The sequence below is a fragment of the Vicugna pacos genome, chromosome 14 (assembly GCF_048564905.1).
Source record: "Vicugna pacos chromosome 14, VicPac4, whole genome shotgun sequence".
NCBI classification, from domain to species: domain Eukaryota; kingdom Metazoa; phylum Chordata; class Mammalia; order Artiodactyla; family Camelidae; genus Vicugna; species Vicugna pacos.
In genome coordinates this window covers 37,879,531-37,951,619 of record NC_133000.1, presented here as the reverse complement: position 1 = coordinate 37,951,619, position 72,089 = coordinate 37,879,531, and the positions used below count along the sequence as shown (strand labels likewise).

Below are 72,089 nucleotides of genomic sequence, written 5' to 3'. Positions count from 1 at the left end.
AAAGTTCAAGAGTCATGAGGTGATTTCTCACTCTACTGAAACTGTTCTTAGCTTTAAAGAGCTAACCACAAAAGAGTAGAATGTCCTTGTTAAAAATTATTTTTCTTTCTGGAGTTCAAGAAAAAACAAAAATATAAAACTAAGGCCAAGTTTGTAAGCTTGAGAGACTGTTTGCAAGAAAGGATTACATTATTTCCTGCACTTGCAGGCCATATTTGTCTATTATGAAGTCCAATAGTATACTTGTATAAGTGACATAATATCTAAGTCACACATGTAACTTTAAAAATCATTCATAACAATTTTGTTAAAAGAGGTAGTGTAAGGAGTATTTACTATATATTTCCATGGAAACTAATGGGCTTACACGAAGATGTCATGCCCATTATTTCTCAATAAAATATCCCAGGTTAATATTAGGTTGATTCAAAACCAAAAGAAGCTGTGGAACTTTAAAATTCAGGAAATATCTCAAAATAAGAATTAAAATTTAAAAAAGCATTATAAATTTTTTGTAACTGGCTTGGATTATACACACCTTTTTCTCATTTACCATGGTGCCTCATTTGAAATTAAAGAGCTCAAATTAAGATACTGTATGATTTTATGAATACAATTTTCAAATTTATATATGGTAAAGCACATTTTTTATAGAAATAGGGTTATTTAAGTGACTATAGAATGATCATTTGAAGAAAATAATTGCATTTTTTACAAAAGTATTATACATATATTTTGGAATGTAATCATGAAGTTAATTTCTCATATAAGATATATGAATAAATTTGGGGTATTGAGCTTTTTATTATTCTCAAAGCTCAAGACTAAGATGGGTGATGTTTTCTAGCTATTTCCTATATGACTTTCAAAGTAAATGTGCAGGCTTAGATAACCTTTATTGAGCCTTAGAAACAAATTCTTTTCCCACAATGTCTCAGTTAATCTAACTGAATCTTTGCAAATCCCACAGAAATAGAGTCATATTTTGAATGAATAAAGTAAATATTTTATTTACTTAGTTTTTAACATTCATAAATTGTCTGCTTTAATTAATATTAATTCCATAGCATGATTGTCAGCATGAAATTTCAATTGTGAGGAAAAATGCCAATGTAGAAATCTAGAGAGTTTCTTGAAGGACTTTTCTCTTCCTCTTAATTTTAAAGTTGTACAAAGAAGACAATTTAACTACTCCATGAAAAATGCAAATTCTCAAATGCCTTTAAATATACTCTACAAAAGATCATATATTGTGCAAAAATTCATGAAGAAAAATATACTGTATTTTAACTCTGCTTTAAAAATAAGGGGAGCATGAAAGAGATCAATCTAAGTGGCAGAATAAAAGGCTGTGGAGCTCACTCCCCCCTATAAACATATCAAAAGTACATCTATATGTGAAATTCCTAATGAAAACTAATTGGAAACTGGAAGAAGAATAACCAAATGACCAAGGCTGTAAGCAACATACACATGTAACTGAGTAGAAAGGAAAGAAAGTGTTCAAGTCAGGAGCTATGCCTCTGGGTTGAAACACAGAAGATAAAGAATACATGGTAAACACTAGCCTTGAGGAGTGAGTTGTTCAAGTCACAGTTTGAGCTCCCTAATCTTGGGGTTCTGCTGGGAGAAGACAATTCCCCTTGACTGTAGGACTAAGAGAAGGGCAGTAGGAAGCCTGGACTCTACTCATGAGGAGCATGTGCATGCTGGCTTCCCCACAAGACAGGGCTGAGAGAGGTCTTCTCTAGCAGCTGCCAGGTTTCCCATGACCATCACGCTGTGTGCCCCAGACTGAACTAAGTGAACTCTGGCCATGCTCATTCCATGCCACAGCAGAGCACTGGATCTGGGACAGCCATGACCAGGGAAAAAACTTGACCATAGGACACAGAGTCTCCCAGGTCTCAGGGTAGGACAATAGTGGCCACTGTTGGCACTTACTCAAGCAGTGACTCAAAAGTAGCCCAGATTTCAGACCATGGCCCCTACACCACAGCTCAATCCTGATACATGCCAAGAGTCCATGCATACACTGTAGACCCTGAGAACTGTTTGGATAGCGGGAGGCCGGAGGCTGGGGACAGTGACTGTCTATGAGGGACAAAAGCACTTGGACCCAAGGCTGTTCTGAGCAAAGCCAGGGAAACAAATGTGGGCACCTGCACAGGCAGCACATGGATACAGCTCAGGTCTCTGTCTGCACCCAGCACCAGCTGATAGCCCACATGGGCTTGACTTTCTTCAGCAATCCCCTGCTCTTGAGCAGAAGTCCCAGTGCAGGAAAAGGGAAAAACACACACTTACAGGAAACAGATCTTACTTGGACTGAGACTCAAGACTTCTGCTCCAGCAACTTGAGATCAGACCTTGCCCCTGATAGAGTGATAACAGCCACAAAGCACAAGGGAAGTCCCACCTCACACCTGGTTGAGCATTAGCTCTCCATATTCATCCCCACCCTCTACCAAGGTGATAGCTTCTAGCACACACTGAGGAAAGAAATGATTTGCATCTACATCAAGTCCAGCTATCTCACCAATGGCATTGGACACACACAGCCTCTTTAAGGATGCTTCCACATAAAAACACAATAGATAACTGTTTGACTTCATTTCATAGAGTCAGAGAAAGTTAAAAAAAGAAAAGACAGAACTAATCTCAATTGAGTTAATAAGTGGCCCAGGGAATGAAGTGCAAGAGGAGACTTATGGTTGCATATCCCTTTCACTGAACACTCATGTTATTTGCTCCAGGAAGTCTATATTCATATAACAAAGACCATATAGCTTCTATCAAGCTGACATCTTCAATAGATATAGGTACTGTCTCAGAATTTACATAAATAATTTTTCCTTGTACCACTTCCGACATAGAGGAATAATGTCTCCCTCTCTTTAATGCCTTAGCATGCTTCCATATCCTTCGATGGTATCCTTTTCCATGCCTTCCAGAGATAGATAAAAAATTTCCTTACTTACCACTATTAATTTACCTCATTTTTGGGTCAGTCAGGAGCCTGACTGAAACAGAGGAAGAATTTAACTTCAATTGCCCAGGTACTTAAATTCCAGGAATTTCAATGAGGTACAGGATGTTAACATTTTCTAAATTTATTCTCCACTCTGACTCACATATGTTTTATCATTGTAACTGGGGAATTTGAACTTGCTGCTTCCTGATGTTCTAGTCTTCTCACTCTGGCAACAATCAAAATATCAGTGAGGTGTCCTACAAAAATAACCTGTGGAGATAATGAGGTTGTCAATGTACTTCAAGACTATTTCATGACACAGATACGAAGCATCACATAAGTATGACAAGGCTTAATTCCTGATGACCTATGCTTGCCAGGAAATATTATTTAAAAAAAAAAGAAGGAAACAAATTTGCAGGCACACAACTAATTATCAATGCCAAGGATTTGTTACATTGTCCAAGAAAAGAGACTATATCTGGAATGGCAGATACAATTGCAATCACTGCTCAATTAATTTCCTTAAAATCCATTGTCATTTTCTAATATGTGTCAGACTGCTGTGTAGTTCCAGCCAGGGAAATTAATGGATAGATTATAAGCATCTCCATAGCTGCATGACTTAACATTTTGATTAAGGCATTATGTTCTATGGTTGACAAAGAAATGCATTATTCCATTTGGATTGTAACTAGGAAGAGCTCCAATTGTTTCCACTTGGCTTTTACTGAAAATATGGGGATTCTGTCAGGTTCTAAGTTTATCAATTTAAAATTTGCAATCAGAAAAAGATAAAAGAGCCAGAACATTATTATGAAGCCTGTAACAATTATGATTAAGCTCAGATGCATATACTAGCAATAGTAAAATTTAAAAAAATTGTTTAAACATAATGAAAATTTTCCCTTCTTTGGTAAATTCAGAAAATAGTTCATGGATTATTTGACTGTTTCATATTCATTAGGTACCCAACATGTCTCTCCTCTATCATTCTTGCACTTGAATTTCTTCCTTCTTCTACTTTCTCCAATCCATAAAATCTCTAGAAACACCACTGAATTGATACTACTCACATTGATTTTTTTGTGGTTAATTTTACACTCTGACAAACTTAAATCTTACTAAATTGTCTACTGTTCCAACAATGTCAAAGCAACTTTATAATGATTGTCTATAATTAAGTTTCTTGCCTAATGTGCTTCAATAAAACATTTTTTTTTTGCTTAAACAAAATAGAGTGTTTTTTTTTTTGGCTTGCCTCTAGAAATTCTACCAATACACAGAATACCAAAATCTAGCAAAGATTTTGGGAAAAAAAATTAAAAAATCAAGTCCCTTTATAATTATTGATATAACCACCTAAAGAAAACAAAAATAAAATAACAGTCATTAAAATAGCAAGCATGGCTATTCTAAGACTATAAGAAGTTTCAGTATTGGAAAACATTTTAATATTTATAATATTAATATTTATATATTAAAATGTATCATATTAACATCCTAAAGGGAATCTATAGTTTTGATAAATGTTGGAAAGAGTTTTGATTAAAAGATCATACTAAAAATTCATTTCAAGGAGTGATGTCACTATCATGGCTGCATGAGATGCTACTTTGTCTCTCCCCTTCAATCTACAACCAGTAAAACCTCTATAACTCAGCAAGATGTCTCTGCTCAACACAGCAGGAGGCTTGATAATTTTACACAACTATGAGACTGGACATACAGAGTAGGCAGAACCAGGAAAATAACAAAGAAATTGTCTGCATTCTCAGACCCTTGGTGATGACAGCTGAAGCTGCAGCCCCAGAGAACCAGGTAGCAACAGGGGAGGTAGTAAATGCAACACTGGCCTCCAGCTGCAGCCACCAAGACCACAGGGAACAAGATAATAGCAGCAGTGGGGCTGGTCTTTCAGCCATGGAGGTTAGCCTAACTTCAGCCACCACCCTACCCATAGCAATGGCACCCACAGACTTGACAACTCCAATCATAGTAGGGACAGCCATGTCACTGGCTTCCCTCTCAATCTCCCTCACTTCTCATGGTGGCAGAGCCTACAACCCAGGAGATGATGGATGTGGTGAAGATGCTTACTATCCTAGTGCTCAGGCCACAGAGCCAGTGAAACTAGTAACAACAATGCATTGATGACCCTGGAGGCAGAGCAGTAAGAGCAAGTACACAGGTGACATTTCAACAGCAGCAGATATAACCAGAGCTCAGATAAGCTTGTGCAATAATGCCACCTACTGGAAAAGAAAAAAAAACTCGAATTACTAACCTGCTGAATCTTTAGAATCAAGGAAAAAAATTTTTTTACCTAAAGGAGAAAGGCATTTGCTACTTCAAATGTGCCAGCAAAGGAACAATTCCTTAAGCACCATGAAGAAACACAGAAACACAGTATTAAAAAAAAGAAAATGACAATTCACCAGAAACCAATTTAAAGTCATGAAACATTGTAATCTTATAGAAAATTCAAAACAACCATCATAAAGAAAATCAATGAGCTACCAGAAAACTCAGAAAGGCAGTTCAATGAGCTCAGGAATAAAATTCATAAACAGAAGGAATATTTTACCAAAGACATTTTAACTCTAATAAAGAACCAAATATAAATATAGAGCTGAAGAGCTCAATACGTGAGATGAAAGATGAAGTAGAAAGCACTGGAAATAGAAGAGACAATATGAGAAAGAGAATTAGCAAGCTCAGAGATGAAAATCTAGAAATAATACAGATGTAAGAGGGGAAAGAATTTTTTTTAATTTAAAATTCTATGGGAACTAGCTGTTTCTTTTAGGGAGGAAAACTTCAAGAAAGTGGGTATCCCAGAAGAAGAAGATGAGAATAAAGAGAGTTTATTTAAGAAATAATACCTGAGAACTTCCCAAACCTGGGAAAGGAACTGGATATACAAGACTGTGAAGATAACAGAATACCTATTTGCCTCAATACAAAAGAACTTCTTTAAGACAAATTATATTAAAACTGACAAAGAAATGATTTTAAAGACAGTGAGGAAAAAAAGGATAGTACTCTGCAAAGGAATCCCCATTAAGGTATCATCAGATGTCTCAGGATAAACTCTAAATACCAGAAGTGAGTGGCATGACATACTCAAATTATTAAAAGATACAAAGTGTCAGTTAAGAATACTCCCTCCAGTAAAGTTGTCATTCAAATATAAAGGAGAAATAAAGTTTTACTCAGATAAACAAAACTGAGGAAGTTAATGGACACAAGACTTGCTTTAATAGAAATGTTGAAAGCAGCTCCATACCTGAAACACAAAGGCAAAATTGCACAAAACTTCGAGTAATGTGATCGTCAGAATCGATAAATTTCAACTATATCAGAATAGATTGTTAAACGCTTTATTATGGCATTAATGTCAAAAAAAAGACAGCAAAAAGAACTAGTTTTTCATCCTTTATCTCATTTATTAAACTGCCTTTCTGAGTTTTATTGTAGGTCGTTGATTTAAATAGCTAGTTCAAATTGGTAACAAGCTCAAAACAAAAAAAGGAAAAAAAATTGAGACAATGATATCACAAAATATAGAGAAAAATAATGGAAATCATATATATAAATAAAAGTAAGATGCTATCAAAAATATGTTATTTATGAAATGTTTTACACAAACCTCATGGTAAGCGCAGGTCATAAATCTGGAGCAGAGACCCAAAATAAAGAACAAGAGGAAACTGAGAAAAAATAATAGAAAGCCACCAAAATAAACTGGTAGACAGAAATAGAAGGAAAAAGAAACAATGGAGCTATAGAGTAACCAGAAAACAGAATACAAAATTTTAAGTTTTCATTTATCAATAATTACTCTAATTGTAAATAGATTGAACTCACCAATCTAAATGTATAAAATTGTTGAATGATTTAAAAAATAAGATCCAATTATGCTGCCTCCAGGAAACTCATCTCAGCTCTAAAGACAAACATTAACTGAAAGTGAAGGGGTGAAAAGTGATAATCTAAGCAAATGTCAGCCAAAAGAAAGTGGATATATTATAAATCAATAAAAAATGTTTAAAAAAAGGAAAGTGGATATAGACATACATATATCAGACAAAACAGATTTCAAGCCAAAAAAGTTAACTTCAGACAAAAATGGACTTACAGAATAATAAAAGGACAGTCACCAACAAGACAAAGAAGATCAAGCCTTTGTCGGTTTCATTTACAAATTTTTTTTCCCATTCCGTAGGTTGCCTTTTCATTTTACTTATGGTTTCCTTTGCTGCGCAGAAGCTTGTAAGTTTCATTAGGTCCCATTTGTTTATTCTTGCTTTTATTTCTTCTAGGAGAACATTTCTGAGATGTATGTCAGATAGTGTTTTGCCTAAATTTTCTTCTAGGAGGTTTATTGTATTTTGTCTTATGTTTAAGTCTTTGATCCATTTTGAGTTGATTTCAGTGTATGGTGTAAGAGACTGATCTAGCTTCATTGTTTTACATGCTGCTGTCCAGTTTTTCCAACACCATTTGCTGAAGAGATTGTCTTGATTCCACTGTATATTCCTGCCTCCTTTGTCGAAGATTTGTTGACCAAAAGTTTGTGGGTTCATTTCAGGGCTATTCTGATCCCTTGGTCTATATGTCTGTTTTTGTACCAATACCATGCTGTCTTGATGACTGTAGCTCTATAGTATTGTCTGAAGTCTGGGAGAGATATTCCTCCACCCTCTTTCTTTCTCTTCAGTAATGCTTTGGCAATTCTAGGTCTTTGATGGTTCCATATAAATTTTATTATGATTTGTTCTAGTTCTGTGAAATATGTCCTGGGTAATTGGATAGGGATTGCATTAAATCTGTAGATTGCCTTGGGCAGTGTGACCATTTTAACAATATTGATTCTTCTATTCCAAGAGCATGGGATATCTTTCCATCTTTTAAAGTCTTCTTTAATTTCCTTCATCAATGGTTTATAGTTTTCTGTGTATAATTTCACCTTCTTGTTTAGATTTATTACTAGATATTTTATTACTTTGGGTGCTATTTTAAAGGAGGTTGTTTCTTTACTTTCCTTTTCTGTTGATTCATCATTATTGTAAAGAAATGCAACTGATTTTTGAACACTAATCTTGTAACCTGCTACCTTGCTGAATTCTTCGATCAGCTCTACTTAAAACTACTAGAGCTGTGTGGACATTTTAGAATTTTCTATATATAGTAACCTGTCGTTGGCATATAGTGACATTTTTACCTCTTCTTTTCCAATTTGGATCCCTTTGATTTATCTCTCTTGTCTGAATGCTGTGGCTAGGATTTCCAAGACTATGTTGAATAGGAGTGGTGATAGAATATATAAGCAGCTCATATGACTCAATAAGAAAAAAATAAACAACCGAATCCAAATTTGGGCAGAAGACCTAAACAAGTAATTCTCCAAGGAAGACACACAAATGATCAATAGACACATGAAAAAATGCTCAATGTCACTAATTATCAGAGAAATGCAAATCAAAACTACAATGAGTTATCACCTCACACCAGTCAGAATGACCATCATTCAAATGTCCACAAATGACAAGTGCTGGAGAGGCTGTGGAGAAAAGGGAACCCTCCTTCACTGCTGGTGGGAATGCAGTTTGGTGCAGACACTGTGGAAAACAATACGGAGATTCCTCAAAAGACTAGGAATAGACTTACCATATGACCCAGGAACCCCACTCCTAGGCATAAGTCCAGAAGGAACCCTACTTCAGCCCCATGTTCATAGCAGCATTATTTACAATAGCCAAGACATAGAAACAGCCTAAATGTCCATCAACAGATGACTGGATAAAGAAGAGGTGCTATATTTATACAATGGTATACTACTCAGCCATAAGAACCAACAACATAATGCCATTTGCAGCAACATGGATGCTCCTGGAGAATGTCATTCCAAGTGAAGTTAAGCCAGAAAGAGAAAGAAAAATACCATATGAGATTGCTCATATGTGGAATATATATAAAAACAACAACAACAACAAACAACAACAACAACAAAAAGCATAAATACAAAACACAAATAGACTCACAGACATAGAATACAAACTTGTGGTTGCCAAGCGGGCAGGGTGTGGGAAGAGATTGACTGGGATTTCAAAATTGTAGAATAGATAAACAAGATTATACTGTATAGCACAGGGAAATATATACAAGATCTCATTGTAGCTCACAGAGAAAAAAATGTGACAATGTATATATATATGTTCGTGTATAACTGAAAAATTGTGCTGAACAGTGGAATTTGACACAACATTGTAAAATGATTATAAATCAATAAAAAGTGTTAAAAAAAAAGAAGACAAAGAATCTACTACTATACATGTATCCAAATAGGAGCACACAAGTATATAAAGCAAATATTAATAAATATAAAGGGAGAAATTGTCAACAACACAATAATAGTAAGAGATTTTAACACCACATTTACATCTCAGGAGATCATACAGACAGAAAGTCAACCAAAAACAGTAGCCTTAAATGAAACATTATACCAAATGGACTTGTTAGATTTATACAGAACATTCCATCCAAATGCAGTAAAATACACATTCTTCTCAAGTGCACATGGATTATTCTCAAGGACAGATCCTATTTTTGGACACAAAATATGTCTCAGTAAATTTAAGGAGACTGAAATCATATCAATCTTCTTTTCTGAACACAATGGTGTAGAATTAGACATTAATTACAAAAGGAAGCTGGAAAAATCACACATATATGCCATATGGAGACTAAATAATATGCTATTGAACAACTCTTTGGTCAACAGAGAAATCAAGAAAATATCTGAAGATAAATGAAAAAGAAAATGCTGCATACAAGAATCTATGGGATGCAGGAAAATCAGCAATAAGAGGGAATTTTAAAGCAATACAGGTCTACCCCAAGAATCTAGAAAAATTCTCAAATAAACAATTTAAACTTATACCTAAAGTAACTAGAAAAAGAAGAGCAAACAAAGGACAAAATCATTAGAAGAATGATTAAAAGAGCATACACCATGATCAAGAGGGATTTATTCCAGCAATGCAAGAATGGCTCAACATCCACAAATCAATCAATGTGATAAACCTCATTAACAAATTTAAATATAAAAACTATATCATTATTTAAATAGAAAAATGCATTTGACAAGATTAAAGAGCCATTTATGATAAAATTCAATAAAATGGGTGGAGAAAAAATGTATTTAACATGAAAAAATCATATATGGCAAGCCACACTTAACATATAGTCAATGGTGAAAAACTAAAAGGTATCCTTCTAAGATCAGGAACAAACATGGATGCACACTGTAACCACTCTTATCCCATATAGTATTGGAATTCCTAGCCAAAAAAATGAGCCTAGAAAAAGAAATAAAGATATCTAAATTGGAAATAACACAGTAAAACTATCATATTTGTGGATGGTTTTAAAAATAGGAAACCATAGGGGATTGCCAAGATGGTGAAGTAGAAAGATGCACCCTCTCCCGGGAATACATCAAAAACTATACCTATGTATGGGATAATTCATATGGATTACCTGCTGAATTTTGGCATAATATGTCTTATTATCAGAACTACTAGTAAGATCCTCATAAAACAGGATAGAAGAAAAATAGAGAAAAAGGAATTTGGGGTAGGACCTACCCCCCTGGGGAGGAAACAACAAAGAAGGTAAAGTGCCCTCACCATAGGAAGCCGTTTCTCCTGTGGAGAGGTAAGCTGGGACCAAAAGGGAGCTTCAGAGGCTTAGAGGAGAAAGCAGCAGCTGCTTGGCCATAAGAACAGAGAGAAATTAGCAAGGAGAATCTGTGTGATCCCCAGTCTTGGATGCTAGCTGACACATGCAAGCCAGGAATGAGTGCTGGTCCTTGGGATTCAGTGGATGGACCCAGGGAGAGGACTGAGGCCAACTGCCCAGATGCAGCCTCAAGGGGCTGTAGTGTTGTGCAGCATAATATGGAATGTGTGCAGAACAGCCTGGATCCCCAGTAGAAAGTACCACTTCTAGTGCATGTGGGGGGAGGGGTGTGAGACTTATAGCCATAACCGTTGTCTCTGCTACCCTAGAGGGTGTTGCTTAGCATGACTGTTGGGATGCACTCTCATGAGCAGAGGTGTGTGGTCCAGACACAGTAGTCTTCTCAACTTGCTCTGGAGGGGCAAAATTGCTGGTGCACGGCTCTCAGGCAGAGACAGGGCTGAAACCTGAATCTATTCCCAGGGGTTCTGTGACTTCACAGGCAGGACTGAGATTTGATTTGAGCTCCAGGTGGCTGTGGAAGATTTGCTCTGCTGGTGCCTCATGCATCCGTACCTCTGGGATAACCTAGTTGAGTTCTGGTGTGCAGCAAGGGCAGGTCTACCATTAACAGTAGATGTGCTTATGCAGAGGTGGGGCAGAGTTCTGGGTTGACTCTGTGGCTCAGGGTGGATTGAGTGCATGACTGTGTATGCACTACAGTGGGTCCTAGTGCCTGACATCAGAGGATTTGCACTGGTGGCTCTGTGGGGGACACCAGGGCATGTTACTGACATTCCTGCAGCTGAGGTGGGGACAAGGATGGTGTCAACAAAGTGTACTTTGTGAGCCCACATAATGAATGACAGGTGACACCACAGTGGGCACTTTCCAGTGGACATCTCTGGTAGAGGAATACACAGTGGCTTCTCTTCCAGTGGAAGTGCTCCAGTCCTGTCTATCACACATGCAGCTCAGAAATGAGGCTACAAGCCTCTATTCACACAACAGGGGAGCAGACCTGGTCAGTTCTATGACAATCACAGAGCAAAGAAGAGGCCCCACTCAACAACCAGTGCAGGATCTGGTCACCACAACATCATCCACAGATTCAATCAAGGGGATAACAGCCAGCACACAGACAGGAAAGATGTGGCAACCATCCAAACTAAAAATAACCCTTGTGACAAAAATGTTAGACAAGCACAGTGTACATACTGTCACTTCCAGATTTAAAAAATAAAATAAAATAGAATAGAATAATCCCCCCAAAACAGCCCTTCAAGACCATAGTAGATAACTGTCACTCCTAAATTAATAGAGTCAGAGAAATATAAGTAAAATGAAGAAGCAGAGAAATCAATCTTAATTAAAAGAACAAGATAAGTCCCCTGAAAGAATGAACAATGAAATAAACCAGTTCCTGAGTTCAAAAGAGAGGTGATAAAAGCAATGAAGGAAATGAGAATCTATTGATAGAAATAAAGAATACTGTAAAAAGTTAAAAGAAACTATAAAGAGGACCCAATTGAAATCAGAAAACCCACTTGCTGAGCTAAAAGCCAAGCTAAAGGCAACCAGTAGTAGACTATATAATGCAGAAGAACGAGTAAGTGATTTAGAAGATAGAATGATATAAATCACACAATCAGAAAAGCAGACAGAAAAGAAAATAAAAACCAATGAAAGCAATATAAGGGACAGATAGGATAATATAAAGTGTGCCAATCTACACATAATAGAGGTCCCTGAAAGAGAAGAAAGAAAAAACGGGATTAAAAAATGACTTTTAAGAAATGATGGTTGAAAAGTCCCAAACCTAAAGAAAACAGATATCCAAGTACAGAAAGCATAGAGTCCCAAATAAGATGAACCCAAACAGACCTACACCAAGACATATTATAATTAAGATGACCAGTTAAAAATGAAGAAATGATTCTAAAGGCAGCAGGTGAAAAACAAAGAGTTAGTTATAAGGAAATCCTCATAAGGCTTTCAGCTGATTTCTCTATGGAAAGATATGCTGAATGAGAGGAGCAAGATATATTCAAAGTTTTAAAAGAGAAAAAAAAAACTGCAACCTAGGATACTCTACCCAGCAAGACTATCTTAAAATAGAAGGAGAGATAAATAATTTCCAGATAAGCAAAAACTAAAAGAATACAGCAATACTAAACCTCTTCTAAAAGAAATACTAAAAGTTATCACCTAAATAAAAAAGGAGAAACCTATAGAAAAAAAAATCAGAACTGGGAATGAGATAAATATAATGAATACCATGATGTAAAACATGAACATGAAGATGTAAAAGAGAAAATCAGAACTGGAAACAGGATAATTACAATCAACAGTAAGATGTAAAACATGAGCATGAAGATGTAAAAGAGGATATCAGAATCATAAAATGTGGGAAAAGGGAGAAAGAAAACATAGATTTTGTTGTTGTTGTTGTTCTTTTTAGGATTTGTTGAGACTATATGATTACCAATCTAAGGCAAATAGATATAGTAATGGGATAATATACTTGAAAAACAGAGTAACCACAGATCAAAAGCATAAAATACTGTCACAAAAATGAAAAAAAAATCAAGCTAATACAAAAGAGAATAATCAAACCATAAAAGGAAATACAAAAGGAAATAAACAGAAATAAAAAGGATTAAAACAGAATACCCTGAACAATTATATGCAAAAAAATAAGATAACTTATAAGACATAGATAAATTCCTAGAAACATACAACCAAAAAGACTGAATCCTGGAGGAATAGAAAATCTTAACAGACAATAACTAGCTAGGAAAATAAATCAGTAATCAAAAACCTCCTCAAAAAGAAAGCTTACAATTAGAGATGGATTTATCGGATAATCCTACCAAATGTTTAAAGACAAATGAACACCAACCATTCTCAAGTTTTCCCAAAATACTGAATATAAGGGACCATTTTCAAGCTTATTCTATGAGGCCAGCTTTGCCCTGACCCCAAAGTCAGACAAGGTACTACAAGAATAGAAAATTGAAGACCAATATTTGTGATAAATATGGATAGAAATACTCTAAACAGAATATCAGCAAATTGAATTTGGCTGCATATTAAAAGGATTATACAATATGACAAAGTGGATTTAAATACCTGGAATGCAATAATGTTTCAATATATAAAAATAAATTAATGTAATATAAAACATTAATAGAATCAAGGATGAAAACCACACAATTATCTCAATTGATACAGAAGCAGCATCTGACAACATTCAACACCCTTTTATGATAAAAACACTCAACAAAGGACCAGAAAGAAACTACCTCAACATAATACAGTTCATATATGAAAATCCCACAGCTAACAACATAATTAATGGTAAAAGACTGAAAGATATTCCTCCAATATCCAGAACATGACAAGTAGCCCAGTTTCATAAATCCTATTCAATATAGTTAGCTTTAGTCAGAGCAATTAGGTAAGAAACACAAATGAAAGGCATACAAATGTCTTCCCAAATAGAAAGGAAACAATGAAATTCTTTTCGCAGATAACATTATCATATATGTGGAACATTATAAAGACTCCATCAAAATTTTTATTAAAATTAACAAGTTCAGCAAAGTTGCAGAACAAAAGAAACCAAAACACAAAAATCTGTTGCATTTCTATACAATAAGAGTAAAACATAAAAAAAGGAAATTAAGAAAATTCAATTTATGATAGCATAAAATAGAATAAAATACATAGTAATAAACTTAGATAAAGAAAGAGGTGGAATACTCATACAATGCAAACTTCAAATCATCGATAGAAATCAAAGAAAAATATATGAAAAGATATCCCATGTTCATGGATTGGAAAACCTTATATTGTTAAGTATTTGATACTACTAAAGCAATCTTAAGAGTCAATGCAATCCCTATCAAAATTTCAGAGGCATTCTTTGTATAAATAGGAAAAAAATCCTAAAATTCATATATTCCATGAGATCCCCAAATAGACAAAATAATTTTGAGAAACAAAAACAAACTGGAAGGCCTCACATCCTCTGATTTAAAACATATTGTGGAGCTACAGCAACCAATGTGGCACTGGCATAAATACAGACATACAGACCAATGGAGTAGAATAGAGAACCCAGAAATACACCCTCTAAAATATGGTCATATGATCTTCAACAAGGGTGCCAAGACCACTCAATGGGGAAAGATAGCACCTTAAATTTTTTTACTTAGGAAAACTGAATATCCACATATACAAGAATTATGTTGGATCCTTACCTAACACCATATACAAAAATTAACTCAAAGTGGATTAAAGGCCTAAATGTATGACTTAAAACTATAAAATTTCAAGAAGAAATAATAAAGGGAAAACTTCATTACATTGGATTTGACAATTATTTCTTGGATATGATACCAAAAGCATAGGCAACAGAAGTAAAAACAGGCAACTGGGGCTACATAAAAATTAAAAACTTTTGTGCAGCTAAGAAAAGAGCTAACAGAGAGAAAAGGCAGTTTAAGGAATAGTAGGACATATTTGCAAATAATATACCTGAAAAAGGATTAATATGTAGATTAAAGAGCCCCTAAAACTAAGCAACAAAAAAATAAATAATCCATTACAAACAAGCAAGAGACATGAATAGACATTTCTCCAAGAAGGTATATAAATGACCAACAACATATTAAGATCTTCAACATCACTAATCATTAGAGAAATGTAAATAAAAATTACAATGAGATATCACTTCATACCCATTCAGATGGACACTGTCAAAGAAAAGAAAGGAAAAGAGGAGAAGAGAAAAGAAAAGAAAAGAAAAAGGAAAAGAAAAGAAAAGGAAAGAAAAGAAAAGAAAGAAAAAAGAAAAGAAAAGAAAAAAGAAGAGTGTTGCTGAGGTGGTAGAGAAACTGGAATCTTTATGGTGGGATTGTAAAATGGTGCAACCACTATGGAAAGATAGAACTATAATATGATGCAGCAATCCCACTTCTGGATATATCTTGATAGCACAGTCTCAAAGCTAAATTTTCACACTCACATTCATAGCAGCACTATCCAAAACAACCAACAACCTAAATACCTATTACTGTAAGATAAGAAAGTAAACAAAATGTGATACATACATACATACAGTGGAATATTATTATGCCTTACAAGAAAGGAAACCCTGTCACATGCTACAACATGGACAGCTCTTGAGGATATTATGCTAAGTGAAATAAACCAGTCATGAAAAATCAAATACTGCATGATTCTATTTATATGAGGTGTCTAAAGTAGTCAAATTCATAGAAACAAAAATAGAATGGTCGTTACCAAGGACTGGATAAGGAGGAAAATGGGAGTTATCATTTATAGGGTAGAGAGTTTCAGTTTTGCAAGTTGAAAAGTTCTGGAGATCTATTTCACAACAAACAAACATATATAGCACTACTGAATTGTACATTTAATGGTAGTCAATGGTTGTGCATTTTATGTTATATGTTTTTTACCATAACGAAAAAACAAAGTGAAAATAAACATTTTAGTTATTTACAAATTGATCAACAAATTGCATAATAAAGCATGGGAATACTTAAAATTTTAAATATATGATTTATCAGAATTGAGAAGAATTTAAATAAAAACATGAATATAAGACATTCTTGATGTGTGCATTTGTACATGCTATTAACTATGAGGAAATACTATTACTATGGACAGAAAATAGATTTTTTCAGATATTTGTAATTTATAATTTCTACAAACTCCTCCACACACAGTTTTATATTTCTTTTGTTCAGTTATACATGAACATATATATTCATTGTCATATTTCTTATATCATTATATATATTCATAGAATAATATGATTTTCAAAACATAGTCACAAAATTATAAGTGAAATGTATTTTTATGCTGATTACACCCTGTAAGTTAGGCTGCCCTCTTATTAATATCCTCTTGTTAACACAGATAATAGGTGACAGTATTGGGACTACATTCTATAAATCTTGATTCTTAGAGTAACAGGAAACATGCTGCTATATTTCTCATATTGAAAGAAAATCTGAGTGTACCTAAAAAGACCAATGGACTATCAACTGTTTTTTATATATCAGAACCAATATATAGATTATTCACTACTCATGTTGCAGAGTAGTTTTCTATTATTTGACATTAAGAATTTAATAATGAATTTGGAACATAATTTAAGAACAATGCAGATATTCAATTGGACATGACCTTATCTATACTGTTCAATATATTTATGTTTACTGACATTCTATAATTATATTCTACATTTTTGGAGTTGGTCTTTACAAAATTATTAAAGACTCGTGTCCGCCGAAGGAGGCTGATGTGGGGTTCTAGGAGGTGAGCAGCCCCAAAACGAAAATATGCATGAGGAGTTGCCATACCGCCAGACAGACATCAGCAGGAGACACTATGGGGTTAACAACACTTTATTGCCACAGGGAGGTGCGCCTATAATGCACCTGTCCTGCTTTTTATCTGTTCTCTGCCAGTACATGTGCAATGTGAATTTCTTTGTTCATTAAGCTTACAGAATATCTCTAGCACATCCGTACTTCTATTTTCTTTGTTCTAAATCTTATATAATTGATGAATGGGTACAGCAATTATTTACTGCATACTACAAACATGCTCTGATCATGGCCTCTGATCATGGGTCCCATGGTCTTAACTCATCTCAAGGCCAGCTCACAACTGATATCATTTCAATCCTAAAACTTAAGATTAATTCCATTCAGTCTGTTTCAAATATTTGTGTGTCTATGAATTTTGATATACAATACATTTGGATAAAATCCTCCAATGCATAGTTACCCAGAATTTCTCTAAAATGCCCTAAAATAGAAAGCAATCAATAATATGCAAAACTAGAACTAAAAAGTAGAAGAGTATCAGAATTTGGACGTAGTATATAACAGCCTTAAGGCTTATAGAAATGGATTGAATAAAACCTAGCAAGAATTTAAATTTCCCTGATCTCAATAAAATGCACTTGTCTGAGAGAAGATATGCAAATATTGGTTTCTTTTCTCACCATATATTCCCATACTTAGAATCCATTTTCTCTACCAACCAGGAGAGACAGTGATCCCCTATCTCAACATTGGTATATTAAAAATAATGAGTATTTTTATGTAGCTTTATTTATTTTTGTGAACAGGAAGTACATGCACATAACACACAATTCAAGGGCACAGAGTTAAAATCTTCCTGTTTACTAGTCCTTAGCCAGTCAGTTTTGCTCCCCAGAAGCAACTGCATTGCAAATAATGTCTATGAATAACAAACCATGTAAGTGTTGTTTTTAAAAGAATAATCAATAGGCTTTAGTAATTTTTAGGTGTCTTTCTTTGTCACAGTGAGTCCAATATTTTAAGAGGAACTTCGCATTCTGGTTAAGTGAAGGAGGTCACCCTCAGGCCTGGTTCCCCAGTTATCCTGTAAAAAACAAAAAAAGAAAGAAATTTCTGTATAGAATTTACAAAGACTATGGTCCTAGCCTCTTGCCAAAATTATCTATTTTCTCTTCTTCTCCAGCAAGCCTATCTATTTGAGACAGCTTTTTCTACCTCTCGTCTTCTCTAACTGGAAAACAATGTCAGAGACTAGAGGCCTTCAGCAGAAGAGATTTCTGGCTTGGATTGTTGGCTCTTATCCTCTTACTTTTTGTTGTTGTTGTTGTACTCTTTATTTATGAATAATTTCAAATGAAAAGAAAAGTAACAAAAATTACACAAAAACTGCTTTATCTGCATGAATTGAGAGTAGATTGAAGATATGATATTCTCATGATAATTGTACAGTAACTTTTAGACATGATGATTACCAATTCATAATTAGAGCATTATGTCTAAGGACCAGGACATTCTCCTACATATCCACTGCACAACCATCATGTTCAGGAAGTTAGTACTAAGACAGTCATACCATCTAACCCTTAGATTCTATTCAAATTCCATCAAAATTTGCAGTAATAAAATGAGCAATTCAAGATCATGCATTACCTTTGGTTTTGATTTTCACTAGTGTCATTCAGACTAGGACAGTTCCTTAGAATTTTGAAGACTACAGGACAATCATTTAGTATAATGTCCTTCAACTTCAGTGTGTCTTATATTGCCTCATAATTACATTCCTGATTCATTTTATGCAACTTTGGCAGGAATATAACAGAAATGATATGGCGTTCTTATTTCAGCATATTAAGCTGCACACAGTTTCTATTTTTCCTATCTTGGGTGGAATTAATTTTAATCACTTGAGTAAAGTACACTCAGCCAGAATTTAGCTCTATAAAATTATATTTAATCACTGTAAACTAGTGTCTAGCAGGAGTTACCTAAGGTTTTTTTCAGCCTCTAACTTCTGTGAGTAGTCAGGGAATACCAAGCCTAATTTTTTTCTATAATATGTTTCCTTTGAGTTATGTTCAATTCTGAAGTAAAATTAATTGATTCATTCACTCAATAAAAACTTAAGTGTTTACTATAAGTCAAGTACTGTACTAGGAACTAGAGTTTTGCATGTGCTGTGAAGAAATAAGGGATAAGTCAATGTCCATACAGGAAGAGCAGACATGCATCTCACTCGACTCTTGGCTCAAGAGTGAAGTGTTTAGTTTTAAAAAAGTAAGAGATGGCTCTCATCCTTTGGTGGAAAGGGGATCAGGGAGGCAAGGAAACTCATATAAGGTTTGGTCAACAAGTCAAGAAAAGGCATAGGTGCTTGTGTTCTTAGAGAAGAGAATGTAGGCACTGGCATGTTCTGCTGGATGTGGCCCATTGGAAGGAGTCTTCACCCCTACAGGTTTCCCTTATTTTAAATAAAGTGTGAAGTTTTACAGTCACAACCTGCATTGCAGCTACTGCTGGGCCAGATTGTTTAAATTAAAGTGCTTATTGTTGAAAAATGACCTCTGGGAAATCTGAGTATCCAGGAGCACTTGGAGACTTGGGTGGCCCTGGTTAAGGTAGATTTAGCAAATAAAAGCACAAGAAGCCCAGTTACCTCTAAATTTCAGGTTAACAACAAATATTTTTAAAAATATGCATTGTGAAATACTTGGGGTCTACTTATACTAAAATATTATTTCTTTTTTTTCTGAAATTCAATTTTAACTGAGCATTCTGTATTTTATCTGTCAACCCTTCTTTATGGATGAAAAAGACACTATTGCAGTAAGTGTAGCCCCACTCCTGATAGGAGAAAAGGAAGTCTCAATTGCTGTTATCCGATTGTCCAGACAAAGCAGAAAGAGCATCTTGGGTCATCTATGGACAATTTTTCTTATTAAGTCATAAAGAATTAAAATTAAACCTAAAATCTTTGCATATTTGTCCCTCCCAAAAATGCATATTATACAAATGTTTTCATAAATTTCTATCTTCTTAACTGTATCTGATTCTATTTTCACAGACTTAATTTTGTAAGACATACAGCTATATATTATATAATTTACTATAAGTTTATTTGGCTTGATTTTGTTTTTATTTAAATAATTCTATCAACATTGAAGAATACATGTCAATGAAGAAATCATTCCCCTTTTCTCAGGATCATGAGTGTATATACTACAAGTTCAAGTGGTAAAGAAGGTAAGAATGGAGGCTATGGCTGACACATTTTTACCCACCAGATACATATTCTTTCCCCTTCCCCCAAGTTCCTTTTACCTTACATCCTTGCTAACAGAATTCACAAATTTTTACCTACATTTCAGCTAGGTATAGACATATCCTTTAAAATGAAAATAGAAAAGTTTAGGTATCCTAAGCAAGTTTTTTTTTTCCTTCCTAATAAAGAGAATTTCAGTGAGAAACTACCCTTCATTTCTTTGGAGGCAGAGTAACAAATGTGGTGTCAAGACCACATAGCTATCCAGTGATCCTGGAGGAAAAGACAGAACTAAAGTCAACAGCTGAGGTTGATTGAGAAGAATATGAAAAACTTTAGGGCCTTGATGACATAACTCTAGTGCTAAGTTAATCAGACCTCCTGGGTTCTTGTTATATGAGGTAAGGTATGTCCTTATTTCTTAAGTCATTGTCAGTTGGATTATTTGTTACTTGCTGCTGAAAGAGTTCTATCTGGTTCTCATCAGCAACTATGCATGATGATATTTACTGACACATCCATCACTCTGCCAGGTCCTTAGATTTAAAAAAATCATTTTTATGCTCCTACCCAAGAAACCATAAGAGGTTGCTTAAGATCTTCTACCTAGGTTCTTCATATAGCATCTGTTTTTTTCTGGGTTCTCTAGCCCTTCTTCTCCCCCTAGTTCTACCTGAAAAACAAAATATGTTTCTTCTGCTATTAGAATGTTCAAAACTTTCTGGGATATATATCTCTCTCTTGGACCTTGATTATAGGACAGGAAAATAATGACTTGTTTCAAAGAAAATCACTCGCATCTACCCACTACTGCTTACTTACATAACCCTCTCATTCTAGCTTCAACTTGGATATTATTTTTCCCAGTTTGAAGTGCCACTTCACTCTCTGTGTTTCTCTATATATCCTTTCAAAAGCCTACAGTTTATAATCTGGATTGCCCCTAATCTCCTCAAAGACTAGTCATGTGAAATTCAAACCTTAGAAGAAAATGCTTTAGGCTGACATATTTTTCCCTGGATTAGTGATCATAGGATAGTTGAAATGGATGAGGTGACAGAAAGGATCAGAAGATATCAGAAATAGTTTCATTAATATTTCAAACTTATGAACCTGACACATACACACTTAAATTTACAAAGTCATTCTCAACAAATTATCTTACTGTCTTCATTCAGTCCTAAGTGTATGTGTCAGGGTGGGGCGGAGGAGGGCAATTCCAGTGTATTTTTCAAAAGGTTTTGGAAATAGGAAGATATTTCTATTCATTGCAGTTCATTCTCTGGTAAGCAAAATTGGTTATATATTCAACCATTACTACCACTTTAAAGCTTCTTAAGTTTAGCTATCTTTCAGCCTAAATAAATATATGTTATATTCTATTGAAAAGACTAATTTTGGAGGTATTTTATAAGATACTTGTCACAAGTGCTTCTGAGACTTTGCCCCTATGTTTAATAATAGATGAGTAGGATTAGGAGAGATGTAATTCTGCAGTTTTATTGGTTAGAGGCAAAGTTCATTGGGAAGAGGTTGATCTTTTGGGAGAATTGAGAGTATGGGAACCACCTAAATGGGCCTTTGGTGATACAAATGTGAAATAAGATTCTCTTAATTAAAATAAGGTTTTGAAACTATATCAAATTGCTTTACATATTAATGTCTAAAACTGTTTTCCTCTGAGCAAAATTGACTCCTTCCAAGAAGATTATTATTCTACTGAAGTCTCTTATTATACAAGGGATGAAAGGCTTGTTTTCCCTCACTTTACAGTGAAAGAAGAATTGAGCAACTAAGCTCCAGGTCAGCTTTAACACCACGATTTATTGAAGAGGCTATTTGTTTTCCATTGTGTATTCTTTCTTTGTTATAGATTGATTGACCACATAAATATGGGTTTATTTCTAGGCTATTCTGCTCCATCAATCTATGGATATGTTTTTGTGCTAGTATAATAGTATTTTGATTACTTTAGCTTTGTAGTTTAGTTTGAAATCAGGGAATGTGATATTTTCAGTTTTTTTCTTCTTTCTCAAGATTATTTTGGCCATTTGAGGCATTTTGCATTGACATAAAATTTTAGAATTATTTGTTCTAGTTCTGAAAAATATTGTTTTTATTTTGATAAGGATTGCATAGAATCTATAGATTGCCTTGGGTAGTGTGGTCATTTTTAACAATATGAATTCTTCCAAACCATGAACATAGTGTCTCTTTCCATTTAATTGTGTAGCCTTTAGTATCTTTTATCATTGTCTTATAGTTTTCTAAGTACAAGTCTCTTCCTTCCTTGCTTAGATTTATTCATAAATATTTTATTCCTTTTGATGCAATTGTAAATAGGATTGTTTCTTTCATTTCTCTTTCTGATAGTGAATTGTTAGTATATTGAAACACAATAGCTTTCTGTATTTATATATTTCTATATTAATTTTGTATCCTGCAACTTTATTAAATGCATTTATTAGTTTTAGTAATTTTTGTTGGCATCTTAAGTGTATCCTGTATATAGTTTATAGGTTTAGTATAGGTTTCCTTTCCAATTTGGATTCTTGTAATTCTTTTATTTGTTTGATTGCTGTGCCTATGACTTCCAGTACAATGTTGAATAAAAGTGGTGAGAATAAGCATCCTTGTCTTGTGCTTAATGTTATAGGAAATGCTTTTAGTTTTTCCCCATTGGATATGATGTTGGTTGTAGGTATGTCATATATAGTCTTAATTATGTAGAGGTATGTTCCCTCTATATCCACTTTGCTGAGGATTTTTTAGCAGAAACGAATGTTGAATTTTGATGAAAGATTTTTCTGCATCTGTTAAGATGATCATATGATTTTTATTCTCCAATTTGTTAATAAGATATCAATTGATTGATTTGTGGATATTTAGCCATATTTGCATCCTTAAGATAAATCCCACTTGATCGTGGTATGGGGTTCTTTAAATGTATTGCTGGATTTGATTTGCTAATATTTTGCTTAAGATTTTATATCTATGTTTCTCAAGGACACTGGCCTGTTATTTTATTATATTAAAACGTGTTTGTCTGCTCTTAATATTTGGATGATGCTGGCCTCATAGAAGGCATATGGAAGCTTTTCTTCCTCTTCAAATTTTTGGAATAGTTAGAGAAGAATAAGTGTCAACTCTTCTTTAAATGTTTGATAGAATTTTCCTGTGAAGTTTTCTGGTCCTGGTCTTTTGTTTATTGGGAGTTCTTTTATTACTGATTCAATCTCATTATAGGTAATCACTCCTTTATATTTTCTATTTTTTTCCTGAATTAGTCTTGAGAGATTTTACATTTAGAAATTTATTTTTTTCATTTTAGCTTACATAATTAGTCATAGTAATTGCTTATGATCCTTAGTATTTCTGATGTGTTTGTTGTAATTACTCTTTAATTTCTGATTTTATTTGGGCCCTTTTTTTATGTGTCTGGCTAAAAGTTGTTCCATTTTATTTTTTCAAAAAACCAGCTTTTAGTTTCACTGATATTTTATATTATTTCTTTAGTCTCCATTTAATTTATTTTTGCTCTGATGTTAATTTTTTTTATTCTATTTACTTTGGGTTTTGTATGTTCTTCTTTTTCTAGTTCCTTTTGGTATAAGGTTAAATCATTTAAGTTTTTTTTGTTTCTTGAGATAGGCTAGTATTGTTATAAACTTTCCTCTTCAAAGTGCTTTTGCTGTGCCCTATCAATTTTGTATCATCGTCTTTCCATTTTCTTTTATTCCAAGGTATTTTTGGATTTCCTCATTGATTTCATCACTGATTCATTGGATGTTTAGTAGCATATTTTTCACCATCACATGTTTATGTGTTTTTGCATTTTTAGGTAGTTGATTTCTAGTCTCATACTGCTGTGTCTGAAAGAATTGCTTGATTTGATTTCAATCTTCTTAAATTTATTGAGACTTGTATTGTGGCCTAGTATGTGATGAAACTATAGATGTTTCATGTGCATTGACAAGACTGTGAATTCTGCTGCTTTTAGCTGGAATATTCTATATGTATATCTGTTAAGGCTATCTGATCTACCATTTTGTTTAAAGTAAGTGTCTCTTTATTGATTTTCTGCCAGGATGATCTACCCATTTATGTAAGTGGGATGTTAAAGTGTTCTACTATTATTGTGTTTCTGTCAGATTCTTCCTTTATGTATGTTAATACTTGCTTTATGTATTTAAGAGTTTTTATGTTGAATACATACATTTTTTACAATTGCTATATAGTCTCACTGAATTGATCCTTTAATTATTATGTAATGTCCTTCTTTGTCTCTTGTAACATTCTTTGTTTTATTGTCTGTTTTATCTGATATAAGCATTGTTATCCCAGCTTTCTTCTCATGTCAATTTGCATGGAATACTTTTTTCTAAACTCTCATTTTCAATCTCTGTGTGCCTTTAGATCTGAAGTGAGCCTCTTGTAGACACCATATATATATATGTCTTGTTTTTGTACCTATTTAGCCCCTCTGTGTCTTAGAATTGGATTATTTAATCATTTATATTTAAAGGAATTATTGATGGATATGTACATATTGCCATTTTGTTAATTATTTTTTATCTACTTTTGTAGGGTTTTTTTCTTATTCTTTCTTCCTCTGCTACTCTCTTCCCTTGTGATTTGATCAGTATATTTAGTGTTTCGATTTTTTTTCCTAATACTATCTATTGTAGATTTTTGGTTTGTGGTTACCATGAAGTTCATGTGTAACAACATATATATACATATACAGGTTGGTGAACTGCTAAATAGAACTCATTATAACAAACCTGCATTTTACTCCCCACTCTCAAGTTTAATGTTTTCAGCATCATATTTTACAACTTTTGTTTTTTTGTATCCCTTAACTACTTTCTGTGGATATAGATAATTTTTTACTTTTTTCTTTTAATATCCCTACTTGCTTTATATACTACCTTTACTATGTGTTTGCATTTATAAATGAAATGTTTCCTTTCATAATATTTATATTTCTAGTTGTAGTCTTTTATTTTCTGCTTAAAGAAGTTCCTTTCCCATTTCTTTTTAAGCTGGCTTAGTAGTGCAGAACTCTCAGCTTTTCCTTGTTTGTAAAATTCTTTATCTCTCCTTTAAATCTGAATGATAGTCTTCCTGGGTAGAGTGTTAATGGTTATAGTATTTTCCCTTTCATTATTTTGAATATATTGTGTTACTGCCTTCTGGCCTGCAAAGTTTCTACTAAAAAATCAGCAGACAATATTATGAAAGTTCTATTGTATGTAACCAATTGCTGCTTTTAAGATTCTTTATCTTTAATTTTTCCATAATTTGGGCCTCTTTGGATTTATCTTTTTTCTGGACTCTCTGACTTTCTGTGCTTTGTAGACTTGGATGAATGTTTTCCTTCCCAGGTTAGGGAAGTTTTTTGGCTATTATTTATTCAGATAAATTATCTGAGTCTTTCTCTCTTTCTTCTTAGTTTGCATCATTTCTCATTCTGCTGTCTTCTAGTTCACTGATCTGTTTCTCTGTATTATGTACTCTACCAATGATTTTTCTAGTGTATTTTTTATTTAAGTTATTATATCCTTCAATTCAGTTTAGTTCTTCTTTATATTTTCTAGTTCTTTGTTAAAATTCTCATTGGGTTCATCTGTTCTTTTCAGAAGTTCATTGAGCATCTTTATGATCACTATCTTGAACATTTTATCATGTAGATTGCATGTCCCCATTTCACTTACTTGTTCTTCTGGGGTTTTATCTAGTTCCTTCATTTGGAATATATTCCTCTGTCACTTTGTTTTACCTAAATCTCTGTTTATTTGTATGTATTAGGTATGTCATTCATGTTTCCTAATCTTAGAGGTGTGGTCTTATGTAGATGTGCCATTGGGCTAAGCAGCATACTCCCCTCTAGTTACCAGAGCTATATGCTCGATGGGTGCCACCTATGTAGGCCCTTCAGTTGTGACAGTGCCAACTATGGGTGTGCTGCTAGAAGGGGTTGACCCCTTGCCTGGTTGGCTGTCTCATCCTGCCTTATGTAATGGCTGTCAGTCCACTGGAAGGCAGACCTGGATCCTGGCAAGGCTGTCTGGGGTGCCTGAGCTGTCCTAGGGCTCATGTGGGCCTGCTGGTGGGAGGAGCCTTGTGCCTAAAATACATACTCAGTGTATTGGTTAAGTTTTCATTCTTAAAACTTTAATAAATTTGAACATTTAGTTTTTAAAAGTATAGTCAGAATGGCTACATGACCGTAGAAGAAAAGAATGGCTTGTTATTCAGCTCCCTTTTAACCAATCAAAATGTATCGAAAAACCAATATGCTAAAACAAAGAGAATTAAATAAATATGATGCTACATAATGTAATTACGTTGGAATGCAGTGTGAGTATTCTTTGACAATACAAGAAAGTAATCACAAAATCTCTAATTTAAGCACTGTTTAATAACTCCATACATAATTACTGTCTAATAAATTAAATTATAAATGATTATACACAAACAATACTAAACACTTCACAGACACATATTTAAGTGTACAAAATGTTATAGATTAATGACTGTGGCTTGTTCTCAGAATTCTGACTTCTAATCTCTTATCAACTTTATTAAATCACAACTAATATATATTATGACCTCAGAGCAAAGGAAAATTTGAAGTGACATATATAGTAGTCATATGCTTCCTTCTGCCTCGTCCAAGTATGACTTCTACCACAGAAAGTCTTTCAAACATGTGGATGTGATTGTGATTGTGATTGTGGATGTTTTGTGGGTCAGCTAAGTCTTTTTTACTTTTTTGTGTGTAATACTGTGTCTTTATTATTTTTTCTTCTAGTTAAAGATGCTTTGATCATTTTTAAAATTTATTTGCTGCCTAAAATTTCCTAGTAGCTATTTCATCTTTGTCTCCTTGAAGATACATATAGAATAAAAATTTCATTGCAAGATAATATTGAAATTCCAAGAAATAATTCTCTACTAAAAATGATTAAAAATATTTGGATTGTTCTTTAGTCAGTGGTGGTTCCTCCTTTAAGTGTTACTTTTGGTTCAGTGGTGCTACTAATTTATTTTTGTAAATGCCACATGTATTGTGTGTGATCTGTTCATATTGAAGTTTAACCTACCATTAAGATATACTTCATATTCCATTCAATTCAGATACTTGCTTCCATAATTACGATAAAAGGCTATTTCATTTTCATGAGGGTCAAATATGTGGTGCTATGACTGATATCCCTATTTTTCTCATATCACAGATCCATAACACAAGCAAACACTGTTAATTCCTATTGTCAGAATATATCCAGATTCCATAACCTAAAATCACCACCTAAATACCAACACCCTGATAAACAACACAGAGAAGATGAGTTGTTGAATTTGTTCTCTAATCTTTTCTGTTTTTCAATCTGTCCATTTACAGTCTATGTTGAGCACAATTACTAGAACAATACTTCAAAAACTTATTTCAAATTACTTCAGTTTTCAATGCAAAATGTTTTGTTAGCTTCCCACCTCCCACAGACTAAAACAAATGGGTTTCCCCAGAAGACAAGAGCAGATTTGAAACCCAAGGGTGCGTTATGTGGCTTCAGGTATACCTTTTTACCTAGTACATCTTGTTTGACTATCAAAGAAAAATACAAGACATATTGCAAACAAAACAAAACAAAACACTCATTGTCTGAAGAGAAAAAGCAAGTGTTAAAAACAGATTGAGATGTCAGTTTTGTTGAAATTATCAAAAAAGAAATTTAAGACAACCATGATTACATGAATATACAATAGACTCTAAAGCATAAAGCAGAGAGTGTGCAAGAATAGATTATTGTTGTAAGCAGAAATAAAGAAACCCCAAGGAAAAATTAAAAAAATAGCTAAAAATCAAAAACTCTGTTATGAAATAAAGAATGATTTTAATGGGCTTATTCGTACACTAGACACGGCTGAGGAAAGAACTTGATGATATCATAACAGAAACTTCCAAAACCGAAAAGTAAAGAAAAAGAGACTTAAAAAAAGAAGAAGAAATGCCAAGAACTATTGGACTATTACAAATTGTGTAACTTGCACGCAATGGAAATACCAGAAGGAGAAGAAAGAAAAGATCAGAAGAAATATCTGAAACATAATTACTGATAATTTCCTCAAATTTATGTCAGACAACCCTCAGATCTAGGAAGCTCAAAGAATGCCAAGCAGGAAAAGGTGTTCAAAGACTGCACCTTGGCATACTATTTTTGAAAGTAAATAAATAAATATTCAAAGATAAATCTTTTAAGAAAAGCCAGTAGAAGAAAAACACCTTATCTAAAGTAGAGCAAAGATAAATGTTATGTTTCATTTTTCTGTAGAAATCATGTAAGCAAGAAGAGAGTAAATTCTGTACTTTGAAAAGTTTTCTTTCAAAAATGAAGAAACAATGCTTTATCAACTAACAAAAATTGATGGGGTTTGTTGCCTGTAGACCTACCTTATAAGAAAAGCTAAAAGAATTTCTCTAAAGAGAAGAAAAATGATACAAGTCAGAAACCCAGATCTACATAAAGGAAGAGCATTGAAGAAGAAATGCATGAAATTAAAATAAAAACTTTTTTTACTCTTAATTGAACAAGCAAATTAAATAATAATAATAATAATAATAGCAACAACAATGTATATGATGTGTTCTTATATGATGTAATAAGCTTATATATAAATAAAATTAATGACAGCAATGATACATGAGATAGGAGAAACAAATTATAATTATATATCATATTTCCATATGATATAGTTATTATAATGTACTTGTACCACCTGTGTAATGGTATCATGTAGACAATTTGATAGCCAATTCTTTGAAAGACACAATCTCTTAAAACTCATAAAAACAAAAAGACAATTTGAATAGGTCTGTATCTTCTTAAGAAACAAAACACCAAGCCCAGATGAGTTCACTGATAAATTCTACTACATATTTTAGCAAAAAATTAGATCAGGTCTCTACAATGTATTTCATAAGACAGAAGGGCTACTTCCTAATTAATTCTATGAAGCCATAATTACCTTATTACTAAAACCAGATAGTGCAAGCCACTTTGAAAGACACTTTGGCAGTTTCTTACAAAACTAAATATAGTCTAACCATACCATCCAGCAGTCTTGTTCCCTGATACCTATCCAAAGGATTTGAAAACTTACACCCACATAAAAACGTACACACATATGTTTAAAACAGCTTTATTCATAATTGCCAAAACTGGGAGGCAACCAAGATGTCCTTCAGCAGGTAGATGGATAAATAAACTGGAGTACATCCAAAGAATGAAATGTTTTTCAGCTCTAAAAAGAAATGAGCTATCAAGACAAAAGACTTTGAGGAAAGTTAAATGCACATTACCAAGTGCAAAAGCCAATATTACTATACTATATGATTTCCACTCTATGGCATACTGAAAAGGACAAAACTATGGATATAAAAACCAATAAAAAAAGAAAAGAAAAATCAGTAGTTGCCTGGGATTGGAGAGAAGGAAAGATAAATAGAAGGAGCATAGAGGCCTTTAGGGCAGTGAAACTATTCCATATGATATACAAAGTTGGATAAATATCATTATAAACCAGTAGAATTTGTTCAAACCAATAGAATGACAACACTAAGAGTGAACCTTAATGTAAATATAGACTTTGGGTAATATTTGTGTCAATGTAGGCTTATCAATTGTAACAAATGGGGGAGGTTATGTATGTATGGAGGCAAGGAGTGATATCTCTGTATCTTCCACTCTGTTTTGCTAGTAACCTAAATCTCAATTAAACATAAATTATATTTTTAAAAGGTAAAAGAAAAGACAAATGCACTCTTCATGAGCAAAATTATTATTCTTTAGTGTTGTATTCCCAGAAATGATAGCTTGGCATAACACATAGTAGGCACCCAACAGTATTTGTGAATGAATTTCTCAGTAAATAAATAAATATTTATCCCCTGGCTGCCAGCTACATCTCAGTAAAGCCTAAAAATTAATGGAAATTCTAATATGAACACTTGAATCTTGGTAGCATCTTTATTGTATACTCAAAAGCATTTAATTACCACATTCTTTTCTCGGCGTGTTTACAGTAGCAATGTGACTACAAAATGTTTAGGTTTCTTTTGTTGTTGTTGCTGTTGTTAGTGTGTGCATAAATAAGGTTGCATATAAATTATAAGAATAAAATATATAACTATTGTTTAGCAAAATAAATAAATGCAAATATAATTCAGTACCTCAGCAATTTACAAATATATTGTCACTGTAATATGAAGATAAATGCACATGTTGCATAATGATTTGCTATAAAACATTTTAAGAACAGCATCAAACAAAAAGAAGCCAATCCCTGTAATGTCAGGCTGCATCACATTATGCAGTATCAACAACACTAGAACATTCAAAATAGAATATTATGTGGCTTGTCTTACTTATAAAATATTCAAAGGCACTTGCTTTCTTTAGAATGCAAGTAATCACTCCCAGTTCCTAATGAGCAAGAATGGAGATATCTCAGGCTCCTAATACTAAAGAGCTAGTTTATCAACTTTCCTGAAACAGTCTCAAGGCTTACCAATGTGACCTAGGATCTGACCCCAAGTAAAGAGCTTCATTAGATCATGGAAGGAAAAAGTGCAATATGTAGAAAAGTAAATTAATCTATTCTCAGAAATGTAGAAAATATGTGTATCACATCACTCACTGAATAGGAAAATACCTTTCAAAAAGTGTAAATTAGCAAAAACTCAAGTATTTACTGTTATTAAAATATATTTGCTGAATTATTTTCATTACAAAGTACCTCATTTAATTTGAGAAGGACAGAAAGATAATGGAGAAAATAAAATTTATCCCCACCCAAGTATAACTATTTTCAATAATTAGGCAAATAACCTTTAATTTATGAGGGACAGAGGGACAAAACCTATGCAACAATCTTACATCATTTAACAGTATATTATGAGGCAGAGGGTATAGCTTTGTGGTAGAGTGCATGCCAAGCATGCACCCGGTCTTGGATTCAATCTCCAGTGCCTCCACTGAAATAAACAGATAAACCTAATTACCTCCCACAAAACAAAACAAAACAAAACAAAAAAAATCAAAAAATAGAAAACAACCTATTAGGAACTTTTTTCACATCTTTTTTTTTTTAATCTTATTTAAGCATAGTGGAGTCTTTTGTTTTTTCATGAGTATGCTATGGTTTTGAGTAGGTAATCTATAATAGTATGGAGGTGTGGGATTGGGGAGATAAGATGCTTACACTTAACTCCGTCTTACCTATGTAGATATCTACATTTTCACTTTAGTTTCTTTCTCATTATATTTAAATATTTCATTACCAACATTGATAACTGTTTGTTTCCCATTCCCACACTCAGTGTATCTATTAGAATCTTATGGTTTGAATCCCTCAGAAGTGTAATCAGTTAAAACTAGGACTACCATGACTATTTTTGGGAAAACATTTGTAATTATAACCACCAGATTTTAAGTATTTTTACATACTTGAGCAATGAATGAAATGAGGGGTCATATTTTCTTCCCCCTCTCTCTCTTCTGTTTCCTCTGTACTTCCATGCCCATCTTGTTCTATTCTTCTGTTCTTGAAGATGATGGTGGGAGACAGTATTATCAGTCTCATTAATAAAACATTTAAATTTGGTGGGAATAATCCCAGAGTAAAAATATAGTCATTCAGATAAGATGGAGTGCACTGGTAAGTTTTCTCAGGTATCAGTGGAAGTCTGCTGAAATGTTAGGCATGCTTTGTTTTCTGATATAGGCATCATTTTGTTATCTTTGTTTCCTTATTAGTCTACAGTTAGTAGCCTGTAATATGAGGCTGAAAGTCAAAAGAGACTGGCTTTATAAGCACTCACTGTGGATAGTAGAGCAGAGAGATAGAACAAGTCTGTGAAAAAGGTGACCCCACAAACTAATGAATTATCTCATAACTTCTTAGCTTTGATCTTCTTCTTATATTAAAAACAAGTTATTACCTTAAGCCACTTTTATCTGTTATCTACTTCATGCAGCTTACGCCTTTCTTGATATTCTCTCCTCTCAAACTCATTGTTTTTCAGAATCCTATTCCATAGATGAAAACAAAGAAAACTCTCATATATTATCATATATACATGTTTTTCTGAATAAACCCACATCTTGGTCTTGCTTAAATTCAGATTGAAACCAGAAGTGTCATCTTTTCTACAGCTTTCTGGAGGACAATATTTCATTTTCCCTTGTCTTTCATATTTTAGAATCTGAGATGATCTGAGATGGGAAAAGCTATTTCCTTTAACCTCATTGCTCTTTCTGCATGATGATGTATCTAACCACATATAAAAATGTCTTCTGTTCATTAAGATCATGCAATTTGACTATTCTCATAACATATATTCAAATTTCTGCTTTTTTATGATTTCTTCCTTCCACCTCCACTTGGCCTCCAGTACTGAAATAATTTGAATAATTATAATAGTCAAATAACTATTATCTATATTCTTAAATTCTCATTATTCTGCTTGTTCTAACTCACTATATCTCAACTACTTCCTCCCATATATATAAGAAGATTGTCAACATCATAAGGCTTTGTAACCAAAAAATTGAATTGAAAATGTTACTTTGACCTTACTCCACAGGGTTTTTATCTTTCTCTTCTTTTATCACACTGAATCTTCCATATTTTTGATGGCTCTAATGTCTCCATATAAACTTCTCTTTCTTTCCAATTTCTCTGTATTCATCCTTATAATGCAATATAAAACTACTTGTGTTGACATTATGAATTCTGTTCTGTTCTTTATCCCTTTGTGATATCATCTAACAAAACCCAACCTTAATCAACACCTGTTTGCTCTCTTCTATAGCCAGGATACTTAGTAGTTCAACAAAGAATGCACGTAACCATGTTGGCTATACTGCTATAAACCATAGCCTCAAAATTCAATTAGACCTGAACAACTGTATGTGAGATTCTCATAAATAATTGATATCACATGGCTCTCCATAACATGAAAGTCAATAGAGACACTTAATTCAGCCTGATGAGAAAATTTCACAAAGGAAGCACGTTTATCTGTACATATATGATTATAAAAGTTTTTAGATAAAATTATAAAAAATAGGAAGAAATAAAGCTGTGCAGATATATAAATACACAGCTAGTTTAGAAAACTGCATGTCATTTATTGTGCCTGAAATGTATGCATTTTATTCAGCAGATGAGAGCAACATATGTGTGTGTAAGTTTCATTCAATAGATAAAACAAAAAAAGTAAACAGATGACTGAAAAAGATTTTGTATACATTAATATTGCTTCTTCTTGAAATGCAAAAATTGTTTTAATTTGAAAATATTTATAAATTGCAAAAGGCATGTAGCAGGAAAAAAAAACTAAAAGCTAAACATCAGTGAGAATCATATTTTGGTAGGTAGTCTAACAGTTATATGTGTGTTTACAAAAATTAGATCATAGTGTACCTATTGTTTTACTTTATATTTTTTCACATGAATATATCATAATCCTACTTCTGCATTAAAAATTATTCTACACCATCATTTTAATGATGTAACATCATTCCATAATATCAATGCTTGAAATAAAGTTAAGCAATCTACTATTGATTTCAGTTGGTGCCAGGTTATTCTTATTAGAAATAATGCTTCAGTTAGTATCTTTTTTTTATAAAACTTGTTGTACTTTATTATTTTTGAGAATTAGTACATCTAGAAACATTTTTAGTAATAATACTCTAGCCTATTTAATATTTACTAAATAATATATTTAATATTTTATTATTCACAATTATCCAGATAGTTTCAACAAATACATTGTATAATATGGATTAGAAGACTCAAAGTTATTAAGATATTGATTCTTCCCAGACTGAATTATAGCATCAATACAAGTTCAGTTACAATCCAAACTGAGTTATCTTCTAGAAATTTGCAAGATGATTTTGAAACTTATTTGGAAGGATAAACAGCTAAGAATAGCCAAAGCAACTTAGAGAAATGAATAAAAAATCTGACAAATTTCAAGATTTATTATAATACTACAATAACCAATATACTGTGTTCTTGCCAAAAGGATAGACCAATTGATCAATGGAGCAGAATAGAGAGTACAGGAATAAACCTGCATGTAGATTATCAAATGGGATTAAAGAATGTCAAAGGAATTCAATGAGGAATAGAAATTCTGTTTACCAAATTATACTAGAACAATTAAACATCAACATGGAAAAAAAATTCACCTCACGCCATACACTAAAATCAAAAATCTTTTTTTATGGATTAGTCATAAATGTAAAAAACAAAATGTAAAGTTTTAGAAGATAATTAGAAAAATATCTTTATCATCTATAGGTAAGTATTTCTTAGACAAAGAAAGAAATAACCATAAAAAAGAAGAAATTAGACTTAATCAAAATTATAAAATTTTCCTCATTAAAAGAAACCACTAATAAAATGCATGGATATTCCAAAGACTGGAAAGGTACTTATAACCAAAATACACTAAGAACTATTGCAACTCAATTATAAAAAGACAAGCAACCTAATAAAAAATGGCCAAAATAAACATTTCATAAGTAAAAATATTAGAGATCCTTGAACAACACAGGTTTGAACTGTGCAGATCCACTCAAATGCAATTTTTTCCAACAAATATGCAAAAATATATGTGTAGAAAATTCTGTGCACTTGTAATGAAGTGAACAGCTTATCCTAACAGGCACAAGGTGGGAAATATTTAAGATAAAATTAATAATACATTAGTTTTCTTAATGTTTTATAGCTCGTTTTCAAAGAATTACATTACCGTACAGTAGGCTTCTTTCATAATTGGAGAAACTGCATATGAGCCTATCATGTCTGGTAAGTAATCTTTTAAAAAATGTAATGATGTTTCCAATACCATATTATAAATAGGAATACAATACTCTCCGACACAAAAATTTGTATAATGATTCATTCATTAGTGTGTAGGTTAAGGAACTGTGAAACAACTGTTTCTATTACAGTAGGCTACCATAAACAATCATATTTCTGCTTCTTCATTGTCAATACAAGAAAATTGTTATACCCATAAATAAATGAGTTTGTTTTTCACATTATCTTTACACTTTTTAATGTCTAGTGTTAGTAACACATATAACATCTACACTGTTTTGTGTCATATGAGATAATTTTGATATCATTTAGTTTTCTTAAATTCATTGAGGTTTACTTTATGGACCAACATGTGATTTACCCTGGAGAATATTCCATGTGCACTTGAGAAAAATGTGTATTTTTCTGCTTTCGGATTGAATGCTGTATAAATAGCAATTAAGTCCATCTGGTCTAATGTGTCATTTAAGACCTGTGTTTCTTTATTGATTTTCTGTCTGGATGATCTGTCCATTGATGTAAATGGGTTGTTGAAATCCCTCACTGCATTGTGTTACTGTCAATTTCTCCTTTTATGTCTGCTAATATTTACGCTGTATATTGAGGTGCAATTATGAAGAAAGAGAGCATGGGCCCAATAAACTATTTGAAGAGATAATAGCTGAAAACTTCACTAGCCTGGGGAAAGAAACAGTCACCAGATCATAAGAGAAAAGAAGAAAAAGAAGAGAAAGATCATATAAGTTAATTTTGATGAAGGTACCAACAGATAGATCATTCACTTTGTAAACAAACAACATAAACTTACAGTATTGATAAATATGATATAGGACTATAAATGTATCTTCTCTTTCTTATGGTTTTCTTAATGGCTTTTTTATTTTCTCTAGCTTACTTTATTGTAAAAATACAGTATATAATACATATACAAAATATGTGTTAATCAATTATTTATGTCATCAGTAAGGTTTCCAGTCAACAGAAGGCTATTAGTAGTTAAGTTTTTAGGGAGTCACAGATTTTCAACTGTGCAGGGAGTCAGGACTCCTAGCCCCATGTTGTTCAAGGGTGAACTATACAGAAAATGGTAAAGGAGAATATCAAAAATTGCTCAACAGAATTAGTAATCAGGGAAATATGAATATATAAATCATAATGTGGTTAAAAAAAACTCACTAAATTGGTTTTAAAAAGATGAAAAAGTCCAAATATCCGAAAGGACTATGAATTTCACACATTACTGATGGAGTTTAAAATAGTGATTAATTTTCAAGTTGTTTGTCATTTCTTAAAATTTTAAACATATGTGTATGCTATAACCCAGAAATTTCACTTCTAGGTATTTAGCCAAGAATATAGGGAACACATGTTTACATAACAGCATTGGTAACTGGTAACAATATAAATCAGTAGGAATTGGAAAAACTGTGGTATATTCATATAATTAATAATATTCAGCAGTAAAAATCTAATGAGCTCCTGAAACATTCCATAACATCATTACTACTTAAAGATATGTCCTGAGTGCCAGAAGCCAGATACCAAAATTGTACACACACAATCACATAAAATATACTATTTGATTTAATTTATATAAATTTCTTGACTTTGCTAATGGAATTGGACTTTCTATTTGTAAGCATATAATTCAAAAATTAATCAACATACTTAAAATATTTTATAGCCCATTCTCTAGTAATAATATTAACTCCATGGTTTCTAATAGAGGTAATGGCACAAAGTAGCAATAATAATTGTTTTCAGCAAAGTAAATTAGTTTAGTGATGATTTGCAGCAGTATTCTGACAAGATTTTTCCATCTTTGTCACACTACAGTTTACCTTCTGTTCCACATTTCCCTATTCCACCAACTGCAGATTGAAAATAGTAGGAAAAAGTCTAGAACATTCCAAAAAGCAAAACTTGAATTTACCATGTGTTAGCAAGTATTTATACGGCATTTTCATTGTATTAAGTATTATAAGTAATCTAGAGATGATTTAAAATATATGAGAAGATGTGTGTAAGTTATGCATATATCACTCCACTTTTTGTAAGAAACTTGAGCATCCTCAGATTTTTGATTCTGCCTGAGGTCCTGGAACCAATCATCTATGGATACTGAGGGATGACTCTATGCTTCTGCAAATATAAAAATGTTGAGTGTTGTCTTTTCTCATGGTTACAAAATTGCTGCAGTAGTTCCAGATTTCACAAAATCATGTCAATCCCATTTCAATTCCACTTGACTTTTTTTTAATTAAAAATTAAAAGTTTTCCAGAAGCTAAGCCCAAGACTACTTCTCAGTTCTCCGTGGCCAAGACAGGGATTCAGAGAACAAAGTAATAATGAGATTTTAATTGGGGTGGGGAGAAATAGTTTTGAGTAAGCAACAGACAGTGTCTATCACAGCAGTCAGCACTATAAGTCATTTAATTAAATTTTTTTAACTCAGGTAATGTTTAGAAAGGTCACCTGTGAGATTAACAGAAACTTCTCCAACATTTCAAATCTAAATGTGATGGTATGTGTTGATTTAAAATAGATGTGCATTTTTATTATATCAAAGAAGGAGAATAAACAAGGTAAAATTAGAGGACATCTGACTTCCTTTAGGGAAGATATGGTTGCCAAGGTGGTTACCTTATGAGTTTTCATTATAATGGTGAAATGTATCAAATGGTTTATTCAGCATCCATTAAAAGGTTCACGTTTTACTTTTACTCTTATTCTCTACTAATGATTAAGTATAATACATTTATTAATACACTACCCTTTTTGTGTTATTGCCAGTTACCTTCCTTGTACTTAATGTCTTATCATTCTTATAAAATGTTGGAGATGATTTATTAGCATTGGTATTGTACTACTTTTGCTTCTATATATAAGCTTGAGTTCCTTTTATCTTTGATGCAAGCTTTTAGACATCAGTATGAAGTAACTTTTTAAAAGAATTGGGACATCATCTATCTTGTTCTATATATTAGAAAAGTTTAAACCCCAAGAGAATAATTTGTTATGTAAGTCATGAAACATACTGATTTTTTTTTCTTGACTAAGCCCAGACACATTTTGTGGATAGTTGCTTTCCAATTTCTCCCCATGTATATTGCTTGTGTTTTTTCTTCTTAAACTAATTAAAACAATACATTTTTCAACATTGATAGGATTGAAAGTGTGCCTAGTAAAAAGGATGATAAAAGATCTACATTAAAACTCATTGATTGAAATTTCAAAATGCAAGTTTCAAAAATAATATTAAAAAGTCTTCCAGGGGATGAAAAAGTTAACAACCAAAAATAGGCTAAGCAAAGGCTCAATAACCAAAATGGCATTTCACTTCCCAAATGTTGATACTGTTTCTAATAAATGTATTCATACTATGCATATATACCTAGTTAAATATTAAGTCACTATTTAAGGATTAATAGAAACAAGCAAAGTTTCAGATACTTAGATACAGTCACATTTTCAAGAAGCTATCCTACTTCTGTAAGGAATAAAGCAATAGAGAAAAGTCCTGAGATATAGATAGCAAAAGATTCACATAGTAAAGATGTGAGGAGATTCCCAGTATGATGATGGAGGGAAATCACAACATAATTTCTATGTTGTAGTCCTAAAGAGCAATCACTCCAGAAAAATCCAGGAGCATGTCCCCATGTAAATGAAATTGACAGAATATCTGCTGTTTACACTTTGGAGATATTGAGGGTGGCTGACTGGAGTAATGGCACTAAGTAAGAACATAAAGAGTTCTTATCAGCTCCAGGAAAATAAAATAATATAAAAGGGGCAGTTTCATCTATGGTATGACTCAGATATGAGTAATGTCTACATAATTATAGTGATGCACATACAGATTATTGCCAAAACAAAAAGATATGGCTTAACCAATTTGAAAAGATGAAGATGGGATAAAAAGTTTGATTTGCCTGAGAGCTAAGTCCTTATCTTGTGTAGTAAAAAAATAAATAAGAAATGCCTAAAATTAAAATTAAGAACATAAGCAAATTATTTGGAAATATGGATATTGAAACTAATATACTAAACATTAAGACTGAATTTCCCAGCTTTCTTTTTCTCAATGAGTTTATGGATATTACATAAAAATGACATTTTGGCTTGGTTTGTTTTAGAGACATCTAAATATAACTGTATTCTTTTTTCTCTTCTCCATACCCCTCTCCCACCACCCCGTAGAGCTAAGTTGCTATCTTGAAACATGGATAAATGCCACATTCTCCATATGGTGGATTACGAGAAGCCTGGATTTTAAGATATGCTTAAAGCAGATCTGTCTTAAAAGCCCAGCTTGAACACCTACAAGAGTTCTGTGTGCATGCATGTGTGTATGTGTATGTGTGTGTGTCTGTGTGTGATAGAGAGAGAGACAGGAAGAGGAAGATGAAGAAGAGGAAGAGGAAGAAGAGAAAGAAGGAAGAGAAGAAAGAGGAGGAGAAGAAGGAGAAGAAGGAGAAGGGGAAGGGGAAGGAGGAAGAGGAGGAGGAGGAGGAAAAGGAGAAGAAGAAACTTTATATATGCAGTATAGTATAGGGGGTGATTCCAAGAACTCTGACTAAATCCCAAACCAGACACAGAACATTTGTAACTTTGGGTAAGTTCCTATGTTTTACTTACACTGATACATGCCTTACTGAATTACAATGAAGATAATTTTGATTAATCCAAGTAATCAAATTAGAGGAACCAGAGTACTAGTTAGCATTCTTATATTTTCCTTCCTTAGACATTCTGTTCCTTTGGATTCTGACACTACACTTACAGTTTTACCAAAGCACCTATGACAGTTGATTTTTACTTTGATGTGCTGATTCTTTCCTGGATTCAATTAGATCTGATTTGATATTTACACTCGCAAAAAATTAATATTTTTAGAACAAGCAAACAGCCCCTGGAATCTTCACCAGGAAGACATGTAATTCCTCAGTGTCAGCATACTTCTCCTCCAGCATTGAACATCTTCCAGCCTTTGTTCAAGTGTATATATTTGTAATATTTTTTTACCTTTTTTGTCAATACTAATATCCATTCTCCTGCTAGAATCTACTATACTTTCTGAATATGTGTTGAACCCATACACCTCTCTTTATCCTTTGTCCAAGTGATTTGCAAATCTTTCATAGACTACTGCAATTTAACAGTTTCCTCTGTGTGTAATTTCAGCAACATTCTGTTTACTGAATGATAAATTTTAGCTAATTTGATATGATTACATCTGTTTTCATCTTCTCTTTCATGTTCTGCATCCCAAATGAATTTCTTTGAGTTCTCTGAAGTTCTAGATTTCTCTTGCCTCTGAATTCCTCAGCAGCTTGGTGCTCATTCAATATCATTACCTCCCTTCCTCTTCATAAAAGATTTCCTGGGTAATTAATTCTCAGACAGTATCTCTTCTTTTTTCTTAATGTTACTTCTTTGGGTGACATGTCCTGACCCCCAGTACTACATGTAGAGTACTATGACTTCTCATAGTACAGGTCATAATTTTAATTTTTTTGAACTTTGTAGTTATAACTGTAAAGGACAAAGAACAATTTTCTAACTAGTTATTTGGATATATACTCTATAGATTATACCTTGTTAGAGCTAAATTTAAAGTGATGAGGTAGGGGATGTGCAGGTAAAGAAGGAGATGTTGAGTAGCTTATACAAGTAATGTATATATATCTGCAATGCAGTTGCTATCAGAGAGGGCATCTCAATATTCTGCAGAATATTTTTCAGTTTTTACAAGGAAGCCCTATTTGGATACATCATCTCAAACAATATTTAATAATAAAATTTTTTAAAATAAAAATGAAATACTGCTGATATTTATTTTGTGCTTGCAATATGGTACATTCTATTGTAAATGCTTTACATTTATTATCTTATGTAATCTTTGTAATAATCCTAGATAAATTGTTATCTATATTTTACAGGTAAAGAACTATTTTCAGTGAACTCTGTTCAAAAAGAGCCAGTGAGTGATGGAACAATTTTCATACCCAGTTGACTTACTCTAGAATTGTGCAAACAACCATTAAATTGTACATATAGGCAATAATATAACATAAATTTACATATTATATTTATTACTTACAAAGGCGTGAAGAAGCCAGTAAGAATCAAGCCTATATTTCATGAATTTAGTCGAGTGTTCTAGTTTTCAGTAAAGAGTTTTCAGTAAAGCTTTAGGCAGTGAAAGTTTAATGGGCATGCAAATCATTTCATCTATGAAAGACTTACTTTTAAAAGTGCAGTAATATATGCTACACATTTTTAAAATGTATTTTAATATATATAAAATATACTTTATATTGAAAAAGTAAACATTTAAGAAATAAAAAAAGTATAAAGGAAAATACAATTATTTGCCTTTCATAAACTACAGACAAATTAAATTATTTGCAGCCTAGTCTGAGTTTTGTTTTCCTAGTATTCTAAGAAAATACACTTAAATTTCAGATAACTGCTTTGGGCCTGATATCTTTTAATTTATCTTATTTCATGAGTGTTATTTATGTTCATTAAAATTCAGTGTATTCTAAAGTTGTCATAAGTAAATACAAGCCAGAGGCAATGGTGCTTTGATACTATTTCTATACAGCTCTGAAGAAATATTCTGAAGAATGTCATTTGTATAAATTATATTTTAAATTATGCTTACTTGCTCTGTTTTTAATGAGCAAGATAATAACAAATAAAAAGTTTTAATATAATTTGTTAGTCTATTTTAATCATATTATGTATTTACTATTTTGTATATATTTATTTTAAATCACTTATTATTTTCAGAGGTGGGTCCAAATTATAATATTTAATTTGGAAGAAAAGAGGATTATTGCTTTGGCTTAGATAGCATGGAGGAATTATGTGCAATGCATCCGTTTCCTGTCTGCTGCTAGGCATGGTGCTTGTGTATTGAACTTAAAACAGTTCATATAAGTAAATTCTCCTGAAACATTTTGGGTGAGAAAATATGTAGGAATTCAATAGATTCACTTCACCTTACTCTAATAGAGGAATTTAAGTGAGAACAAACCAGAAACACCTGTATGCTATTACAATTATCTCTAATATTTTCCATATGTGTGTATGTATATATGTTTGTGTGTATGCATACATACATTTTAGATGACAATAGACAAAATGCTATTTATCATAGGACTATAGAATTAGCAAGAAAGAGAAATATATTTTACAGTTTTGCATATTCATGCATAATAAGGAAAATAATATTCCCACTTTACACTGCTATCCAATCTATAAGTATAAAGCTATTTTGTTGGCTGAGGGGTTAGAGTCTGAAATAAAGCCCCCACTTAAAATTGAGTAACCTCATGAGCTGTAATGCTGAAAATTGACCTCATGAGCTATAATGTTGAAAATTCAGGCTGTTTTATTGGGGTATCTAGTAAACATTCCTGATAATGGAGAGCTGGAAGAACTCTCATGAAAATCATTATTTATAACAGGGCCTCATAATAACACTGAAAGGAAGGGAATATTAATGATGAATAAGAAAGCCTGTACTGTAAGAATTCTTCTGATTCTAATGGAGAGTCTCTAAGGCTAAAAGTTCAAACCTTTCTTCTCTATTTACCTCCTTTGTGATTATGATGAATTTCATTTAAATTGCCTTTTTAAAGTCTAGTCTTAAATGGTGCATAATTATGACCGAGTCACTCAATTGAGACTGGTATTCACAGAGCTCAAGTTACCATTTGGTTCTCAGTTAATTATTTTGAACCAGTAAATCTTATTTATTACACTATCTGCTATATCAACTTTGCAGGTCCAAAAAGTTTGCTTACAAAGGTTCTCCTGTTATAAAATAGTCTGCTTTCACAAATATTCATGGTATATTTCAAAAATATTCAAGGTAGAGTTTATCTTTTCAGAAACTCTGTGTCTATTTTTTATGACATTAAGTATAAGATATTCACCTGATAACCTGCAAAGCCAATGTGTCTTTAACATCAACATCATTCACAGCATGACATATTTACTTCTGTCACATACAGGGAACATGTATACTTGAGTAATTGACAAAAGATCTGCCCCTGTCCTTGATGAGCCAAATTGAAACTCAGAGGCAGAGCACAGAAGAAGAGACAGCTTTATTATTTTGTTGGACAAAGGGGACTCAGTAGGCTAGTGCCTTCAAAACTGTGAACCCCCTTTGGGGATTGGGTAGGGTGATTATATAGCCATAGCTCAAACAATAAGGCATCAACGACAATCAACAGAATCATTTTCCTCTTAAAAGACTCAGAGTAGTGTCATAGTGGCTCCAGGTGACCAGTTCTATAGAGGTTAGTGGTTGTCACTCTTTTGATCTCTTTATCTTATAAGTACCCAAGTTGTGGTCTTCTTGATAATTCAGGCTACTTTGTAAGGTTATAGTCCTGTGACCTTCTCCCTGGATAACAACTCAGAAAACAAGTATGATTACTGCTTTCAATTACTGGAATAAAGCAGAGACAATAAAATTAATAGCTTTATTTTAACAATGGGCCTGGACTTGTGAGTAGCAATGGTCAGTCAGGCTAGTTGACCATTTTAAGGGCAAGCATAAGAATAAACAATCTGTTAGCCTAAGTGTGGCCATTTTGTTAATAATTCTCCTTCATAATTAGTGTATTCAGTATTTATCACTGAATATCAAGAATGAATGGATTGGCTAGGAATGGTCCCACTCTACTAGTCATATGTAGAAATGTCTTAGGTGTCACAAATCACACATATTTGATAATATATCTTCTTAACTCTTCCAGAAATTGAAAGTTTAGAATGGCAAATATCATTATATGAGGCCTAAAAGAGTTATGTAAACATTCAAGAATGACTGTTTCCTAATCATGCCAATTACTTTGTGTTAAAATAATTTAAAATCAATTTAAAATTTCTGTTGGATAAATAGAAACCAGTGGTTGTTATTAAAACTAATGTGTTTTATTCAGTAATATTTAAAAGACATTGATTGTAATTCATGTAGCAAATGACTACAGTAATATATTTACATATAAATAAGATTAAATATTTATACATCACTTTTAATATTGAAAATCCCAGGATCCAAAGCTGAGTCAACAATTTTGAAAACAGTATTAAAATAATAAATGCAATAGTTTCAACATTAATTTTTAAATTTTCAGAATGCAAATTAAAACTGATAACTAATTCTTTGATTCAAATTATGTAACACAAAGTAAACAAATATGCCTTGCCATTTTCCTGAAGGCTAAAATTAGGTCTCCAACATAGGAAAAAATCTGATGGACCTCACAAGTGTACATTTTTTTCTCTTTTCTTTTTTAGCTTGAATAGTCGAGCATACATAAATACATGGAATGGCAGTTGCAAAGTGTGTTCAAGATAACTGAAATTTGTTTTTATGGACACAAACGTTTGACCTTTAAGAAAGTTACTGATGACTTTTAGTAGTATCAAAAGAGAACATGCAAGATTATGCTGTATAGCACTGGGAAATATATACAAGATCTTGTGGTAGCTCACAGCAGAAAAAAATGTGACAATGAATATATATATGTTCATGTATAACTGAAAAATTATGCTCTACACTGGAATTTGACATAACTTTGTAAAATCACTATAACTTAATAAAAAATGTAAAAAAAGAAAAGAAAAAGAGAACATTTTCCTTTTACTCTGCTTCTTGTCGAAACCTGTGATATGGAAGAAAAATCGGTGTAAATAAATTAACTTAGCTGTATCTTTGTAATTTTACCTATGTACCATAAGAAGACAACCTTTAAAAAACCCTCAAGACAAAAACCCCTATAATATCATTATTACATATGGGTAGAAGCAAATATATCTCATTAATGTGTGATTCAATGAAATCTTGTTCTTCATAAAGATACAAGCTTGAACTATGGAAAGATATTCCATGCTCTTGGATTGGAAGAATCAATATTGTTAAAATGGTCACACTGCCCAAGGCAATCTACAGATTTCATGCAATCCCTATCCAATTACCCAGGACATATTTCACAGAACTAGAACAAATCATAATAAAATTTATATGGAACCATCAAAGACCTAGAATTGCTAAAGCATTACTGAAGAGAAAGAAAGAGGCTGGAGGAATAACTCTCCCAGACTTCAGACAATACTATAGAGCTACAGTCATCAAGACAGCATGGTACTGGTACCAAAACAGACATATAGACCAATGGAACAGAATAGAGAGCTCAGAAATGAACCCACAAACTTTTGGTCAACTCATCTTCGACAAAGGAGGCAAGAATATACAATGGAATAAAGACAGTCTCTTCAGCAAATGGTGTTGGGAAAACTGGACAACAGCATGTAAATCAATGAAGCTAGAACACACCCTTACACCATATACAAAAATCAACTCAAAATGGATTAAAGACTTAAACATAAGACAAGATACAATAAACCTCCTAGAGGAAAACATAGGCAAAACATTATCTGACATACATTTCAAAAATTTTCTCCTAGAAGAAATAAAAGCAAGAATAAACAAATGGGACCTAATGAAACTTACAAGCTTCTGCACAGCAAAGGAAACCAGAAGTAAAACAAGAAGAAAACCTACGGAATGGGAGAAAATTTTTGCAAGTGAAACCGACAAAGGCTTGATCTCCAAAATATATAAGCAGCTCATACGACTCAATAAGAAAAAAATAAATAACCCAATCCAAAAATGGGCAGAAGACCTAAACAAGCAATTCTCCAAGGATGACATACAAATGATTAATAGGCACATGAAATAATGCTCAATATCAGTAATTATCAGAGAAATGCAAATCAAAACTACAATGAGGTATCACCTCACACCAGTCAGAATGGCCGTCATTCAAAAATCAACAAATGACAAATGCTGGAGAGGCTGTGGAGAAAGGGGAACCCTCCTACACTGCTGGTGGGAATGCAGTTTGGTGCAGCCACTGTGGAAAACAGTGTGGCGATTCCTCAAAAGACTAGGAATAGACTTACCATATGACCCAGGAATCCCACTCCTGGGCTGGTATCCAGAAGGAACCCTACTTCAGGATGACACCTGCACCCCAATGTTCATAGCAGCACTATTTACAATAGCCAAAACATGGAAGCAACCTAAATGTCCATCAACAGGTGACTGGATAAAGAAGATGAGGTATATTTATACAATGGAATACTACTCAGCCATAAAAACCGACAACATAATGCCATTTGCAGCAACATGGATGCTCCTAGAGAATGTCATTCTAAGTGAAGTAAGCCAGAAAGAGAAAGAAAAATACCATATGAGATCGGTCATATGTGGAATCTAAAAAACAAAAACAAACAAACAAACAAAAACAAAGCATAAATATAGGACAGAAATAGACTCATGGACAGAGAATACAGACTTGTGGTTACCGGGGTGGGGGGCGGGGTAGAGGGTGGGAAGGGATAGACTGGGATTTCAAAATTGTAGAACAGATAAACAAGATTACACTGTATAGCACAGGGAAATATACACAAAATGTTATGATAAATCACAGAGAAATAAATGTGACAATGAGTGTGTATATGTCCATGAATGATTGAAAAATTGTGCTGAACACTGGAATTTGACACAACACTGTAAAATGATTATGAATCAATAAAAATGTAAAAAAAAAAGATACAAGCTTGAAGATATACATACATTTTTGATTAGTCAAATACTTTCAATTTACTCTTCCAAATAAATGAAAAATAAATGCTTATTAATGTACAACATGTAAAACAATCAATCTGAAATTCATATATTCCATTTCTAAGCATATCCAAGTTTGTTTCCATTTTCCATGCACATTTTCATGTGCAACCATATGCTTGAAGACAATCTCCAATACCAAGAAGACAATTTACCTTTTTAAAAAAATCCTTTAAATATCTTCTTAATCCTCACTTATTATATGAAGCATATTAAATGGATTAAAATAAAATTAATCAACTCATCTTTACCATGGAATTCAGATTGCTGCATTTGTCAACAAGTTCTTTTTCTTGAACACTTCACATGATTTCCCAATGTTCCTAAATCCTACTGCTGTGAATAAGGCCTTTCCACAACTTCCTAGCAAGAAGTATTCTTTTACTCCCCTCTCCTTTTAAATAAAATTTTAAATCTTAATTGTAGTTCTTATTGGAGTAGATCTTACTGGTTTTAAGCCTCTAGATTGAAATAAACTTTTAATTAGATATATTTGGTTTCTCTAGTAATGCTTATACATAGCAGATGTGCAGTAAATACTTACAAAATTGTATTGCAAATTAAGGAACTGCTTCTATGGAAAAATTTCTACAAAGAGAAGTTTTTTATAATCATTTTGATACACCAATGTTTTGGTTGCACTCGACCAAAATGCATATATGTATACATATAATAAATTAATGAATAACTCATTGCCATTAAAGTAAAAGTTATCACTATATAAAAATATATTCATTCACTAATGATATAGTTTAAAGGAGGGTGACACTGTCTAGAACAAAGGTTCTCAACCTCAACACTACTGACATTTTGTGCTAGATAATTCTTTGTTTTGGGGTAATGTCCTGTGCATTGAAAGATATTTACCAGCATATGTCCATAATATGCCCTAAATCATGACAATCAAAATAACTCTAGATATTGCAAAATGTCCTCAGAGAGAATAATGTACCCCTACTAGAAAACCACTGATCTAGGAAAATGAGCCATTGATAAATCCTCACTCTTCAGGTTTTTGATCATAAAATTTTCCTTGAGCTCATCAAATGACTGATTGGGTCAAATATGAAATTTGATCTTAGGGAAGTCAAAAAGAAAAAAGAATGGAGATTTATCCTTATTTCTGACGATAGAGATTGCAGAAAGGAGAGACAAAAGCTGGAAACTACAATCTGAATTCCAATCTGACCCTCTCTGAGTCTTGGCCCAAAGGAGAGAGACTTGCTCAATATGTTGAGAGAATTGCTAAGGACGAAAAGGCTTTCCCATCTAAATGTTGGAACTTTGGAAAAAGACACCCTTACAAACTGCCTGCAGTAATCTGTTAAGTTGTCACATTAAACTAAGCTTGTTGGTGCAGAGTGGATAGGCAGCAGTAAGGGCAGAATTTATCTTTCTCAAATCTTTTTCTTTTCTTGTGTTTTGTATTTGGGACATTGAATTCTAAATATTGCCCTGCAGAGAGCAGGTAGAGTGTGACAATATAGAGATTCAATAGGCAAATCTCAGAAACTATCTAGACAGGAAGGGGCCAATTACCAGTCAATCGTTGATTCCCTAAAATACTTCTAGGAAAACAAAACAAAGTAAAACATTTGATCAAGCATAGCAAAATTCATTAGACTTACTCTAATAAGGGACAATATCACCTTGACATAACCTTATTAGTATCTCAGAAGAGGGAAATTAAGAAAAGACTATTTTATTTGGAATTGGAAGGATATCATCACATAATAGCTTTGAATTAGTAAGCACCCTGAGAAGAGGATCTTAAAGCAATTTATGACAGTCTCCTTAAATAACTATTTTATTTGGTACACAGTCCTATTGTTCAGTGGCAATAATTTCTTGGAGAAAGTAGCTAAATTCCTCATGCTTATCCTCAGCAATGTTTCTAAGAGAAGGACAAGAAAAATTATGTTGGTTTCAGTTATCATACCAATTGGTACATGACTGAAGAAATATATGGGTTCTCAGTGAGGTTCAGTGGAGGACTCAAATCAATTAGATAAGAAATTAGGACATTCTCAGAGAAAGTGAGATCAGAACCTGAGGTGAGTTATCCTTAGACTTAAGTTACAGTGGAAAATAAAATTCCTGAGTTTGGAATGTGATTTACCTCTGCAGTCATCCATCCAGGGAGCAGCTCAGATCATGTTAGAGGGGAGACCAGGGAATACACAGAGGAAACTGGATCTGGGAATCTATCTCTCCTCAATCCCTATAAGATCTTTTAAGACCAAACAACATTTTGTGTGAGAGTGAAGAGTGGGAGACTCAAAGATAAAAATCCAATAATTTTACCTAAAAATTTATTTGGATTATTGTACCACACTAATCTTACAGGATTTAGATAACATTATTTTTCACCTCAACAAATAATTTAGCCAATCAGTACTAAAAATCAAAAAATATAGTTTTGCTTGTCTGTGTACAGTGTATTTTAATGTGTGAACCACTGTGGTTAATAACTGATATGTTATACATTTCAACTAATGACTGCCATGAAATTTTGGAGAAGCAAATACCCATGTGAACTAACTGAAGTTACCTGGAAAACCACACCCACACACACATACACGCACACACGCTCTAACAGAGTAAAAGAGGCCTTCAAGGTACTCTAAGGGGAAGGTACTCAGAGGGGAAGAAAAACCACAAAAATATTCTAGAGAAAGGAAAACATAAGCAAGGTATGAAGGTGAAAACCACAACTGACAATTTTAACCTACAATTCTTGTCAGGAAAACAGAAGCTATGTTAGATATTTCATCTGTAAAAATTTAACACAGGGAAATGCTTATTAATGTATTGAAAAGAAATGGAGAGAAGAAAAGAAAAAGAAAAGAAAAGAAAAAAGAAAAGGCAATCATTCAGAGTAAAAAGGAGAAATAGATTACAAGCCAAAATTTAAAAAAAAGAACAAAAAACAAACTGCTTCCAGTCATAGTCTTGAGTCAGTAAGCGTGTCTCTCTCGCTCTCCTGTCTCTGTCTGTGTCTCTCTCTGTCTCTCTCTCTCTCTCTTTCTCTCTCTCTCTCTCTCTCTCTCTATATATATATATCCTGCTGCTGAAGGCACAGCTGCTGTTGGTTGTGCTGGGACACCACTCAGGTGATCGGTTGAATCACCACCATCAAAACTGGAATTGCCAAAGTGTTTCACCTGCCTCTATTAGGACTAGTTATATTTGCATAAATAGTACGGTCATGCAGTAACTTCTAGCTACTGTCACCAACAGCCTCACCTTCTAATGTCCTACCTATAACTGCCACTAGTAGAAATTAATAGAAAGACAATTTGCACAGGAGTCTAAGAAATATAATTAGTGTGTTCTTAGAAGGTAGTTGTGGGCATAAGAAAGAATAAATAAATATCCAAGTCAGTATTTTTGAAGTTTATCATTTCCAACTAGGAAGCATGATCATTTTTGGCCTGGTACTTTAGGTCTTAAAACAGAGGCTAACAGGGATTTATTCTGATAGGCTTAGCTTTTGACCTTTATTTATATCAATTAATATGCTCAGACAGCAAACAAATATTTACTATGGTCTAAGTACTTATCTAAGCAGATTACATGGTTAACACTAACATGAGAAATACATTAATTTATTCATTTTTTAAAGCCTAATCCCCAGTTATCTATATTCATTTCCTCTTTCAAATTACTCGCTTGACATTTTCTCTTATCCCAATCAATCAGTCATTAACCCACACCCCTTTCTACAGAGCTTTTCTAATCAAAATCACCAATGAGCTCCATGTTGCAAAATTTCATAGTATATTTTCAGTCCTCATCTTGTTTGACTTTTGACAGTCAGTGCTATTTCCTTTTGCCTGAAAGCCCTTTTTCAAGTGGTTTTCTGGAAACCACAGTCTTCTGAAATCATGGACAATTTCTCTTCATCTCTTTGAGCTTAACATTTTGGTGTGCTCAGTGGCTCAGCCCTTGAGTCTCTTCTTTCCTCTATCTATATTCACTTTGTGAGTTAGTCTAATGGACTTAAATGCCATTAATTTTCTGCTACCTTTTAAGTTTTATATCACTGGTATGAAACTAGCCTCTGAAATAATCCTATATATTCTACTGCCTACTTGACTGGTGTGCTTGTTTGGATAAGAAACATTCCAAATGCAACACATTCAAAATTGACCCTAAATGTTGCTCCACTCATAGTCTTAATCTCAGTAAGTGATTACTTCATTCTTCAGATCTCAGGGAAAAAAGTGTCCTGTACTGGACCCTCACTCCTCTCTTTTTTGTGTCCCAAATAACATTGGCTTCATCTTCAAAACATATCCAATATCTGACAGCTTTTCATCTGTCTCCCACTACTGTCTAGTTAAGCCATCATTCCAAGGTAGGTTATTGTCATAGTCCTTTTACTGGGCCACTTGTTACCAAGTCCAAGTTTGTACTGCTTGCCCCACAATAGGTCAACCTTGAGACACAAGATGTTGGGTTAAAGAATAGTGACTGATAAAAAGATTAAATGATTATTTATTTGTCAGAAGTAACATCACGTTACTTAAATATATGTGACAGAAATTAAAATGACTTTTTAAATTTAAAAAAATTACTGTTTTTAAATTTTTAATAAATTTGTACTCTATTCACTCATTTCTTCAACCACATCCCCTGCCTCTGGCAACTACTGATAATCTGTCTTCTATATATAGGAGCTTTATTTGTTATTGTTGTTTATTTAAATTTCATATATGAGAGATTATGCAATATTTGTCTTTCTTTTTCTGACATATTTCTCTCAGACTGCCCTAAAAGTCTATTCCTTTGCTGCAAATGGTAGAATTTCCTTATTTTGTATGGTTGAATATTTCATTTTACGTACACTCTTCAACTTCTTTATCCAATCCCATCTTTGGACACTTAGGTTGATTCCATATCTTGGATATTGTAAATAATGCAGTGATGGACATATGGGTGTATATGTATTTAAATTAGCGTTTTTATTTTCTGTGGATAAATGCTCAAAAGTACATTGCTGGATATTATGGTAATTCTATTTTTCATTTTCTGAAGAAACTTCATACTGTTTTCCATAGTGGCTGCACCAATTAACACTCCCACAGCAATGCACAAGTTTTCCCTTTTCTCCACATCTTTGCCAACATTTTTTATACATTGTCTTTTTGATAACAGACGTGCTGCCATGCATGAGGAGGTATTTCATTGTGGTTTTGATTTGCATTTCCCTGACAATTAGTAATGTAGTGATGCTAGGCATCTTTTCATGTACCTCTAGGCCACCTGTATGTTTTCTTTGTAAAAATGTCTATTCAGATGTTCTGCCAAATTTTTAATCAGATTGTTCCTTTGCTGTTGAGCTATATGAATTCTTTATGTAATTTTAGTATCAGTCTCTTATTTGATATACAATTTGTAAACAATTTCTCCCATTTAGTAGATTGCCTTTTAATTTCATTTGTGGTTTCCTTTGCTGTGCATAAGTTTTTTAGTATGATGTAGCCCCACTTACTTATTTTTACTTTTGTTGCTTTTGCTTTTGGTATCAGGGTCAAAAAATCATCACCAAGACATATGTCAAGGAGCTTACTACGTAAGTTTTCTTCTAAGAGTTTGTATGGATTCAGGTCTTACATTCATGCTTTAATCTGTTTTGAGTTAATTTTTGTGTATGTTATAAGATAGCAGTCAAGTTTCATTTATTGTGTGAGATTGTCCAGTTCTTCCAACATCACTTATTGAAGAGACTGTCCTTTTCCTATTATACAATTTTTGTTCTTTCGTGATAAATTAATTGACTTAAAAGCATGGGTTTATTTCTGGACTCTCTATTCTGTTGCATTGATCTATGTGTTTGTTTTTATATCAATACCATACTGTTTGAATTACTGCAGGTTTTGCAATGTAATTTGAAACCAGAGCACATAATGCGTCCAGCTTTGTTCTTCTCTTAGTGGTCTTTTGTGGTTCCATAAAACTTTTAGGATTATTTGTTGTATTTCTGTGAAAAATGGCATTGGGATTTGGATAAGAATTGCAATGAATCTGTAGAATGTCTTGGCTAGTATGGCCATTTCAACAATATTGATTCTTCCAATCCATGAGCACAAAACTTTTTTGTATTTATTTGTGTCTTCAATTTATTTCATTAATATCTTCTAGTTTTCAATATACAAATCTTTCACCTCCTTGGATAAATTTATTCCTAGGAATAAATGCAATTGTAAATGAGATTGCCTTTTGCATTTTTTTGTTTCTCTTTCTATTGGTACTGTGATAGAAATGCAATAGATTTTTTTGTATTGATTTTGCATCCTGCAACTTTATTAATTTTTCTGGTTACAAGTTTTTGTTAATAAAGTCTTTCCAATTTTAAATATATATGTCTAAATAGATAGGTAGATAGATAGATAGATAGATAAATAGATGATATAGTATCATGTCATCTGCAAACAGTGAACATTTTACTTCAAGGGTAGGCATCTTTGTCCTGCTCCTGATATTACAGGAAGTACTTTCAGATTATCCCACTGCATATGAGGTTAGCTGCAGCCTTTTCATATATGTCTCTTTTTATGTTGAGGTGTGTTCCCTCTGCACCCAAGTTGTTTTAAATTTCTATCATAAATTGATGTAGAATCTTGTCATATTATTTTTCTGCATCTACTGAGATAATCATATGATTTTATCCTTTATTTTGTCAATGAGGTGTATCACCCTGACTGATTTCCTGATGTTAAATGAACATTGCATCCCTGCAAGAAAATCTCACCTGATAATGATGTATAATCCTTTTAATGTATTGTTAGATTCAGTTTGCTAATGTTTTGTTGAGGATTTTTACATATGTATTGTTGAGGATATTGGCCTATATACTTTCTCTTGAAAATTTGGAATAATTCCCTCCTCTTTAGAGCTTTAAAATAGGATGAAACTTAAGTTGTTATCAACCTGAAATATATTGTTATAGATATGTTGTTATATGTAAGACTCACAGTAATCAAAGAGCAAAAACCTGTAGTAAATACATACAAGGGAAAGAGAAAGGAATATAAGTATACCACTAAAGGAAGTCATCAAACCACAAAGGAAGAGATCAAGAGTAGAAAGAAACCCAGTGGAATTCCCCAAAGAGCCAGAAAATAGTTAACAAAATAGCAATAAGTGTATACCTATCAATAATCAGTTTAAATTTAAATTGACTAAGTTCTCCAATCAAAAAAGATGGAGTGGCTGAATGGATTTTTACTTTAAAGTCCGATTTATGTGCTACCTTCAAGATACTCACTTTGGATGCAAGGGCACATGTAGAATGAAAGTGAAGGGATGGAAAAAGGTAATCATTTTAGTGAATGTTTAAATTCAAAATTTTTAATAAATTAATTCTGTGTGGAAAGAATCATGATAAACTACACAGGGTAAAGGGCATAGGCATTGTCAATGAAACAACCTTAAACAATTTTCATCTTCATAAAACTCAGAAAGTGTTGTGAAACGTAGAGATGTAATCTAGCAAGCATGCACAGTGGCTTGAATTTTGGCCCCAAAAGATATGCCCAAGTTCTAATCCACAATACCAGCGAAATGTAAACTTATTTAAGAAATGGGTCTTTGGATGAATTTGAGTGGAGGACTTGATATGACGACATCCTGAATTAACTGGGTTGACCTTCTTTTCAATGGCAAATGTCATTCTAAGAAAAAAGGACTCAGAAAAAAAGCAGAAAAGTCCGCATGAAAACAAAGTCAAAGCCTGCAGTGATGAAATCACAATACAGGGAAACCCTGAAGCCACCAAAAGCTGGAAGTATTCTCCCCTAGATTCCTCCAAGAGAATAATATCTTTCAGGCACTTTGATTTCCAAGTTCTGGCTTCCAAAACTGTGAGAAAATGCATTTCTGTTGCTTTTAGCCACTAAGTTTGTACATAATTTGTTATTGCAGCCTAGAAAACTCACATTGTATGAAGAATTAATGACATATTCCTTAAATGAATGAAATAAATATTTTTGAAAATTTTGATCAATGTTTGCTAGAAATAAATCAGAAGCTTTTAAAGGAAGAGGTGATAGTTTTTCCTGGGTCATGAATAGTAGTTCTGATCAAAAATAAAGGATGGGGTTGCATAGTAAATCCACTTAAAATGTTTCTCTTTTTTTATGGCAAATGAAATAGTTTAAATTGACAATTTTAAAGCTCTATTAATCTTATATTCTTCCAAGACACTAGATTCTAAAGACTTTCGAAGTGAACAAAAATTACTTGAAAGAAGAGAATTAAATTTTCATTGAAAACTGGATCTGCAATAGTTCATAGTGAGATTTTAAAATTTCACACAATATCCTGGCTTTTTTAGTTTAATAGAAATTATTTAACTATAATAATTTTTATATACATAAAGATACTAGAAATAGCATTAACCTCTCCCATTCCTTAAAATTTTATCTAAACATATTCAATCTATTTTAAAGGCTTGAATATAGATAAGCTTTCTCTATTAAAAAAGAGAAAAAATACTTTTAAGAATGGTCTGAAAGTCTTTAAAGTTTGGTCCATGAATTTTTGTTTGTTTGTTTTGATTTATTTGTTTTCTTCTTAGACTTACACTAATTGTATCAAAATATCTGGTGTATATACCTCAATCATATACCAAATTCTTGAAAATGACCCTCAAAATGTAAAGTTTAAATGGAAAATTAGGAAATAATATTAGATTGAATTTGAAGTTAATAAATAGTGACAGTATTTTCAAGGGTAGCAGAATATGTCATCACAAATATATCATTTTGGCATAAGAATTGTTTTGAGCTGAAGACAACTGAGAAGAAGCAGATATAAGGAAAACTCTTATATCTCACCTATTTGCCTAAAAGGACATACATTTACAAAAGTGTCCCTCTTCCTTTCTCTACCAGGAAGGACAAGTGTTAATCCCTGGAGACAATTTTAGACCTTTATCAATAGAAAAGGTGCTGATTTAAATCTACATAAAATCTTACTCTTATTTACTGCTTTTTCTGGTCACCTCCACACTTTTTTGCCTTTAGCTGAAGATGGCATATTAGATTGGGTTCTAAGCCATCTCTAAAAGATATTATTTTTACCAGGTATCTCTAATGTATACATGAGGTATATATATTAATGAACTTGTGTTTGTTTTTCTGCTGTTAATTTGGATTTAGAGGTTGAATATTATACTCTTAGAGCAAGATGGCAGCTAGATATGAACAGATAAAGGGGTCATGGGCTAAATGGCAGAAAACCATATAACTTATGAAAAATGAGGATCCTTGGATAGACCAAGGAAAACAAGATCCTCTGAACTGATAACCATACCTTCTGGGTTGATAAGCGTCCTGAAGGCAGAAGGGTGGGATAAGACAGGAATCCCCACCATCTGAATGTAATCTTTCAATCATTATGACCTCTGTCCCAATGTAACCTTTGCTTATGACACTCCCATTTGAATGTAGCCTTTTGTTCATTATGACCTCATCCAAATTCCGGATTGTGACTGAATAAGGACAAAAACATCCTTCCTCTCTACCTGGAAAGGTGGAGCTGGGATGAAGATCAAGAAAGACAACACCAAACCCCTCCTTGCCAATGAGTATTCTGCCCATTCCTTTTTACACCCATATAATGCACTCCAAGGAAACTCAGGGCAGCTACCCTTCTGGGTCTGCTTGCTCTTCCCTTGACTGTGTACTAGCTAACCCTTAATAAACACTTGCTTTGCTTTCTTGACCTCCTTTTCTTGTTTCTGAATTCTTTCTGTGACAAGAAAGTCTTGCCAAAATACCTCAGAAAAGTATAGGGAAAATTACTTTTCCAACTACAATTTCCACTTTGTTTACAATATTTTGATTTTGTGGCCTCCTTATTTTTATACGTAAAGATTTTAACAACCCTAGGAAAGATAAGTGAATTTATTTTAGTTGGATGACATATTTGAATGGGGATATTGGGAAATAGCAAAACATTTGGAAAATTTGTAATTATAAAAATATAAAACATAGCAAAAAATAATCTAGGAAACTGGAAAAAATGAAATGGGATAGTTAATAATGATAAACAAGATAGTCTTTAATACATTCCACTTTGCCATTTGATAAATTTATATGCAAAAGCACTAATGATGAAATCATCTATGTATGTGAATAAGGTTAATTTATGTGTTTAAGTGAAATGTTTGGACCAGCACTCAAGCCATTTTATATTTTACAGTGAAAAGTGCTTTTGGTTGCAGCTGGAAAATTAGATGTATACATGGGTAGATTGAAACTTAACCATCTTATTTCAGAATAAAATTAAATTTCAATTATTCTTATAATTTTATCTGAGATGTAAACAAAACCAAATCTGATTTTTACTGTTCCCTTTTCTATTTTTAATTCCTTATTTAGGTGACAGAGACCAACAAACTATCTAAATAATGCTCTGCTGTTAACATTTTTTAATATGCCAAATCGGTTTAATTACAGTTTCTATAAATAATCTATGCAAAATACTTCCCAGAACAGAATGTACTTTTCCTTCTGTGTGTGGCACATTTTAATACTTAAAAGCATTAGAACAGATGTTAGGTGCCTGCTAAACTTGTTTTCAGTTTTCTTTTATTTATATGTTAATGAGAATTTAATTACTTCATGAATACTTAAACAACCTGAGGGTGCCTGATATCATGAGCTTGAACATGACAAGCACCTCAAGTGACCACATGGGAAGACAAAAATTGCTTTTAGTTTACTTGACGACAGAAAGATGAATTCATTTCACCCCCTGCTATGTTTTACCTGACACACTAAACTGGAAAAGCACAGACTCAATCTTGCTTCAACACGACTGAAAGGATTTTAGCAACCCACTCAAGAGCATAAATTCTTCCTATTTGGTTTTGCTTCAATGTCTTTTAATAACTACTCTAGCTATACTCCATTTTAAAATCTTATTCCACTTGAAAGTGTTCTGTTAAAGCAAGTCACTATTTTATGTATTATTTCTGTGGCATTCTTAGCAGTACTGTGAACATTTTAAGCATTATTTAAGGCACTAAAAAATATTCTCCATTTAAGCTCAATCAAAAGGATTTATTTGGCTGAACTCCAGGAAATCTTGTAATACAGGTAATGTTTGTGAATTTTTGCTAATTATTTTTAGTACCAAAAACAGTAATTTAAAAATAATCATACTAATAACATTTTATACATTTAAATAATAATTAAATACTTCCACATAGTGATTATATATTTATTTTAAAATATGCAAATTATAATAACAAATACTATAAATAAATAATAATGTTTTCCCCAGACAGTGAAAAATATTAACCAGCTCACAAATATACATTTTATCAACTACATATATCTGAAATGCATGGGTAATTGTGAAAAGATATAAGAAGATTGTATTAGGGAAAAGAAAACACAGTATTACAAAATAGAAGAAAATAGTGGAATATTATAAAGAAAATGGCCTTTTTCAACAGCTGTGGCTTTACTGTGATTAAACTTGGTACAGTTGACCCTGAACCCTATGTATGTTTGAGTTGTTATCAGCTTTTAAAATTAAGAAATATTTTCCTAAATTTGAAGCTATTTCATGAATTCTTATTTATATTTCCTTTTCCTCATTTTTGTAAACAAAGATTATAACTTATATAAAAGATCATTTCCCTCAAATTATTTGAATATCATTTTCCAAAATACTTTCTCAGAATAAATATTATTAAAAACAAAAACAAAACACATTTTAATCCTTGGCTAAAATTAAAAACAAACAAACAAACAAAAAAACAGTCAACCAAATAACAACAGCAAAAAAGAATTGAACAGTTTGAGCTGGAATTTATCAGAGCTTTTAATAGACTACCATAAATGATGAATCCCTAAGAATTGCCTTGTTCAGAGCTTTGCTTTGATGATGGAGTGGGTTAAATCCTGGAGCATTTTCAATCCTGAGCTGATTCTATCTAGTTATTTATGTCCTGGGCTCCATATTGTCTTCAGCTGAAACCTCTGTAACACAAAAATTGTGTCATACTTAACATGTGCTGTAATGTGGCAGTGCTTATGCTCCTGGCTTGAGTCTGTAGCATTTTTTTCAAATTTATCTGAATAGAATTAGTGTCAAAAATAATATTTGAGAATAATTTATTCTACAATATTTCTTTATGTGTGAAAGTGTAAAAATGTTTACACTTCAATGTTTTATATATATGTATGTATAACAGAATAACATCATATTTATATTTTATATAATACATACAATATAATATATATATTCTGTATATATGTATAGTATGTAGATATTAATATACAAAAATTGAAAAATATGATTTAAGGCATGAAAGTGCCTGTTGTAGAATAAAATCAAGTAAAATATTATCAGTATAAGCTTTTATTCAACAATAACCTACAGAAGAAGGCTCTTAAAGAGCATTTTAACTTGTTAAAGAAAGGAAGAATAATTTATAGTTTGTTACTTGGAAAGAAGGGTCATACAAATTTCACAAAGATGAAGAAATTGTTATTGCTGATTACCAGCCATTGTTTGGGTAATTTGGATTTCATCAAGAGAAGTAGAGAGGAACAAGTGGAAATGTTAAGGACATGCCATGATCACAGTGGAAAGTTCTGTTTTCTGTGTCTCTTAAAATTCATAGGGAGATTACTCTACTGGGTATTTTGAGAGAGGAGTAAAAAGATTTCAGTTAGTAATACAATGTGCATATTTTTCTATTTTGCCAAAAATAGTTAGCTTCACTCACTGGATTTTCTAGAAATAAATTTGCTCTTGAACTTTTTTAAAGAACTTGTCATATTGTTTATCTAAATCACAGATTTTACAAATTAAATGACCACAAACTAGTAATTGTATTGACAAGATCACATACTAGAGAAAATGTAATTGAGTTTAGAAAGAGAAGCAAAACAAGACAGAAATATATTTCCCAGGGACTAAACACAAAGGGAGGGCAATTTTTATCCAGTGTTTGCTTTTGTTAAACATAGGTTTATTTTCAATTTTTTAATTATTAATTTTTAAAAGGTGAATAAATGAGCAGGCCTTGTACCACCTTACCATGGAAAAATTTGTAATGGACACTTGTAAAAATAATAAAGAATATTTTATTTAAGAGTATTGCAATAGAAGTGACAGATTGAACTAAACTCCTTTGAAACAGAGGGCGGCAGAGTTCTTCAGCACTGGGGTGAACTAGTGAAAAAGTACTGGAGAATATTATGGAGATAGTTGGTGAATGTGGTTAGTCCATCAGGTTTGCTAAATGCTGCTTATTAAAGTTAGGCTCCTATCTTCCCACAGAGGCTGTGAAATAGGGGTGATATCTTCTTTGATGATAACATTTCAAAAGGATGGCTCCTAAGTTCTTAAGAAAGATATGCATGGCTTGTCTATGATTTACATCTCAAAGAAGAGAAAGGATTTGCAGTTATAAGTTTTTAAGTAAAGCAAGATCAGAGATTCATAGTCAGGAAGAAACCTGTCTAAGGTTACTTAAGCTGAAGGAATAGTAAAACTGTCTTGGCTATTATCAATCCACCACTAAGTATCATCACATAAAACATTGCCTGGAATTAATTAGCAAAAATAATGGAACAAAAAAAATTTTTCTTTCTTTATGAACAAAATACACTTCACTTTTTTGATGGAAATTTTACTTTTTGAAAATATTAGAGGCATTTAGAAACTCTGGTACAAAGAAAATAATTATATAAATAGCCAATCACAAAGATTCAAGTAGTGGAAAAATACATATTTAAGATAAAGGATTTTCTGTCAAAAGTCAGAGCAATAGGAGTCTATTTCTCATTTACATAGGAAAAATGAAATGCTTTATGACTTAACTGTTAATCCCATCAAATTTCTTATAATAAAATTAAATTGCAGTAAACCACCTATGTATAAGTAACATGCTCTCACCTTAGGATATAAGTACTTAAACATAATTTCCTGATTATCTATAAACATATTTCTTAAATGTTTGCTTTGTATGTAGGTTCATACAGTTTGTATGCCTTTGACACTGAGGAACTCTCAGTCTAACAGATAGCTGGGGAATTGTAATTCATTATAGCTTTAAAAATGTTATAGTAATTGTATTTTAGTCAGTTCAGGGTGCTATAACAGAAGACCATAGATTTGGTGGCTTATAAACAGTATAATTTATTTTTCATAGTCTGGAGCCTGGGAAATCTAAGGTCAAGACTCCAGCAGATTCAGTGTTTGGTGAGTTCATAATCAGCCATCTTCTCACTGTGTCTTTACATGGCAAAAAAACGCAAGAGGACTCTCTGGAGTCTTTTATAAGGGCATTATTCTCATTCATGAGGACTTGACTGTCATGATCTAATTATCCCAAAGGCCCCCAACTCCAAATACCATCATATAGAGAATTAGGTTTCAATATATGAAATTTGAGGGGCACAAACATTTCTATACATTTCTGCCTCTGCCTTTCCCAAAAATTCATTTGTCTTCTACATGAAAAATACATCCAAATAACACCAAAAGACTTGTTACAGCATCAAATTTGAAGTCTAAGTCCAAAGTATTGTCTCAATATTTAAAATATAAATTGATTATATTATATTGTCACATTATTTTTTTCCAAACAACATTTCAGTGTTTGTTATATTACCTTGTAAGAACTGCAGTGGAATAAAAATGTTTGTTAAAAGAGATTACCAGAAATATCATCAAACTCCTTACTTTATTTCTCTCTCTCTTTTTTCAAATAAAAAGTGTCAAGGACATTTGTGAGTAATTATTTAAAGTTATGAGCAACAAGAGTCTTCCCAGAAACTGATACACTGAAAAAGCTAATAGATGTATGGACAAAATATTATCAAAACTGATATTCAAATTTAAATTTTGGTGAGGACAATCAGATACAATGAAATGACTATGTAACTGAGTAAAGTCATTAATAAAAAAATCATTATATACAATTTCATAAAGGCATATTCATATTACCAATTCACTCTACACTTTCAAAACAGTTACACTTAAAAGAACAATATCAATTAAATAACATACCCTTTCACCTAAAAAAATATTAAAAAAGAAAATAAACAAAACATAGTGTCAGCAGAAGGAAAAAAATTTATTAAGATCAGAGTGGAAGATTAAATAAGAATTTTCTTTAAAAATAGGAAAAAACCTTAAAATCATGAGCTGGCTTTTTGAAAGATTAAGCAAAATTAACAGATCTTTGCTAGACTCACCAAGAAGAAAAGAAGACACAAGTAAACAAAATAAGAAATTAAAGAGGATAAATTTCAACTGATACCCCAGAAACACACACACACAAAAAAATACTATGAACAATTATGGCAACAAATTGGAAAACCTAGACGAAATGGGTAAATTTCTAGAAACATGCAGTCCACTAAAATTAATCGAGAAGAAATAGATAACTTTAACAGACCGATTACTAGAAGTGAAATAGAACCCATAATTAAAAAAAAAAAAGACAAAAAAACTCCCTGCAAACAAAACTTCAGGATCAAATGGCTTCACTGAGGCATTCTACCAAAGGTACAAATAAAAAATTATACCAATCTTTCTCAAACTTTTCCAAAAGATTGATGAGGAGAAAACTCTTTCAAACTCATTGTATGATGCCAAATTACCCTGATACCAAAACTAGACAAACACATTACCAAAAAAGAAAATTACAAGCCAATATCTTTGAATTTAGATGCAAAAATGTTCAATAAAGTAGTAGCAAACTGAAATCAACAACACATAAAAAAGATCATAGGCTATGATCAAGTTAGAATCATCTCAGGGATATAAAAATGGCTCAATATATGCAAATCAATCAATGTGATACACCACATCAACAAAAGAAAGGACAAAAATCACATGATCCTCTCAATAGGTGCAGGAAAAGCATTTGATAAAATTCAACATCCATTCATGATAAAAACTCTTACAAAAGTGGGTATAGAGGGAACATATCTCAACCTAATAAAAGCTATATGTGATAAATCAACAGCCAACATAATACTCAACTGTGAAAAGTTGAAAGCCTCCCTGATAAAATGTGAAACAAAACAAGGATCCCCACTTTCACCACTGCTATTCAACATAGAATTGGAAGTCCTAGCTATAGCAATCAAACAAGAAAAAGATAAAAGGTAATCAAATTGGAAAGAAAGAGATAGAATTATCACTATATGTGTGTAACTTGATGCTATATATAGAAAACCCTGAAGATTCCACACGAAAACTACTAGAGCTGATAATGAATTCAGCAAGGTAGAAGGTTACAAGATTAACAACAAAAATCTGTTGCACTTTTACACTAAAAATAAAATTTCAAAAAAGGAAAGTAAAACAACAATGACAACAACAACCTCTTTCAAAATTGCATCAAAAAAATAATATATTTAGAAATAAACAAGACCAAGGAGATGAAACACTAATTTTCTAAGAGCAATAAAACATTGAAAAGAAAATTAAAGATGATTTAAAGAAATGAAAAGATATTCCATGCTCTAGGATTGGAAGAATTAACATTGTTAAAATGGTCATACTACACAAAGCAATCTACAGATCTAATGTGTTCCTTATCAAATTAGCAATGGCATTTTTCACAGAACTAGAGCAAATAATTCTAAAATTTACGTGGAATCACAAAAGATCCAGAATCACCAAAGCAATACATTGGGAAAAGAACAAAGCTTGAGATCTAACCCTCCCAGACTTCAGACAACATTGCAAAACTACAGTAATCAAAACAGTCTGGCATTGGCACAAAAACAGACACATGGCTCAATGTAACAGAATAAACAGCCCAGAAATAAACCTGCACACCTAAGGTCAATTAATCTGTGACAAAGGAGGCAAGTATATACAATGGAAAAAAAGACAGTCTCTTTGGCAGTTGGTATTGGGAAGGCTGGATGACCACATTGTAAAATAATAAAGTTAGAACACTTTCTCACACCATACATAAAAATAAACTCAAAATTGCTTAAACTCTAAAGATAAGACAGGGCATCATAAATCTCCTTAGACCAGAACATTCTCTGACATAAATTGTAGAAGTGTTTTCCTAGGTCAGTCCATCAAGGCACTAGAAATAAAAGCAAAAATAAACATATAGGACCTAATGAAACTTATAAACTTTTGCATGGCAAAGGAAATCATAAACAAAGCAAAAAGACACCCTATGGACTAGGTGAAAAATATTTGTAAATGATGCAACTGACAGGGGCTTAACTTCTAGAATAAAAAAAAAAGCTCATACAACACAATAACAAAAAAGACAGAAAGAAAAGAAAGACAGAAAGAAAGACAGAAAGAAAGACAGAAAGAAAGACAGAAAGAAAGAAAGAAAGAAAGAAAGAAAGAAAGAAAGAAAGAAAGAAAGAAAGAAAGAAAGAAAGAAAGAAAACAACAAAATAATCCAGTCAAGAAATGGGCAGAAGACCTAAACAGGCATTTCTCCAAGGAAGATATACAGGTAGCCAATAGGCACATGAAAAGAAGCTCAATATCTCTAATTATCAGAGAAATGCAAATCAAAACTACAGTGAGTTATCACCTCACACCAGTCAGAATGGCCATCATTAAAAATTCCACAAAGATAAATGCTGGAGAGGGTGCAGAGAAAAGGGAACCCCCGCTATACTGATGTGAGAATGTAAACTGGTGTTTCCACTATGGCAAACAGTATGGAGATTCCTTAAAAAATTAAAAATAGAGTTGCCATATCTTCTAGAAATCCCATTCCTCTGCATATATCTGGAGAAACTCCAATTCAAAAAAATACATGCACCCCAATGTTTATAGCAGCACTATTACAATAGCCAAGACATGGAAGCAACCTAAATGTCCATTGACAAATTAGATAGAGAACAAGATAAATTAGGAACTTGAGGTTAGCAGATACAAGCTACTACATACAGAATAGATAAATAACAAGGTCATACTATATAGCACAGGGAGCTTTATTCAATAGCTTTTAATAACCTACAATGAAAGAGACTATGAAAAATAATATATATTTATATGGACAACTGAACCAGCATGCTATACACCAGAAACTAACCACAACATTGTGAATCAAATATACTTCAAAAAATAAATAAACACAATACTCTATGTTTTGATGATAAGTGACCATGAAGCCTTATATTGGGATTATAATACCTGAGCACTGATGTAAAGCATCTCAATGCCTAAAGATTGCCAGGGAAAAAATCAGTCCATAATTATGTTAAAGATCTACTCAAGTCAAATTTGAATACTGACCTTTGATAATCAATATCTTATTTCTCCAGAAAATGTCAGAATTTTGTTTGGCATCAATTTGTAAAATTCTGTATACATCAATTCTGTTTCACAATTTCAAAGCCCCCCAGTTGGTTCTCTTGACTGTGACTGACAGTCTGTATCTCAACACTATTTCATCCTAATACATTTTATCACACCTATAGCCACATAAGCAAATTATCAATTAAAAATGCAAGTTATGTAGATATTTGCTCTTTGAAATGCCAAGGAGAAAAAAATTAGAAAAACAAATGTTTAAAATTTAGTAAATTAGTGAGTTATTCATTTTAAACATTTTTATTTCATTATTTTTTAAGATCTTTTTGGTTTTCCGAGGTTACTTTAGTCACTTACAGAAGATGCAAGTATGCATTTTTCTCTCCACTAGCTGCTTGAAAACAAAGGGGTTATCAAAACAGGCCAGTTGCTTTATTTTAGGTAACAAATGAAGTGTCATTTTAATATATGGTTCATGAATTCTTCTAAAGTCAATCACACTTAGATAGTTTCTAGGCTTTCAATATGTTGTCTTAGACTTACTTTTTGCTAAATAATTGAAACAAGCAGAATCGTTATCTATTTTTCCAAATCATTTATTATATCTCACAGTATAATATATTTTAAAAACATTTGTATTAGTCACGGTTTTACAATAAAACAGAACCTATAGTATATGTACGTATGTATGTGTGTGTGTATATGTATGTGTGTGTATATATATATATATATACACACACATACATATATATATATATATATAAAGAGATTTATCCAAAGACTTGGCTCACATGATTGTGGAGGATACCAAGTCCAAATTCCGCAGTATGAGACAGCAGGCTTGAGACTCAGGGGAGCAAATGATTCAGTTTTTGCCCTGCATTCATCAGAACAGGTGAAGCCTGAACAGTCTGTTGGAGAATTCCCACTTGTTCTAAGATGCTGGATACTTTGTTCTATTAAGGCCTTCAACTGATTGGATGAGGCCCACCTGTATCATGGGGCGGCAGTCTGCCTATTCAAATCCAAGTTCACTAATTTAAATGTTAATCATATAAAAAAAACCCTCCAAAATGACAAATAAACTTAACCATTAGAACAATTATCTAGGAATTTACTTATTCAAATGACATTTATTTTGTATGTTGAACCATGCTGAGTACTAAAATTTTTCAATATAATTTTTGTTAATTATCTGCATTCTTCTTATTGTACCACACTTGAAAGTATGTGAAAAATTTTTCTCTAATTTTTGAAGGTATGTTTTCTATCAAGAACTGTGAAAGTTCTGAGATTTAACTCTACTTGTAAACAAAAAAATTAGTCAGATATAAATATATTTGCATGACTTGTGTAAGATCTAGTTCTCACAGAATAATAGAAGGAGAGCCATATGACATCTGTACACACAGTGGATTGCATTACAAAAATCCCAAGAGCATAGGGAATTTCTGTCTTTATAATAGGCAGTTAACAAACCTGTCCTTTTCTCTGGAGAAAGAAAGGATCTTTTCAATTTTGGACAACACGCATGCCTGCTATTTGATATGGAGGGTAGTGCTGTATCTTTAAATGCTATGAGAAACTTGGCCTTTTCCTAAGGGAAAGAGGGAGACATAATCTCTGTTTTCCAAGGCTGTTCATTATACAAACACATTTAAAAGAATAGTTCAGTTCTTTTGTCTTCCAAAATGGAAATTGTTTGGAAGTTATCACTTCTATCATCACAAGAAAGTAGATGAGCAAACTAAAAATTCAACAACTCTTTTTTTTTAACCCATCAGAGAACTGATATACCAGGGCAAAACTATACCTTAAAAACTGTGATATGGAGAATCACACTTAGCAAGGAGGAGCCACTGGAGCCAGAAACTGGTAGGAAAACCTACACTGTAACTGATGAACTATTGGAGGCTGTTGTGAACTAGTTTGAGAGTCAAAAACTCCTGAAGGTCCAGTTTTAGGTGGGCTAACACACATTCATGAGTTTACCCCAGGAACTCTAACAGATTCTCATGGTAAAGATCAGAGAAAAATTCCATCATGCATCAGTAGGTATAGGGAAAAAGTAACATTTTGAAATAAACCCAATGACTTTTGTCCACCAGCCCTCAGAATCTTTTTACCCAACTAAAATGGAGGAAGATAAATACCCAAGTTCAGCCTGCTCTAGCCTTCTTCTCTCACCTATGAACAAAAATAAAAGCTGAGCAATACTTGTAAAGGTTACATCCCAAAGTCACAGGCCTACTACAAAAACTAAGAATTAATAATAGGATTATAGAATGCTTCCCCTCCCCCACATTTTAATACCACATCAGTAAGACTTCTGCATAATAACTACAACTAATAGAACTGCAAGTTTCCCACTCTAAGAAAAAGCTTCTAGGAAAGATCAAAGACAGCAAGAGAGACAAAAACAAGAACACTGGGGAAAACTGAGGCCTCAGACACCTACAACTATAACAAAGAGTAAACATATTGTAACTGCTATCAAAATAAACAATCTCTCATAAGAAAGGCTTATTTATCTCAGTTTCTGTTACTCAACACATCATGTCTGTTTTCAACAAAATAATTACAAAGCATGTGATAAGACAAGAAAAACAAACCTGTTTAAAGAGACAAAGCAAGAAAATCAAACTCAAATGACAGATTTTGGAATTATCAGACCAGAAACTTAAAATAGCTACAAAAAATACTAAGAGCACTAATGAAAAAGTGGACACCATGAAAGAACTGATATGTAGCAACAAGAAGACTGAAACTTTAAGAAAGAATCAAAAGAGAATGCTAGAAATCAAAAATACAATAACAGAAATTAAAAATGATTTTGCTAAGATCACATAAGAGTAGAAATAATATTTGAAGTAATAATGGCTAAGTACTTTCCAAAACATAACAGACACCATACCATATATCCATAAAGTTCAGTGAAGGCCAAGGTTAAATATATAAAAATCTACACCTATATAATATTTAAATTGCAGAAACCAAAGACAAAGAGAAAATCTAGAAGGAAACCAGAGGGAAGATACACCTTATCTATAGAGAATAAGATATAGATTACATTTAATTTCTTATCAAAAATTTTAAAAAATGTGGCAATTTAGAGGAACAACATTGGGAGACTGACCCACCCAACTTCAAGGCTTGCTACACAGCTCCTGTAACCAAGACAGTATGGCATTGGTGAAAGAATAGATAAGTAGATCAATAGAATAAAACAAAGCAGCGAGGAATGGATTCATACAAGTATAGTTAACTAAATTTTGACAAAAATGCAAAGACAATATAGAGGAGAAAAAAATAGTCTTCACAATGAATGGTACTGGAATAATTGGACATCTACATCTATGTGCAAAAAAAAAATCTAAGTATAGACTATACATCTTCACAAACATTATCTCAAAAGGGACCTAGGCTTAAATGTAAAACACAAAACTATATAACTTCTACTAGATAATATAGCAGAAAATCTATGTGGGTTTGGCAATGCAATTTTACAAACAACACTGAAAGTACAATCTATAAAAGAGAAAATTGATAAATTGGGTTTTATCAAAATATGCAACTTCTGCTCTGCAAATCACACTGAAAAGATTAAATGACAAGCCACAGGCTGGTAGGAAGTATTTGCAAAACACATGACTGATAAAGGATTTGTATTCAAGATATACTAAACAATACTTAAAATTCAACAATAAGAATCTCAAAAATCTAATTTAAAAATGGACAAAGAATCTGAACAGACACTTCTCCAAAGAAGATATACAGATGGCAAAATAACATATGAAGATTCATTATATCATATGTAATTAGGGGATTTTAAATTAGAACAAAAATTAGAGATGATGTACCTATTAGAATGGCTAACATCAAATGCTTTCAAGAATGTGGAGGAGTAGACCTTGTTCTTTGCTGGTAGGAATGTGGTGGTACAGTCATTTAGGAAGGCATTTTGGAAGTTTCTTACATAGCTAATCATAGTCTCACCATGTAATCCAGCAACCATTTACCTTGGAATTTACTGAGGTAAAATGGAAACTTTCATCTATACAAAAAATTGCATTCAAATGTTTGTAGCTGCTTTCTCCATAATTATCCTTCATAAGGTGAATGGATAAAAAAATATTCCCATGTAATAAAATTTTACTCATCTATAAAAATAAATGAGCTATCAGGCCACAAAAAGACACAGAAGCAACTTAAATGCATATTTGAGTGAAATAAATTGGTCTTAAAAGGCTATTCTGGGCTGTTTTAATTCACAACACTTCTGACAACAAATGTGTGGGGTTTTTTTCCCAATCAACTAATTCTCTAACTTTCCAAACACATAGAAGCTATTCTACAATTCAATTCAATTCTACACTAATTACCTGGAATTAGCATAATAGTGGTCCCATTTCAGAAGTCAGTTGAAAGATCCAGGTTGCTACATGAACTTCTAACCAACCATCTATAAATTCAGATAGTTCCCACAGCTCCCCATGCATATTCAATAATTTGCTGAATGGCTCACAAAACTATTACTGGTTTATTATAAAGAATACAAATTCAGGAACAGCAAAATTGAAGATATGCATAGGTCAAGGTATGGGGGAAGGGAAATGAATCTTCCATGTCATTTTTGGCCATGCCACTCTTTCAGAACTTTAATATGTTCAGCAACCCAGAACCTCTCCAAATACCATCCTTCAAGAGTTTTACAGAGGTTTCACTAAATATGCCTTATTGATTAAATCACTGTCAATTGATGATGGAACTTAATCTCAAGCTCCCCTTAAAAATTTCAACACTCTAATCACCTGGTTGGTTCCTCTGACAGCCAGCCCCAATCATGAAACTATGTAGGGGTCCACCAAAAGTTACCTCTTAACAAAGACTCAGGTATGATTGAAGGAGGCTCATTATGAATAACAAAAGATACTCCTATAATTCCTATCACTGAGGAAATTCTAATGTTTTAGAAGCTCTGTGTCAATATTTCTGACAAAGATTAAATATGTATGTATTAATATCATTGTTGAATATTGTACAATTCTATCTATATGAAAGTTAAAGGGCAAACAATAGAGAAAGGAAAAGATCAGTGGTTGCCATGGGTTTGGGCAAGAGAGGAAGAAATGAATAGGTAGAACACAGATTTTTAGGGAATGAAACTACTCTGCATGATACTCTAATGGTGGATACATAATATTATGCATTTGTCAAAACCCACAGAAATGTGCAATACAAAAATTGATCCCTAATGTAAACTATGGACTTAAGTTAATAATAATGTACCAATGTTGGTACATTAGTAACAGAGGAAATTGTGATTGGGAAGAAGTGGAGGTATATGGTAGATGTGTATTAGCTGCTCTATTTCTATAGGCCTAAAATAGCTCTAAAAATTAAGTCTATTATTTTTTAAAAAATAAAAAAGAATAGTACAAATATTCTTACATAGTCCAAAAAACAGGGCAGTGAGTGCCTCTCTCATATAATGTGCAGAAACATAAATGACCCATGCAGAATAGTGTCTCATCATTTGGGATGACAAAGGACATCCAAAATTTACTTTGCATATCCCAGGTGAGTATTTAGGTGAGATAAGCAATTATATTCCACATTAATTGCAACAGACCTTTCCTAACATGTCTGTGTAAATGCTAATTGTGAGAGAAACGCTAAAATTATGAAATTTATTAAAAAATCTAAGTCTATTAAAATTTTCCAAATTTCACACTCCAAATACAGGTTGGTGATGGAGCTCGCTTTTACAAGGATAAATCTGTGTATGGCCTATGTGAGTAGGAATAAGGTTTATTCATGGAAGAATGCTTTCCAGTTCTACCAAGAATTACTCAGTATGCCAGATATTCTATAATAAGTAAAAATGGCTAATATTGCTAGGGTTAAATGATACCATCAGTTAAGGAACAATGGAAAGTAATATGGTTTGAGAAAAGATTATATATGGGTAATAAACATCAACATTTACTTTTCCTGATATGAAATGTATGACAATGTGGACTGTGGCACGCTTTGCAGAAACCGTCAAGCTTGCATTAGCTATACTTTCATTTCTATTTGCTCATGTAGTGTGTCTCTTAGATTCCTTAAATTTTCGTGATAAAATCACATCTATCCATTAATCTTTTTCACTTGCTTCTCTTGAGAATGCCTTGACACAGCATTAGCTAGGTAAAGGGGAAAAAAAATTGCTCTCAGACTTATCTCAATAGAATTGACACACATTTTTTTTTCTCCCTTGCTGCTACTTGACAGTCCGTATCAATTCCTTTTTATTTTTCTTGGCCTACTGGAAAAAAAAAATCACTTCTATGGAAATGCCAGCGAACTTCTAAAACACAGCTAACTAGTAACCTAGGCACAGACTAATGGATGATGCCAAATTTCCTCTGGAGCCACACAGTGATATTGATGAAGTACAGAGAGAAGCTGAGGGTTTAGACATATTGACTATGCCAGGGGAAACCCGTAAGAGTTCATAGAAGAAGATAATTTTAGCTGCATCTGGGAGGATGAATAAGCATTTATCATACAGAGAAGATGGCAGGGTACATTTCAGCCATAGACATTACTTTGTTCAAAGATAACGGAGGGAAAAAAAGGAGCATGGGGAGCTGTGAAAAGTTCTTGTGGTAGAAGAATAGCTTTCATGAAGCAGATTTGTGGAAAATGAGAATGGAGATGGAGTAAGTATAGAACTGGAAAATAGCCTTCTCTTCAACCTGCAGAAATTGAATTTCATCCTATGGTAAAAGATTTCCAAGGAAAATGCTAAATGAAGGAAAATACATTATTACTTTTTT

General features: G+C 32.7%; 1 long non-coding RNA gene across 2 annotated transcripts; it reads right to left on the bottom strand.

Moving 5' to 3' along the window:
- Positions 1–17,856: 17,856 nt before the first annotated feature.
- LOC140685468 (uncharacterized) lies at positions 17,857–56,373 on the bottom strand. Of its 2 annotated transcripts, none has more exons than XR_012058703.1 (4): positions 56,296–56,373; positions 32,352–32,439; positions 31,858–31,954; positions 17,857–18,169 (listed from the first exon to the last, which is right to left on the bottom strand). It is a non-coding gene; the product is annotated as an uncharacterized lncRNA (long non-coding RNA). The 2 variants fall into 2 exon arrangements; XR_012058704.1 differs by lacking the exon at positions 17,857–18,169 and adding an exon at positions 29,579–29,653.
- Between the last annotated feature and the right edge of the window lie 15,716 nt (positions 56,374–72,089).